The sequence below is a fragment of the Megascapheus bottae genome, chromosome 7 (genome assembly GCF_031878675.1).
Source record: "Megascapheus bottae isolate mThoBot1 chromosome 7, mThoBot2.hap1, whole genome shotgun sequence".
NCBI lineage: Eukaryota > Metazoa > Chordata > Mammalia > Rodentia > Geomyidae > Megascapheus > Megascapheus bottae.
In genome coordinates this window covers 48,980,772-49,052,860 of record NC_143515.1, presented here as the reverse complement: position 1 = coordinate 49,052,860, position 72,089 = coordinate 48,980,772, and positions in this window count along the sequence as shown.

Below are 72,089 nucleotides of genomic sequence, written 5' to 3'. Positions count from 1 at the left end.
TGTTCTTTTGCCTTCAGGCATCTGGGAGCCTAGTATTTAAGCTTGTAATTGTGATTGAATGATATCACTAGTTCTAATGCTCTATTTTTCTCAAGAACCCTAACAAGTACAAGCTAGAGGAATAGGACAAAACAGTTACATCATAAGTAAATTTTGTAATACATGGAATGCAATTTGATGAACAAGAAATCTTCAATTAAAAAAAATTAAGCTACAATAAAGTATCAGCCACAAGACTACCAGATGTTTAATGCATCAGTGCCATGAAAGCATTTTTCAAGAAATGAGGAAAGATTGTGATGTAAATCAACTGAATACAATCTTGTGGAAAGGCTAACTGACAAAGATATGTTGACAAGATGAAACTGGATTCTTCCCATTTCTTTACACATTTGTCCTCAATAATGCTTCCTTGCAAAAGTTTTCTTCCTGCTTCCAGCACAGTCTTGAAGTTTGAACTATAATCCTTAGATTACAGCTTCTTGGGTAGCTAGAATTACAGGCCCAAACCACTGGTGGCCAGCTAATTCAATATTAAGTTAACACAGAGATTTTATTTGTAAAATATATATGTGATACCATCATTCCAGTCAGAATCAAAATAAGCATTTTAAGAGCTTCACATTTTCCATACTTATGTTTAATATTCTCAAGTTCCTGGTTGATGTATGTCATGGTTTACTTTTTTGTATGTTTACTTGAATTCTCAATCTATTAAATAAATGGGTTGATTTTATCTTTTAGTAAAAACATAATGTTCAATGAAAACCTATTCTAGTTTAAATAAAACTAAATGAAGCTAAAGACAGAACCTTTGGTTAGGAAGTCAAATGCTTGGCATTAGCACATAAAGGACATGCTGAGATTACCAATTTTAAATGTTAATTGATTTCTATGTTTCAAATCATATAATGTATTATATGGGCTACAAGTACAAGCATTTTTCAAATCTTACGGTATGTAGCAATAATAAGTGAATGTCAATAAAATTGGTACTTCACTTTTTACTTATGCTTTATTCCTGTCACAGCCTTCTAAGTTTCTGTTTAAAGTATTTTTTTCTAATCGCTTGGAGTGAGTAGGCAACATTGAAAACCCTTCTGATATATATTGCATTGTGTTCAGTAATTCCTCCCATTTCCATCCAAGCAAATTTAGTTAGAGAAATTTAGAACACACTTATTAGTAATCTATTCCTAAATTATTATCTAGAAGAAAAGACAGGCATTGGATGGAATTATTATATGTGTGTATGCTTAAGTGGCATTCAACAACATAAAAAGAGCCAGTAAGGGCTGAGAGTTTGGTCTAATGGTAGAATGCTTGCCTAGCATGCACAAAGACCCTGATTCGAATACTCTGTAATACATACACAGGAAAAAGCCAGAAGTGGTGCAGTGGCTCAAGTGGTAGCACTCTATCCTTGAGAAAACCCAAGGACAGTGCTCAGGCCCTTAGTTCAAAGGCCAGGGCTGAGGGAAATAAACAAAGCCAGTAAGATACTAAGATAGTAGATCTCTCAGATTGTTTTTCAGTTGCTGCTGTTTCCATGAAATAATTCTCCACTTGTGGTGATTGAAGGATTCCGACAAACTCTATCTTCTGTATACCACAATTATCTTTCATCAGCATGTGTGAAATGAAACTTCTCTGCAAAAGTTTCTATGAAATCACTGAGAGTTTAATTTTTACTATTAATTGTCAAAGCATAAATATTTTTGTTTTTTAATTTTTGATTACAAATGTTGTTTTGTAATAGACAAAATTAAAACATGTCACGGTACCTGTTCATTTCTTTCACTTGCCCTTCAATATTTTTTCAGAGCATGTGTAGATATTGTCAATTTTTTATATAATTTTTTATTGTAATTAATAAAAGGGTTACATGATATTTGCCAGATAGAAGGTGCATTAATTCACATACATTGATACCCTTTCATATGTCTGGGTACCCATCACCCTCCCCCCCCACCACCCACCCCCCGTCTTGGTTTTCCCCCCTTCCCTATCAAATTTCAAATAACCAAATACAAATAAATTCAATATATCATATAACAAAGTGAGATACTGTAACAATATGAGATACCCAAGAGACAGCAAAGGAGATGAAAGATAACATAGTAGATTAAGGACAATAATCATTCCTTATATGGCTTTGGTTTCAATATCCTGGCGGTCCTTTCAATTAGCTTCATACTATATGGCCTTATATATCTAGGTTTTGCTCTATTGCAGATCTCTGCTAGTAGATATTGTCAATCTTTAAGATGTCCATCTCAGTGTTATCAAATTTCCCTTTTGTATTGTTTCTTCCCTACTGTCAAAATGTCCTGCTGCATTTCCATTTCCCTAACATTTTTGAGTTTTTTTCATATATTTTTATTGTAATTAATAGAAGGGTTACATGATATTTGCCAGATAGATGGTGCATTAATTCCCATACATTGATACCCTTTCACATGCCTTGGTCCCATTTCCCTCCCCCCACCCCCAACCTTCATCTTGTTTTCCCCCATTCCTTATCCAATTTCAAATAACCAAATACAAATATATCCAATATATCAAGTAACAAAGTGAGATACTGTAACAATATGAGATAACCAAGGGACAGCAAAAGAGATGAGAGATAACATAGTACCTTAAGAACAACAATCATTCATTATATGGCTTATGTTTCTATATCCTAGAGATCCTTTCATTTAGTGTCATACTATATGGCCTTTTGTATCAAGGTTTTGCTCTATTGCAAATCTCTGCTAGGAGAGCCCAAGGTTTCTACTGGTTATGACAAATGAGGGAAACCATTGAGCCTAAGTTCCTTTGAGTCTGGCTTACTTCACTTAATATGATCTTTTCTAAGTCTTTCCATTTCTTAACAAATGGGGCAATGTCATTCTTTCTGACAGCAGCATAGAATTCCATTGTGTACAAATACCACATGTCCTGAAGTCAAATAACTACCAACCAAGAATAGTGTGCCTTGCTAAGCTCTCATTCATAACTGAGGGAACAATAAAATATTTCATTCCAAGGAAAGGTTGCAACATTATGTAGCAACCAAACCAGCATTACAGAAAATTCTCAAAGATGTTCTACACAGAAAACCAACACAAATGTAATACAGAGAAAGACATGGCACCTAAAACTCATAACATCTAAGTACCACAAAAACTATCAAGACACAGGCCCTAATGAAAGCTTGTAAAAATGGCAAGAACTAATAAATATTTCTCAATCCTGACTCTCAATATCAATGGACTTAACTCTCCAATTAAACGACACAGATTATCTAGTTGGATCAAAAAACAAGATCCATCGTTCTGCTGTCTTCAAGAGACATATCTTACCCCAAAAAACATTTTTAAAATGAAAGGTTGGAATAAACTCTATCGAGCTAACGGCCCCCATAAACAGGCTGGAGTTGCCATCCTCATATCAGATAAAATAGACTTCAAACTAAAATTAGTAAGAAAAAACAAAGAGGGTTACTACATACTACTAAAGGGATCTTTCCTCCAGGAGGACATAACCATCCTAAATAGCTACACACCGAATCCTGGAGCTCCAAACTTCATCAAGCAAACTTTACTTTCACTGAAACTATACATAGATCGAAACACAGTGATTGTTGGTGACTTTAACACACCACTCTCACCTTTGGACAGATCAACAGGGCAAAAACTCAACAGAGAAACCTTAGAATTGAACAACTATATAGACCAACTAGATCTAACAGACATCTGCAGATTATTCCACCCAGTATTTTTGAGTTTTTGAGGTTTGCTCCAATACCAATGCAAATGTTCCAATAGTAGACCATTTACCTAACCCTTTTTAACTAATTGAATTTTGGATTGTGTCTTATATAGATATATATCACTGCTCCTAAATTGTATTTGAGATATACTTTGGCAAATATTTTTGCCCACATAGATGCTCAACTGTGAATGTTTGATATTCTATATCAAGCCCCTCAGTATTTGGATTACAGATATGCATCATGATACCTAGATACCAAATGGCATATATCAAATACATTATCTATACTAATGCAATATTAGCGAACACACGCATGTACAACATTCAGCATTTATTAGAATTTACTATGTACCACTTGGTATTTTGTTGTGCACACAGCATTTTGTATCATTCACAAAATGATTGACTATAATCATCTCAGAGGAAGATCCCTTTATACCTTTCTATAGACGAGAAAACGAAACTTGAGAGAGTGTAAATAATTTAGCAATGTTTACCAAAATAGGCAATAGATGACCTGAGTTTTGAAAGAACTAGCTCCTTGTAAACTTCATGAATTTTCCCTCATCTTACATTTCAAGCCTACCTCATCCCCAGAGAGCATCACAGACTTTGGAGAAATCTGTCTGCCTTTATCCATGCATTCTTATGCGCACGAATTTGGCAAGCAGAAAATTTTTTCTACAAATGCCAACTACAATTCCACAGGATATTTGTAGATTTGGTAAATGGCAGAATTTAGCTTTTAACACATCTAAAAGGAAACTCCATATCATAGTCTATCTTCTGACATTCTAACAAAAATAGAGAAGTATATTTTTAGAAGAAAAACGTGTCTTTGCAATATGTTGCCAACAAAGCTTTCTGAATTAATGTTCAGAAATGCCCCCATTGAAATAAAAAAATTCCCAAGGTACCAGATCTATGATGACAAGCTGAGTTTAATAGCTATTTCCTTAGAAGCCATTATATGTCATTAATAGGAAGTGGAATATGAGATTACTTTTCAGTAGGTAGCTTCAAAAGTTCTATTTATTTTTTTTCACTGCTACCAGGATTAAGTTGTGCCCTTCACGAAGCAAGGAAATGTGGCTAATTTTAGTCAATATTCTGTCCACAGCTCTCATTTTCCTCTGCATTATTTAGTTGTCTGTCTATGTATTAACAAGGATAAGAAATCCTGTCCCCCCCAAAATGCATATTAAGAATGAAAACAAGGCAATACCTGTCCTCAAATTGCTCTGGTTGACAATGTGATGAGAAAGGCTAAAGGGTAAAAAGCCACCAATGACAGCACTGTATCTTATTGCCCAAATATGAGTTTTACAGGGAAGTCTAGGAAACTGTTCATCCCAATGTCTTGCAAAAATTATGATGAGCTTCATGGAGAAAGTGGGAAAAATTAATTATTAAATGTGTCTACTCTCATAAAGACCTCCTGTCTAAACAGTAAATATTTCAGGTGATATTTTGACCTTTCTTACACATTTCACATAGGCTTTCTCTCTTTCACAAAATGCTACAGAGAATGGAAGTGTTGTCAATTAAGTAAAAAGAGTGTCTTCATCAACCTTTTCTTGTGTGGAATTTAATGACATTTTAAGGTTAAAGGAAAAGTCAAACATTGATTTTTACTCCTATCTTTCCCTAATGCAGCTAATGAATAGAGATTCTAATATAAACCTTTTAATCCTTTTAAAATCTTCTAGTATCAAAAGGCTTATTTTTTATTTAATTTCTATTGTTCTTTTTTTTCCTCTCATGACAATAGATTTGGGATAGAAAGAAATACCAAGTCAAGAGAACTTGGGAGACTGCAATCCAGAAAATCTTCACATGGATGTGTTCTAAAATAAAGTTAACTAGATGACTCATGCACAGAATTCAACAGAATTTGATTGGATATTGATAACTTTCTGTTTATCAAAAAGGATACTTGGAGGCTGGAAATGTGGCTTAATGGTAGAATGCTTGCCTAGTATGCTTAAAGCCACAGGTTCAAGTCCTCAGTGCCATATAAACAGAAAAAAAACAGAAGTGGTGCTGTTGTTCAAGTGGTAGAGTGCTAGCCTTGAGCAAAATAAGCTCAGGGACAATGCCCAGGCCTGAATTCAAAGTCCAGAATGGACAGAAATTAAATACTACTTGGATCTCTTTTATTTTACATCTAAAGTAAAATAAGGAGAGAAATCATAGGGCTCCCTAATATTTATTGTATTCTCTAATATCAGAACAGTAATAGAAAAAATATACACAAGAATCAATAGTTTGGTAAACAGGGATCCGCCTCTTTGCTCTATGAAGTTAAATCTAGATTGCATTTTTCAATGCATATATAAGACAAATTATTTGTGAACATTTTCAGTGGTCATGAAGTATTGTGTCAGAATCCTTTAGTAAACAATGTACTTAATTCCATGACATTTAATTAGGAGAGCTACTGGTCTTTTTGTTGTTTCTTAATTCCTTTTAAAATTTTTATTTTATTCACATTATTTAAGATAGTGAAAAAATATCTCTTTCACAGAGATACTTTACATAATTATTTTAGGTCTACACTCAAAGACAAGATTGTTTTCTAAATGTGAAAGCATGCCTGATTCTGTCAGAAGCCTTTAGTAAAACAACTCTTCTTTTTAACCTTTTTTATTTCCCCAGTAGAATAGTTAACTTCTGTTTCTCATTCAAAAAGTATGACCTCAAAATACTAAAGTAAATACAAAAGTAAGAATCCTAGTCATATAAACAGCAAACAAAAGGGCCAGTTTTTCAGGCAACTTTTATATATGGAGTGCTCTGAGATTTTAATAGATGCTCAACTCCACAGGAAAGGGCAACCTTTTCAAGGGACTAATGCAAAGAATGAGAAATTAAGGTATTTGTGATGCAGAAGTAAATTGAATTGTGCTGTGAAGACAGTATAAGCTGGTATTCATGGGTTTCTTTTCTTTTTTCTCTCATATAAAACAATTTGTTGCTGTTGCTAAAATTTGCAATGGGGAGAGGCCTTACTTTACTAACACCATACCTTCTCCCCTTTAGCATTCTGTCAAACATTTCTCTATCTGATTTTTTTTATCACTTCTGAAGCCTTACAAGGACTGTAAGAGCTAAAGAGAATGTTAGCCACAGAGGAACACAATGGCAGGAAAGATTTATTCAGATAGACTGTAATTTGGAAACACAAAGACCTTTGGACTTCTACAAAAATTGGTACCACAGAGAAAATTTTCAGTATGTTCACTTAGTCCTTCACCTGTTCAACAACAAGGTGATTCAATAAAGATTTACAGAACATCTATTATTTGTCTGGCCTTCAGTAGGCACGGGTAAGGAAAAGACAAGCCAGACTTAAGAAGCTTTTAGCTTGTTGAGGTAGACTGACAATTACAAATATGTGATTTATTCTCTAGAGTAGATTTATTCATACTGCTCTAGGAACATAATGGAGGAACATCATACTACAAGAAGGAATTTGTAAAGCTTTCCAGAGGTGAATACTAAAAGGTAAACAAAGTCAAAACTATCATACAGACATTAGTCAATGTAAAAGTTTGCAAGTGGAGATTTTTTTTAAGGCTGGAGATTTGGTAGCGACAGTTTAAGTGAGTCAACCATACATGAAAGCCCTGATTGCCACGTTTCATTTATCCAATTTGGTTGTGGGAGGAGTTCATATTTCTTAGTCACAATTCTACAGGGAACTGTAGAAACTAATGTAGCATGCTCAAGTAACACAAATGACCTATTCAGGGCAATAAATATTATTCTTAACTATTAGCATTTATAATATTCATAGATTATATATGGTGAGAATAGTAGAAATGTCACTGTAGTTAATATTTATTTTGTATAGGATATAATTAGTTTATCAAGAACTTAAGATGTTTAAGGTTATTTTCTGAGAGTCTTAAATGTATTAATAGTCATAACATCCTTAACCTGTGAGGAAGAGCCATTTTATGATTTTGTAGCATTAAGTTACTTTTCAATATTAAAATCCCCATCCCATGCAAATCTTCAGTTAGGGGAAAAGGAGAATATTCTCAGCTGGTGAGACTAGCTATGTATTTTCATCTTCTGCATTCAGTTCACCTGCGTCTCTCTTTGAGATTCTCAAGGGATCATCTAGTCAACTCACTCAACAAACTTATGAAGGTTAATATATTTTAGGACTAGTTGCTTTGAGGATCTAATTTTATCTTCAAATTTCATCACAGCAACATCTCGAAGAGTGTTTGAAGGGTGTGCATATAAAGAGGAATACACTTGATTCAAATGAGAATTCTGCTTAGCATAACAGGCAGTATATTTACCACTGCTAGAATATGCCATATTAGTTTCGCAATAGTCTTGATCCACTGTCTTTGACTGTTCATCATCTCTAGGGCTCCTTAATAAGGGCAACCCGGAGCTTGTACTGAATCTGTCAATGAGGAGCCTCTGTCCAAAGTCAAGAAAGAAGAAAACATGTGTCTGAAGGTTCTGCCATTATATATTGATATCCCATAGGTTGGAGGTAAAATTTGTTTTCAGAATCATGATTCTTTTCCTTATATATAATTTTTTCAGAATTTACTGATTTTTCTAATAATGCATAGTTTATGTCGGAATGAAGGAAGATAAACGTAAATGTTCATGAAGCTCCAAAAATGTTTGTACAAATTTAGATATCAGGACAGTACACAGAGATAAATTCAAAATTATGGCAACTACTTTCTTTGGACTCATCAAAGGCATTTTCATGCTTAGAATCATGTGGATTGTTTCAGAGTCACTGCTGTCCTTCTCTTATGAATTTGTAGAGCTGCTGACTTAGCAGCATCTCAGAAGAATGTGTGAAATTCTTGTTTATGTGCTTACTTGAATCTGTGGATATTACTAACCTGAAAATATCTCGGTCCCCATTAAAATTTAGCAAACCCGGACTTCTAGAGCTAAGTCTAGAGACCAACTAGGAATTCTTACCCAATTTTCTAGATAACGCTGATCTGTCTGGGAGAGTCAGAATTTTAAAAAAGTTGAACTTTAATGTACTGATCATAAAGTTCAACTAATAGGAATTCTCACCAAAAATCCAAAATAGGTTTAAACTTCGAGGTTCAAACTCTTGATTCTTCCATTTATCCTTCTTTGGAATGTGTTCCACTGAGTGTTCACCTCTTCTCTCAAGGTGACATTATCAGTAATGTTTTGTGCAGTGGTGATTTTACACATTATCTGGACCAGTTTCCTCATTTTGTATGTGACATAAAAAGAGGTCTAAAATGTTTGTGACTTTAAACTTTGACTGTAAGCGGGGGGGGGGGGGGCAGAGGACCTGATGATTTCAAGATTTGAGGTTTAGTAAATTCTTTATGTATTAAGCCACTGATGCTTTATATTTTTTATTAAATAAACCTATCCATTACCAAGGTACTATTTCTAAGGGAATTATTAAAATTAAAACTTGCCTACAATTACATTTTTTTGATGGCATGCAATGACTTTTCAAACTTTGACTCATCCCTGGGATTTGCAAACTTCTGAAGTAGTCTGGGCTTTGACAACTGCGTTTTGTATTGTGTCTGTAAAAGTAGCACCAGCACAAAGTGCTTCATTTTTCTTCAGTGGTTTGGATGTTCCCTGTGTCGTTATTGGTATAGTTAAATTTCATTTTATTTTATATGCTATTTTAAATAATATAGGCTGTTGATATCTAATGTTTCAGCTTCATTTGGAGTGCCATATTTCTAGTAAAATTTTTCTTGCAGTTTAAATGTTTTTTATAATTCCATATTCTTTGTTTTCATTTCAATGAATAGTAATGCCTCTGTTTTCATGTCATCAATCTTTTATCCTGATATATTGCTCTATTGTACAAAGACATGAAATAATTCAAAAATACTGCATCAGAACAGGATGAAACATTTAAAAGTGTCTCTCCTTTATGATAATATTTGTGTTTTATAGTGTTTACTGTCCTAAACAAAATGACTGATGAAAATAATTACTGAATATATTCCTTCTACCCAGGTGATATGATTCTAGCATCATACTTCTGAGTTTGAATTTGAAAAATACCTAGAAGACTAGGACACATTTCAATCTATGGTTTCACAGTGACAGAAAAATGATTTCAAAGGACAAAAGTGGGATGAAAATAAAAATGCATTAGTGATAATGTTTTATTTCTTAAATTAATATGTTTCTATGACATATAAACCCTTAGCATAATTTTGATTAAGTTCTAAATACTAAGTCCCAGTGATTGTAAATAGAGATTTCTCCTTGAACACTTGTTTGTTAAACTTGTCATTTAAAATATGATGTAAAAATCAACATTAATAAATCCTTTAAAAAATGCATTAGTGAAACATACTTTGAATCCAAAGACATAGTATGCTTCCGTGTTTAACTATAGTGTGGTACAGTTTCCATTTTATCTTGCTATCCAAATTAATAGCAATCACTCATTCCTAAGATCCTTTCTGAGAAAAAATACATAATGACTATAATTTGTTGTATGCATATAATCAATTAATTATGATAATATTTCCCTACAGTTCTTGAGTATATTTGTTTTCAATGAGAAAAAAAATGAAGCAAGAAATTCTGAAGTAAGGTATATTTGGGGACATAGACAGATCTAGCTAAGGCCACAGTGATTATTTGTTGGAGTGTTTTAATAACTCAGGGGGGTGGGGAGCGAGGACTTTTAAAAGTACAGCAGTGGTGTGAGTGTGTGTGTGTGTGTGTGTGTGTGTGCGTGTGTGTGTGTGTGTGTGCTTCTTTGGGGGTGAAATATGTATGTGTCTGTGTATGCAAAAAACAATGACAGAGAGAAAGGGAGGAGAAACTTAGGCATCACTGATTCTCATATTTCAGTTCATGAAAATAAACTAAATCTCAGGAGGGCAAGCAATCACTAAGATTCCCAGGAAGTCTTCTAAAATTAAATGTCTATGCATAATACTTACATGACTGGGTTAAAATAAGTTCAAAAAAGAAAAACAAAGATACACTCCAAACTTTCTTATGAATGCCTACTTTATATATACATAGCTGGCTATGGAATCTCTTCAAGCCTACTTGGACTCTGATAGTTTAATCCTATTGATTTAAGGTTAGTCTTAGTTATCTTATCTTCCTTCCTAGTTATCTTATCTTCCTTCCTAGAACTTACCCAACTCTCCTGATTCATCCTCAAAACAAAAGAGCAGTTAGTTATCATCAGTGTGAGTTTTCTTTAAAGTGGACAATAGCACTATGGAGCTCGCCAAAGCGCAGCTTGCAATTAAAGCCAATGAGATATACTCAGCATCTCCCAGGTGTCTTATGCACTTGGCCTAGTCAGAGGACAGGCAGGTACTTCACAGCAAGTATTGAGTAGCTACCAATTAAGAATGATTGTTGATTCTCTAAAAATGATCATATGCAAACTCAAAGTAGATCCTACCTATTTCCAACAAATGGACAAGTATATCAAACAATAAGGTCTGAATGGTTCATGTGTTTGACTACAGAAGCTTATCTACTGATTTCTTTACAAACTTCATGCTTGTTTATTTATTTTTAGAAAGCTAAATTCAGGATTCTTTCTCTCATCAAAGAAATTTGATCCTCAAATTTCTTGTCAGTTGGTGGAATTAATTTACCACATTACCATACTTTGCCTCTTTGTTCCTCTTTGATGACTCTAGAAAAAAATGCCAAGGTAGAAGGAGTCTTGAATGAAAGACTAAAAAGTCTGTAAACTTCCCATCAGAAGGGCCTTGTCACCAGCCCTCTGCATGATAAAGATGGCAGGTCAAGAATTAAGTAACTGATCATTATGTGGTCATCAGACCGAAGGCCTCAACTTACACATTCGTCTAATGGCTGACTTTCTCAATTGCTTCATGAAGTGATTAAATGTCTTGTTCTGAAGCAGGCAAAGGCTTAGGATCATAAGTGAGAAACAATCTTGTCTGAACTTTAATAAATCATTTCAAGGCATTAACCTCTCTCCGTCCCATTTTTTAATTCAGATATCCAGAAAAAAGTTAAAATTATACCCTTCTCCAGAAGTCTACGACAAATTATCATGCAAAACCATAGAAGGAGGTATACTGCTATAGTGATATGAGCCACCGAATAGTAGCTAACCCAAATTGTGGTTCTAAAACCCGTTAAGTTATTTCATTTTCTGTTTTATTTTGCTGTGCTAAGGCTTAAACATAAGATCTTGCACATGCTTATGAAGACCTCTATATCCTCAAGCCTTCTAGCTAGCTTTTAAACATGTGGAACATTACTTATATTCTTGAATTTAGTCTCTTTTTTGTAACATAAAAATGGTGACACCTGTCATATAAGTCATTGCTAATAGAGTAGAATATTTAAGATATGATGAGCACTATATCTGTGACATATGGAGGTATAAAGTAATAAATGTTAGTTAGTCCTAGTTTCAATTTACCCTTCACAACTTGAAAAAAGTATTGAACAAAATAATGCTTAATATGAACACTAAGCAATCTGTAACATTCTTCTAACAATAATCACTATGTTTGGATTTTTATTTTGCATTAATGCATACATCAGTTTTAAGTGAAAAAATTCATGGACAGCTGTATATTGCTAACATCCATATTAGTTTTTCAAGGTTTCTTCAGATTGTGTTCCAATACATATATCATAATGATAATTACTATATACATTTGTAGGTAAAATTTTACATATAGAAAAAATACTGCTTTTGAAGTAACAGCTGCATATCTATCAAGTTAAAAGTCAAAATGCTTACTTCAGTAAGTTTTAAGTCATAAAATTAATTTCTTGCCTTTGAGGACTCAACAATTTGGATAAACAGGAAATTTTGTTTGTACAGGCAAATTTGCCACAACATGAACAAATGCTGTGACATGGTCTTTAAATGAGCTTAGCAAAAGGTTGAAGCAAGATGGGATAGTAATTAAATTAATTACAAGAAGAATGTAAACTAAAATGTTTGTTATTTTACTAAAGATAATCCTCAAAGAAACACATTACTAAGTGCATTCAATAAAATTCTAGACTTACTGCAAGCATGATATTCTGCCTCACCAAGCCTAGTAAAATGTGACATGTCAAGTGGGTACAATGAGCCAAAATAGATCAGTCATTCCTCCTACTAAATTGATTTGCTCATGTATTTTTTTTCACGTGATTAACACAGGGGAAAGAGAAAACAAGGGAAGTTTTAGAAATTGGTACAGACCAACAAAACCTAAGGTCATGTGACAATCTAAACAACATGGCAGTCTCTATGGAATCCTGAAACACATAAGAGATGTTAAATTGAACTAAGAAAATCTTCATAAATTATGGACTATAGTCTAGAGTGACTTGGTGATAGCATTTATTATCTTCAATTGTGATAAATATATAATAAGATGGTTAACAGTGGTGGGGAAAACTGAGAGTGGGGATTGAAGCTTCCTGTGTGATCTTTACAACTTTTCTATAAATACAAAACTATTTCATAATGATTCTTATAAAGAATTACACATAAAAGTATACTTTTAAGCAACTGGTGTAAACATGTCATGCTTTTCTCTTAAGATAGGATTATTTTTAGGCTCTCCATTTTTTGGAAGAAATATTATATTTGTTATTTATCATGTTAATTACAAATGATGTCATCTTAGCCTGAAAAAAATTACCAAGGAAACAAGATCTAATATTTCATTAATTTACTTCCTTTCATCAGGTTAAAATGTGTTCATGTGTTCAGTAAGATTGAAGTGAACATGTGTGAAAATGGTATCTGTTATGTTTTGTACTGGCTTATTAAAATTTTGTGTAGATTCTTTATGTTTCTCTACTCTGCTAGAATTAAACACATGTACTTTGCCACAGAAGGAGATAAACACACACACACACACACACACACACACACACACACACACACACTCCAGATTTGATTGTGTTTTTATAAGCTGAAGACAGAAGCAGATGGTAGAAACTGTGAGTTCCTTGCAACAGATTTTTGGGACCACAATATTATTCTAGCAAAACAACAAAACATATCACTTCTGTAAACCATCAATATATACTCATTAATAAATCCAAAAATGTCTGCCCATTTACTAATTAAATCAGTGGTGTTTCAAAGTTCATAAATATATCTTGCTTATCTTTATCCCCATTTCATTTTTCAAAAAATATTAAAAAGAAATAAAAAATATTATTTGAAAAAAAGACCAAAGGAATACCTTTGATATTTTTGCCAGTCCTGGGCCTTGAACTCAAGGCTTGTTAACTGTTCTTGGGCTTTCTCAGAACTAGAGCTCTACCACTTGAGCCACAGCACCACTTCCAGCTTTTTTTTTTTAATGCATATGGTACTGAGTAATCAAACCCAATTCTTCATGCATGCTAGGCAAGCATTCTACGACTTGGCCAAATTCCTGGCCTCAGCTTTGATTTTTAAATGCAGAATTAACCATGAGGTTGGTTTACCATACCACATAGGTAAGTATGCAAACAAAATCCAAAAAGTAAATCTATTCCTTTTTAAATTTCTTTTAAAATATTTTATTAGCTTCATGTAGTTTGTACAAAGAAATTGCCATTCTACAAAACAGTTCATGAATATCTTGATCAATGTAAACTCTTTCAGCAATCTCACTGACCCCTTCCCTTCCTGTCTCTTAGCTTATTCTTCTAAATGTTTTAGGCTATCCATTGATTTTTTTGAATACATTTTCCTTCTCATCTCCTTTTCATTCATCTACCTTTTTCCTTTTGATCCCAACCCTTTGAACTATCCACTTCCTAGTGCTTATTGTATTAAAGGCAAAGGCCTTTTTAAGGAATAACACGGAGTTATTCCATAAATCTCCCTTAATACAATTATTACATTTAACTACACTTGCATACCATCCAGATTATTTACTAATATATTTAAAAACAAATTCTAGCTTCTATATATGAGGGAAAACATGCAACCTCTTTCTCTTAGTCTCACTTATTATACTTAGTACAACCTTTCCAGACCTTTTCATTTCTTTGCAAATGATTCAATATCATTCCTATTGGATAAGTAAAATTCCATTGTATATATATATACCATATTTTCTTGATTCATCCATCCATTGAAGGCTCATCCCATGCCTTGGTTATGGTGAATAGTGCTGCAATGAGCATGGTTATGCTGGTGGTTTTAATCTATTCTGGTTTGTAATCTTTTGAATAAACGCTCAAGAGTGAAATTTCAAATCATAGAGTATTTCTATGTTGCTTGTTGAGAATTCTCTGTACTGTTTTCCAAGGTAGATGAGCAAGTTTACACTCCCACCAACAGTGTATCAGCTTCTTTGGACCACATCTATGATTGTTTGTATCCTTAATGATGGCTATTCTAACTGGGGCAAATCATTTCTTACATCCAAAGGGTCCCAACCTTTTAAGTAGACTGTATGCACATACACACACACACACACACACACACACACACACACACACACACACACACATGCAAATGTGGGATGGGGAGGTAAAAATAAATGGAGGAGGACCAGGAGTTTGGCCTAGTGGTAGGGTGCTTGCCTTCACTGGGGTTTGAATCCTTGGTATCACATACATAGAAAAAAAGCCGGAAGTGGTGCTGAGGCTCAAGTGGTGGAGCTCTAGCCTAGAGAAAGTCCAAGAACTGTGCTCAGGCACTGAGCTCAAGCTCAGGACTGGCGGGAAAAACAAATAAATGGAGGAGAGAGAGAAAAAAGGAGAGAGGGAGGGAAGCAGGACAGAGTGGTAGAGAAAGAGAAGAGTAAAATATGCATGAATAAAATATTAAAAGAGATGAGATATTTTGGGAGAATATGATAAGCTTACACAAACAAATAATAAGCTAATAGATTGTCGAGCTATATGCATGTAAAAGCATGTAAACATTTAGCATAATAATCATATATGCTAATTCAACTAGAGGTCAGTGTTCAAAAGCTACCCATAAAAACTATAGTCCAGTTTTCAAGGGGGTCATTTTCTTCTTTATGGTAGACTCCCAAAAGAGAAGCCATGTTCCAATACTCAGCAAAATTTGATCTATCTCAGTGAAGTTTCCCAGAATGTAAATCTTCAGGAAATACTGTTGGAAAATCTTGCCTAAGTTTTAGAATTTTTTTCTTATCTGATATTGAAAAAATGATACAACCATGTGAACATAAGACTATGTGGGAAATTTAGGCTGATGTGAAGCCTTTCAAATAGGGTTGTTAATAATTATTCTTCCTATTCTTAATGTTTTGAATTTGAGTTTTAGAATGCAATATTACTACTAAGTGGCATTATTGATGAACAGTTTGCTGATTTGGCCCTCATAAACTTGAAAGTCTTAAAAGTTACTCAGAAGGAGATGTCAGAGGTGGGTCATCATAGGGTTCAGGGCTTTAAATCAGAGTACTTTAATGTAGATATCTGAAGTATTAATGTGACTGGCTTGCAAAAGTTAATATTTTAAAAATATTCTATTGTGGTGTTGCACAGAGAGTTTACAGTTACATAAGTCAGGAAGTGAGTACTTTTCTTTTTCGATAGTGATATCCCTTCCATCACTCTGTTTCTCCCTCCCATCCCTCCACACCAATTATATAGTTCATTTTGAATGTAGTGTCTAGGGCGTACCATCTGTTGCATTTGTTCTCCTTTTATTCCATTATTTCTGTGCTCCCTTCAAAAAAGTCACTATTAGAAGAACTCAGCTATTGACTATTAATGGCCATGCATAGTCTTGATGAATAAATAGTTGTTTGATAAGTATATAAGTTGACTCACTAGACTGACCTACTATCTCAAGACTGTCTCTCTGTCTGATATGCAAGTTATTCTCCAGGGCTTTAATACCCTCTTGCTTAAGTGAATGTCATTTTGAAGACTATCAAAGGAGTTATTTACCATTTTACAGCTTTATCAAATGCAGAAACTCTGGTATTCATCTTCATAATTAGACTATGAAATTATAAACCCCTCGGTTCTCATTACAGGAATAACATGAGCCCCCAAATGAACCTATCAATGTTTATTTATAACCAGAATTTGTCACAGAAACATAAAACCTAAGTCTTAGGCTACATCATTTCAGGAACAGGGAGTTTAGTCGGTACACACAGAAAATGGAGGCAAAATGTATTTAATGTAAACTTGTCCATGAGTGATCTTTGTTCTGCTCTTAGCCACAACCCCAGCCTTGATATCTTGTTATTAAGCCAACTTAAACATGTCAATAGAGGAATAGTGAGAACTTTTTGCCCTCGACAAAGGTACTCTAAGAGGAGTTGTGCTGGACATTATGACTATTTGTCAACTCACACAATTCAAAGGAGGGCAGGGAACCACACAGAGCAAAATGGTGCCACAGGACTTAATTTCCTTTGTGCATTGAGATAGACATATAGTGGCTTCAAGTTTACAGGTTATGGTCCTCTTTGTTAGAATTTGATGAATTTAAGTTACATTCACAAGTGTAAAGGAGAAAAGATGCAAATGGGCTATATGTGATGGTTTTATGATAACTGATAACCTCAATCCTGTGAATGTGTGTATAATAACCAAGAAAATAGACTGGAGCACCTAGTGAAAGGAAGAAACATTGTAATTACTTTTAAATGTTGTAAGGGAATGTTTGCATTCTCTCAACACAACCTGCCAATGTCTCTCAGGCAATGAAAAAGAAAGGGTTTATTTCTGTGTAAAAGGTGATAATGCTTAATTTCTTGCTAAATCAGATTATATTCTCTCTGCTTGCTTGCCATGCATTGTATATGATTTCCATGTGTGTATTTATAATTACTATGCAGTAATATGAGCGATAGAAAATGATTTATATCTTTAAAAAGTAGTTCCATTTTCCATTTTGTTATCAAATTATGTGAAGTTATTTCTTTACTCTTTTTTTCTCCTATCGTTTATCATCTTTGTTTTTGTACTAACTTTGATACAAGAAAACATCTAAATGTGTTAATTTTAAAGTCCTATCATCTTGCACTATTACCTACATCTAGGAAAAAGGCATGCATGTTCTTCTCTTATGAAACACTAAACTATATACTATTACGTGAAATATGCTAAAATGTATAAAATACAATAATGATGTCCACTTATATAAGATGCAATATGAGGAATTGTAATTTGCCTGGAATGATAATCATCATAGTAATTATACAGGTTGTCATGAATCTTTCTTTTATAGTGTCCCAATATAACCTTGAAATTGTGAAATGTGTGTGTGTGTTTCCATTTATAAACAGTGACAGAGCTATTTCTGAACAAGAAAAATGTGACTGTATAGCCACAACACCATATGCCTACTTTATGATACTAATATCTAAGAATGAAGGCAATATTTGTTCCTATTCAATAATTGTATTTATGTTATCAACATAGATAAGATTATGAGTCTTGAAACAATGTAAACATGTTTCCTGTGTTACTTGTGTTTTAACAATATTTTACTAAAAGCATACATGACTTCTTGCTAGTAACAAAAATGAAGACAAGTGATCCATCTATTTCAGCACTAGAAATTATAGGCTGAATGAACATAATGAAAACAAGTTTTCTCCACCAAATTACAACAAATTAATTTAAATGAGTCCCATTATATCTTCATGTCATGTTTCCAAACAATAATTCAGTGAATCAGGTCAAAAAGAACCAGGATTAGAATTATTAAAATGTTTTCCAATGTATTGTAATTACTGTCTCTGCTTAGCATAAATAACTTGAATCTTCCAGCAGAAACTCTGGAATGTTCATTTAAAAGCGAGAACTTCAGGGGACAGTATTTCAAATTTAATACAATAAAATCATTAGCCAGCATCAGGACTGTATGCCATATTTTGATATAAAATCCAGAGTATGAAACAAAATAAAGTGACAAAGAGCAGAGCTTTGCAGAAGAAAGCCTCAGTGGACCAATGAAAGACTAGGTGACTTTGGGAGCCTGGTAAAACTTTCTTTACATCCACCTGGCCTTGCAATATCCTCCCTCCCTCCCTGCCACTTAATAGTTAGGATGAACATAATCCTCAAAGAATATGGTAATAAACTAGTTGTTACGTTAGTTAATGATGGATAGAATATTGGAGATAAAACAAGGGAGACAGAGCATCATAGCAGTAGGAACCAGTGAGAATCCATAAATGAGAGAGATAGGTGGGGCCAAGGATTAGATCTTCTTCAAAGCATCCACACCATGTATTGAAGCCTTACCTCCATAATCTCCTGATAATACTATCAATTGTGAATCTAAAACCAAATTCCTCTATTTATTAAGATATTTTCCCTGTCATGTAATTGTTTTTCCAAAGCACTCACTTCAGAAGAGTGCAGTAGGACCAAGCTTTCAATGCATGATCATTCGGGGCATTCCATATCCATACCACAGCAGGGAAAAAGGAAGAGGTAACAGGAAAAATTCAAACTTGGTTTTCATGATGAGCATCTCGCAAGCTGCTGCAATGCATCAGGTGGTGATTATTCAACCTGAGAATGTTTCTCAGAGGATTAGGTCTACTCCATCACATTGTTCTTTTCACATATAATTGAGCCCAATTATTCACAATTTAGAATATATCCAATGTGGAATTTTTTTGCCAGTCCTGGCTTTGAACTCAGGTTCTGTGCACTGTCCTTGGACTTTTTCCATGCTAGAGCTCTGTTACTTGAGCCACAGCACCACTTCCAGCTTTTTCTATGCATGTGATATATGTGGAACCAAGTAACTGAACCCATGCATTCTAGGCAAGCACTCTACCACTAGGCAAGACTCCCCACAGCTTCAGCATATTTTTATGGTTGAAATATACAAGGATATGCTACAAATAGAAGGTTTATGAATATTTATGCTGGAAACCGCATTTAGACATTGGAGCAGCATAATCGCTAGTTTTTATTTATTTTTTTTTTGCCAGCCTTGGGCCTTGAACTCAGGGCCTGAGCACTGTCCTTAGGCTTTCTCAAGGCAAGGTCTCTACCACTTAAACCACAGCACCACTTCCAGCTTTTTTCTATGTATATAGTACTGAACAATGGAACCCAGGTCTTTGTGCATGCTAGGCAACATTTTACCACCAGGCCACACTCCCGGCCCCAAGTTTTTCTGTTTTGATTGTTTAAATTACAGTTGTAGAAAATAAGTTCCAGAATTCTTAAGTGTGGTTCACAAAAAAGTCACAGTACAAAAACATTGGTGAAACATATTAGATGACATGTTTGCTTCATTATGTATCTAAATTGCTTAACAAATAGGAAATATTTTCTCTGTCTTATTCTCTGTCTGTTTCTTTCTCTGTCTCTCTCTTTCTCTGTGCCTCTTTCTCTCTATATAAGTAAATTTGTTCTAGAAATTGGTTCATGTCATTATGAAAGTTAAGAGAATCATGATTTGTGATCAGCAAACTGAAGAATCAAGAAAGATATTTATCTTGGCCTCAAAGATGCAAAGATCAGAGGTGTTGATGGCATATATTCAGACCCGTCTGAAAGAAAATGTATGATTCTAAATGCTAATCAAGGGACTTGCAGGTTTTGCTAGATATATGTGATTCCCTTATGTTGTAAAGTCCAATATGAGAGTGAGTTTCTAGAAAAGTATTTGTGGGCTAGAGTCCTGGAAATTAGACATCTTTACAGACAAAACTATAACAAGCTATGTCTAAGATGGTAAAATATGAAAGTAATCACTTTTCTTTCTTGGAATCACCATCTGGGAAAATGTAAGACAGTATTTCTTAAGCCATAGCTACCACCTCATTACAAGCACTTCATTAGTGGTTTTTCAGCTGCTCATTTGTCTGTTTTCTTTCCACCTGCACTTCCTCCCAGCCAATTTTCAATAACACTTGTCCCTTTTCCCAGCCCTCAATGTGCCAAGCACTGGTCAGATTCTGAAAGGCTTTGCTTCAAAGTGAAATGAGAATTTTGCCAGGACTTAGCTGCCATGGAGATATCCTAGATATTTTTTTTCTAGTACACATTTATCTGAATGGAAGCATTTTATTCCCTTTCACATTTCTTCTTAATGGTGCCTCTTGTAACACTTCCAGAGCCACACCCCTTCATTTTTTGATTAAGTAAAGACCAACTTCGTTTTTATTAACTTCTGCTTGTTTACCATAATTTAAATCTTTCTTTCATTTTGACTTCTATGTATTTACTCACACAGTTCTCAGGATATCACTATACATGTTGACTTAGACAAATCTCTCTGCTAATTTTTCAGCATTAGCTTCCATTTCTATTGAAAACTTCCAAATCTATTTAACCTACTTTATTTCCTTTCACAAATCTGAATTCAGATTTTGCACTAAAGATTTACCTAACAATCTGTAATGAATATATTCACTTCAAATTACTCTTAATGTACCACTTCACACTCCAGGGACAACCATGTTTTGTGCCCGGCACACACTGAAACTTCTCTTGACTCAGTTTGAGAAAATGACCATTCTGACAATCTTTTCAGTTTCTATCCCTGTTCATCATGTACAAGTAAGTAGCTTTGATCTGTCTCTAAATCCACTGATTAAGCCTATCCCACTTCTGCTCTATACCCAGAACATTTTCTCAAAATGAAAATTTGATTATACTGAGTTCCACCTATACTCTGAAATATCTCAAGATTTTTCTTTAGTAGAAAGAATGCATCAGCCACGATTGGGCTGGTAATTGTTTAAGGATCAACATGGAGAAGTGTGGGGGAGGGGTATTAAAAACCCTCCAGTTTTTTTCTGTTTTGTTTAAACATTTATACAATGTCAATAGTATACATACTCTTACATGGCCCATTTAAAGCCACCAGGACTAGAGTTGGAAAATGTACATACAATCAGTCATGGAAGCTCCATGTAACTCTGCCTCCAACATATCTCTGCATAGAAGAAACTTTCAGAACTTAAACCTGCCTCATCTTTCTCTTCTGACCTGATTTTAATCATAACTTTTCTTAGACTCTATCTACTGCTTGATCAGGAACTTATTTAGTTTCTTAATTGTACTCCATGTTCTACTCCTGTTCACAGAGATTTCAACTCTTCTTTCCTATCAGAACAAGTTCTTGACATTTTGCCAGTTAAGATCTGTTTTCTGAAGTTCTCCCCCTACAAAAAAAATTGTTACTGTACTCTCACTGCTCCAGTCCATCTGACTGTAAGCAGACTGGAAACCACGTGTTGTGTGTTACTTCTTTATACTGTGACAGTGTCTGTCTGTGTCCATCATTAATCCACATTTCCTATAAGCACATTAAGTGCAAGAGTCACCTTTGGTAGATGTATGGTAGTGTTGCCAGTGTTCACACCAGCATAGTTCTAAGCCATAGGAGTTTAAAATTTCTACTAGTATGATCTTTATTCCTCAGTCCAATATTGTTCTCTACCCCTTAACCTAACACGAAAATCTCTCCTTGTGCTGTAATTTTCAAAAATTGTCTTCCAAATCAGTTGAAATATTGTAATATTCAATGCAAATCCAAGGCAACTAGGAAAACTGAGGGAGGGGTTGGGATCAAGGGAATGATTGAAAAGGCTGACATTGATCAAGATTCATGGGGGGCTGGGAGTTTGGCCTAGTGGTGGAGTGCTCACCTAGCATGCACAAAGACCAGGGTTCAATTCCTTGGTACCACATACGTAGAAAAAAAAAGCCGGAAGTGGTATTGTGGCTCAAGTGAAAGAGTGCTAGCTTTGAGGAAAAAGCCCAAGGACAGTGCTCAGGCTCTAAGTTCAAGCCCCAGGACTGGCACACACACAAAAAAAGGATTCATGGAATGGTAATTCCTTTGTACAACCACTTCAAAATAATAAAATACAATTTTAAAATGTCATTTTAGAGCTGGGAGTTTGGTCTAGTGGTAGAGTGCTTGCCTACCATGCACAAAGACCTGGATTCAATTCATATGTACCAAATACATAGAAAAAAGCTGGAAGAGGTGCTGTCACTCAAGTGGTAGAGCTCTAGCTTTGAGAAAATGGAAGGACAGTGCTCAGACTCTGAGTTCAAGTGCCAGGACTGGCAAAACAATGTCATTTTTACAACTATAAGAAAATGAGTTATTATGCACTAGAACTACAATGTTATCGTTTTGGCAAAAGATGTTAATATTAAACTTATTCCTGATTAGAGCATATTTGATTATAAAACAGGTAGTAAATAATAAGCATAGTTTCACAGAAAATAATTAAATCATACATGGCATAAAATTTTTTCTTTGACATAGATTTTGAGAAGATGTGCTTATTTGCAAGTAAAAATTGTGAGTGGAATCTTGAAAAGTTCTTGACAGTACTTCATACAGCCACTCAGGAATGCAAGTCATTAGGTAAGTGGTAGATTTAATGAGCTCACGCTTACATTCTGATTGCTAATGTGGATGCCATGTATGAATGAACCCAAATAATTAAGGAAAGTTCTCATAAAAATCACCAGTGGCATTTAGTAAACAAATTATGATTCTAGTGATCTATGTTATGTGGGTGTTGATACTTTATCGTAAATAACCTACTTGCACAAAAACAAACACATTAAATCGATATACCGTCTCTCTAGATTGTGATCTCTCATTTTGCCCTGATACAATTTCAGTGGAATAGCAAATGAGGTTGTTTTTAAATTCTTTAAAATCTCTGTGAAGCAGACTCTCTTTGTATCAACATCTTTTGTTTAAAACATCGTGTTCATCCTTTCCCCACAGCATCTATTTGTTAAAAACTAACTTAAAAAAATAAGAGACAGAAAATCTCTTTTATCAAGATTCCTATTTAAACCCTACTTTTAAAATGTCTGTTGCCTAATGTTTTAGAAGCTAGAGATATTTCTTTTGAAGTGTCAATCTGACTAATACCATGGTTTTGATTGTAATTATAGTAGAATGCCCATATTTCAAAGAGTGAGATCAGAAGTTCATTTTAATCTCTGCACTGAATGAATCTGGCAGTGTTCCTGTGGCTTTAGAGGCCTGAGTACTTATATTTGTAATGCATTTTGATGTAATAAACTCAGAGTTTGGATTTACCAGGGTGGTTGGAAAAACTGGTTGTTTTAGTAAATATTTTTCAGGTTCAAAACATTGATATTTGCCATAATATTACAATCAATATTAGAACTTTTTTTGAGGAGCTGGGAGTGGTGGCTGACACCTATAATCCTACCTATTCAGGAGACTAGGATCTGAGGATCAAGGTTCAAAGCCAGCACAGGCACAAAAGGACCTTAGACTCTTATCTCCAATAAACCTCTAGAAAATGGGAAGTGGGACTTAACTCAAGGGTAGGGCTGTACTCTTGAGCTGAAGATTTCAGGGACAATACACAGGCACAGGGGTAGGGCAGTAGCCTTGAGCTGAAGAGCTCAGGGACAATGGTCAGACCTAGTTGAAGCCCCATGACCCACAAAAAAAGGACTTTTTTTGAGAGTATACATTATCAGACAAGCTCACACACATCTCTGTGCAAATTTTTATGGTATAGTCATAAAACAAGTTGAACAATATGTTCATACTTGTTTTAAACAGATTTTATGAAAAATACAAATAAATGATATCTGTGTAAACTCGAGTTATATTTATAAAATAATTTCTGAAAATGCACAAAAATTAAATAAAAATGACCATGCAAAACAATAATGCCTCACAATACAAAACCCAATAATTATTAAATAAAATATCTATGCATAAAATATAGTAATTTCCCTTCTAAAATATGATCTCATAGATGAAAGAATAAATAAATAAGAATGCATTATACAGCACTCTTTAGCCTAATTTCCTCAATCTAATTTCAACTGGTATATATAAAATTAACAATATAGGAAAAAAATGTAGATACTTTGATCATATATTGAGCTTAGCATTCAAAATAGTTAATATGAATTCTCCTAAACTGAAAATAAAGATAATAGAGGAAAGAAATACTCCCACTAATAGTAAATAGCATTTTGGAAGCTAATGAACTATAAAAGCAGAGAAAAATTCACAAAGTCATGAAATTCAAAAACCTGGTACATTGAAAAGTGTAGGTTAAAGATTCTTGGTTGGTATTTGCTGATGTTTTAAGATAATCTTTTATTTCCCCCTCTCCAATTCCTATCTTCTCACTCTTATTTACAAAAATGTAACTTTATATCTGATATTATGATTGGATATGAGCATTACCCAATATGTTTGAACTCATGATCAATTCTGTTTGATTCTATACCAAAATCCTAAATTGGCCATGTCTTTATTTATATCTAGTCTTTGTTTATTATTTTTCTTCAAAGTGGGTATAAAACATTGATTTTGTCTTTGTACTAAAGATCTTTAGCAGATATTATGTTTAATTTTTTCCTTTTTCGTCTATTCTTTGCCATTACTAGGCTTTACGGTGGGATTGGAGAATGATTCAGTACAAATTCAAAGTGTCATCTCATTTACCTCTTGATCACTTGTTTGAAATGCTTACTATTATGTATATTCCCTACTGGGGGATATGCTATTATTCTAACACCATGACTTATGTGGAAATAAAATGTATATGTGATGTCAACAGTATGATATTTGAAAAATAACTGAAAAATTTATGTGGCTTAGTCCATGAAAAAGAAAATAAGCTTGGAGAAGAAAGCATGGGGGGAAATGTATATTTGAAAAAAGTGTCAAGTATAGAGGGATTTCTGTGGAAATTATGTAGGATAATTTTACAATGCAGGAGAAACATCTTTTATGGTATATTAAAGAGGGAATAAAGCCTAATAATACAGTGACTTTTTCAAGTGGTCTAAATTATTGAACTTATTGATTATGTAGTTATCCTCCATATTCTAAAGTTGTTATAAATTTAACATATGTAAATGCATTAAGTGCATTAGAGTAGATAGGCTCTCAATTCTTTTCATCAATGAGGTTCTTATCACAATTATTGGGAAGCATCTATAGCAAATTCGTAGGTTACTCTATATTAATTTCTACTTATCTCTCTTCATATTTATACAGCTCTATGTTCAAGGCCTCTATATGAAATGCTCATAAGGATAAATAGATGAAATCTTGACCATATCAGTGGAAGCCATTTGTTACTATGTTGGAGGTTTTGTTTGTTTATTTTTGTTTCCATTTTCTGCTTTTTTTTTGTTTTCATTTGTATTTTCTGCTATTTTTCAGTTACTATATTCTATAGCAAGAGAATTTCTTCTTTGTTGAATCTGTGGGTTTGGTGGTAAATACGGTAATTTCTCCCATTGAAGATAAGTATATTTATTTGCTTAATAAATATTTGTGTAGCATGTACTGTTGGCCAGGAACTCTTGAAAGGATTTCATAAGTATTAAATATGAAAATTTCATTTGAGCAAGTATTAGCATTGTCAAGCTTTACAGATATAGGAAACTGGAGCTTTGAGAAGTTAAACAACATGTCTAAGATCTTAGAATGAGTACATGCGGGATTCTAATCCAGGGAACTAACGTCTTAAATTCTTGGGTTTAATTTCTGCACTATTTAACTATAAAGGCATTCACTAAATCACAGATGCCATCTTGCTTTTTTAACATCTGTGCTATTTTTGTTGAGGGAATAATGATAATCCTACTTCATGTTATATTTGGAAGTATTTCACTTTATATAATGATATATAAATATTTTGTTGGCATGGAACATAGTCTTTATATAATATGTATGAAAGCATAAATGGTGAGCTAAAAACTTGATTATTTATTGGCAACTTTAAATTCATTGAAGATCTACACTCCTAATGGGTAGTGAAAGAAGAAATTAATTTTTAATGCACTTTTTCCTTTCAAAGAATTGCCAAAGCAATCATGTGTACACATAAGTTTCACTAACCGACTCCGGGATGATAAATCACTTTATTTGGAAACCTCGCAGTATTAATATTCCACCCCTGGTTTGTATAGAAGCCATATTTGTGGAACAATTTGTATGTAAATTTAAAAAAATAAATTGATATTGAGGTTATCTAAGGAAGGTTACTTCATATGTATGATTTACAATCAATCGAAGCATGGTGTTTATCATACTGACACAAGAAATAAATTGAACAACCAATGCAAATCATAAAAATTGAAAAGAAACCTTAAATACTCATGTACTGACACACGTTTGCATCAAACTGTGTCTCCATTCATGTCTTCTCAAATTACTGATTTTATATATGTATATAATAATAATGGTGCAGAGAATTTTTGCCAGGCTAGATAAAATGTCACAGGTATACTCTGTTTACATGAAAATATATCTTAATTTCAAATTCATTATTGCCATTTTAATATTAACTGAAGCTATAGATAGGCAGATATAGATATAATAACTAGAGATACTATTATTATTATAGTGTTAGTTATATTAGTTCTTTAGCTTATCTTTTATTTAATTCCAAGAAATGTTTTAAGACTCATGGTGAACTCTAGTAAATAAAAAAAGATAGGTTATTAATCTGTTTTATAATGGTCTAAATATTTCTGGATATAATGGTTGTGTATATTGTCTCTTATACATAGGCAATGTACAACATGTCCTACTAGATACTCACCACTTAGATGTTTTACTTTAACTCTGCAGTGGTAGTCCTTAGGAGAAAAACCAAAAACTTTTATGAATAAAAATAATTATAAAATATTGTCAGTAAAATTGAAATTAACCCAGTTCACTTTGTTTATCCTTACCCCAAATAAGTAAGCTAATATAGTGCATATAATGCATATCAATAAGCCAGGCATGGTGGCTCATGCCTGTAATCCAAGATACTCAGGAGGCTAAGATCTGAGGATCATGGTTCAAAGTCAACCCGGGCACTAAAGTCTGTGAAAGTTATCTTCAATTAACCACTAGAAAACCAGAAGTGGCGCTGTGACTCAAGGGGTAGGGTGGTAGCCATGAGCTGAAGAGCTCAGGGACAACACGCTGGCGCAGAGTTCAAGCCCCACGACAGGCAAAAATCAAAATGAAAAAGAAAAAGAAAAGGAAGTCAATAACACATTCCTCTAAAGAACTCTCCTGCATGAGAATTTAGTAAAATCATCTAAATTTAGGGGAAAATATCTTATGAATGGATGCCACACCTAAAGTATCAGTTCTAATTCAGTGGAGGCTGAATTGTTTTTGATATGGCAGTAATTTACTTTATAATGTTCTCTGTTCAGTATGTATCTATATACATATATGCATAATATTATGTTTTTCTTTGTGCTTGTTCTTGCTTTTATTTTTGTTTTCTCTTTGCCTTTGAGTTCCAGTACTTTGTGATTGGAATTTTGCCAGGGTAGTTTGTGAATGAAGAAGACAGATGATTGTGGTAGGTTTCGTCTCAAATAATAATAGAATACCTAGATCATAGCTGTTCTGGTTATTTATCATAAGAGCATAATACTTGGAGAAACAGGGATATAAATATAGATGGGGAAATAATCAAGATTTTTTCCTATTAAGTTAACATGATCACTAGCTTAGAATATAAACTGGCCAAGCAATGACAAAGAAATAAAATAGAAAAAATGTAGTGGAAAAATCCTGCATATTGTTACTTACAGTGAACACCTGGGTTCAGAAGAATGACAATGTATGCATACTAATATCAATAGATAGCACTTTATTAGCATTTACCACATACCAAACATTATGCTAAGTTTTTCTTGCATGTTAATAGGACTAGAAATCAGAAAATCTTAACTCCAAGCTGTTTCTAGTAGTACCTTGTCAAGGACATTGGTGTTCTTATCCTATAAAATGGAAACAAAACTTCCTCCATCACATTATACAGTATTTCAGAGAAGTCAAATATGCAGAGCATTTAAAACAGAACATATAGCAAGTATTAGAACACTGTATTAATAAGTATTATTATTACTAGTACATTTTAATTACAATGTAATATCATTGTATACATTTCAAAATAGTAAAATCTTGTCTTAAATTATATACTCCATGCCGGGTGTAGTGGCTCACGCCTGTAATCCAAGCTAATTAGGAGGCTGAGATCTGAGGATCAAGGTTCAAAGCCAGCCTGGGCACAAAAAGATATGAGACTCTTATCTCCAATTAACCTCTAGAAAATGGGAATTAGGGTTTGGCAGAAGGGAAGGGCAGCAACCTTGAGCTGAAGAGCTCAGGGACAGCACGCAGGCAGGGTTCAAGCTTCATGACCCACAAAAAAATTATATATTCCATGCTAACAGTAAATCTCTGAAATCAGGCATTCATTATTTCAGGATTATTTTCTTTCACACATTCTATCACTGTCCCACAGGTATCAAACAGGGACCTGCAGAATACCTGTATGTAATAGAGATGTTTTACCGCAGAGAAACTTTACGGTAATTTATCCTTTTTTAGAGATTCCCATAAAAGAAATGTTTTATGTTTAAAGGTTTTGAATTCAGAAATGACAGAGGGTAAAAGGATAAACATTGTTTTAGAAATTTGGCTTGTACAAAGAAGATCTTATAGATACTTATACACATACATGCAAACACACACACACAAACATTTCAAATCAAGTGTATTTTCTGTCCTTAATTTCCAGGATTAAATTCAGCTATCACAGAAATCACTACATATAAGTTCCCTTCCCTGATTGGACCTGGAATGCATTCATATAATTCAGTTGCTTCTATTCTGAACTTCATCTCAATTGTCTCTTGCATTTGTTTTTATCATTGTTCTGCAAGGTAATGGGTGCAGAATGAAATATATACACTGTCAGCAGTGACTAGAATCAGGAGTTCTAGTACTGAGATACATATTTTGGAGGCAACTACAGTTTAGTATTAGTGGTTGTGTTATTTTTGACTTCTTATTATGGCACAGTGAAGTGATTTAAAATAAGGTCAGCCTAGAGTAGATTTTAAAGAAAAAAAAAACACTTTTGTTGCAGGCCAAGACTATCCCTTGCTTAGTTTTCTGTAACAAAATGCAGGAACTCTATTTCTTACAAAGTTTCATTTCCTTCCTTAAAGTGTTAGAGGAAGCATATATATTGCTGCTCTATCAATGCCCCGAATACTAAGCAATCTAAACTTGAATATAGAAATAATATATTGAGTAAAACTGAAAAGGGAGTCAAGAACCAATGGAACAATAATTAGATTTTTTATTTCCCACCACTTATCTAAGTAGGCTTGCTGACAAGAATTCAAATGTTCTTTATCAATATCTCTAGGCAACCAAAAACAAACCTAAGCAGGGAATTTTTATTCTTCCAATTGAAATTCATTTAATCTAATTACTTAGAAACTTCTCTGCTTTTATCCTCAAGTTATTTGAGAAATCCCAGTGCATGCTCTTGTCCAAAGTGCTTCTTGCTGGGAGAAAAAAAGAATCTATAAGAAAAATGTTCTATAATTTTCATTGTGATCATTCAACTACATAATCATCTACTACCACTGCTGTATATAAAAAGTGTGCTGGGATGTTTAAGAAAGATTCATTATATAAACTGAAGTCTTGAAAAGTTTCTGTCTACTTTAAGAACCTAAGCAGGGATATGCCTTTGACGAAGACTGACTTAATGTTTCCCCAAGTTGACAAAATTTAGACCCATTTCTGACTTCTCTTTTATCAGGGAATTGAACCATTAAGTTTAGGAAAACTTGTCTCTAAATTTCATTCCTTATAGATGTAATGTTTCCACCATTTTAAGCATAACAATTACTGTCTCCAGGTGAATGAATTGGCCATTAGAAATATAACCATCAATAGGAAAGATAAGGCCCTAATCTTCAAGAGACAGTAAGACAACCTCCAAGAAACAAGAAGAGTCTAAATTAGATAAGCAGGATGTTTGAAATGGAATAGGTCCACACATAGCCACATAGCTTACTCACCTTGACCAGCTGTCCAGCTGACTTTCTCCTTCCTGTATCTTCTCATCACTTAAAAAAAACCTCTTCTGCCTTTTTTAAAATGAATTTGACCAGTTTCTTGGCCACATTTCAATAGTTTTTATTTCAGACTACAGTCTTCCTTGTTTGCTTTGCTTTGCCCAGGGCAACTTCCTCATGGTTGTATAATATCTTTTTATAATATTTAGTAGTCATTACTCCTTGGCAGTCATCCAATCTCTAAACTTCTCTGAGAAACATTTCAAAAAACAATGGAAGAGCAGGGCATCTGTATATTCTTCTAGGTTCTGGCTAGTAACATGGGCCTCTGGATTTAACCCTTACTTGGGCTACTACCTGCTGGAACTTTGAATCTTGAGTGGGTTATGTTCCCAAGCAGGATACTGCCCTTGGAACAGGAGCAGATGCAGAAGTAGGATGGGCTGTTCTCCCTTTGAAAGGGCCAGGTTACTAATGTTACCAAGACCATGACTATTCAACACGTGTTTACTGGGAACATGAAGGATGACTGGGCTTAGGCAGTAAAGGACTCTCTTCTTTTCTTTGTCTTTCTTGCTATGTATTTGGAACTGGTTCTTCAACTTTCCAGCAGTATTTTACAATTTTATATTTAAAATTACTTTATTGATGCTGGAGTTTGAACTCAGGTTTTGGTACTTGTGGCAAATAGAGGCTCTACCACCACGTATCCAGCCCGCAAATATTCTTCAATCTCCTTCAATCACCAAACATGAGATGACTGTATAAGAAAAATGACTGCTGCAGATCGAGAGCCAGGTGACCAATAACAGAATGGCTACGTGAGAAGTGATGGACATTTTAATAATTAATGTGACTGAGAAGCCCCAATTCTACTTATTATCCTGTCTTCAGCTGGATATGAGATTCATCATCAGATGAGTCTCTTTGTATTTTTGATCCTCAGTTTTCCATGATCAGAAATAATGGTGTTGGAGAATCAGTGGGGAGGGAACAGGATGCCATCCATCCCTGATAGTCCAGCAAATTGACAGAGGTGACTAGAAGTAGGAAGAATCACAAATGGACTGAAAAACTTCAGTCCAAGATTTTTCTAGCCTATGATTTGTCATTAATTATATTTATTTACAGGCTTTTGGGGGCTTTATACAGGAAATTCTGAAAAATCCAAAGTAAATGATAATAGATGCATTAAAAATGTGTGGAGTTAAAAGAAGACACTGTATTTTATAGAACTTGTCTAGGAAGTGACAGAACAAGCTGTACCCATTCTTCTAATTATTAATCAATCAACTTGTAATTAACAGGTTGCCACAAATTAGACATTACATAATAGGCGAGACGAGAGATAAGCCATGCTCTCCTTTCCTTTAAGATATAAATTCACGAGTATTAATTAATCTGATTTCCATCCATCTATATCTTCATGATGTATTTTCTAAGGTTTCAGAGAGCCTGATTTTTCTTCCTCTTTGTGTGCATGCCTAATACAAGTATATAAAATAAACTTCTGGCTTTGTATAACCTAGAAATATGGGTTACTAACTTCTGGCTTACTTTCATGGTCCTATCATTTCCTCACCCATCAGCAAGAAATGGTGATCATCTCTTCTCACCACAGAGAACAAATGAAACAATACACGGAAGTAACTTGGAAAAGTAGTCTTCATTGAATGTTCCATGAATGGTCAGTTGTTACATTCGTATATTTTTATAAAAGTTTTAATTCATTGCTATGACTCATTAGTTAGCATATGTTTGAAATGTCATGAAGCCAAAAATAAACATCTGAGAGCCTGAGGAAAAATTTGGGGAAAGACAATAAATCCTGCTTGAAAGTCAGCAGATAAAAGATTACGTGAGCTGGCAGATGCCAAGAGCTAGTGGCAGGGAAATTTCTGATCCTGAAATTCAAGTTTTATTTTTTGAGAACTCTGCCTAAGTATGAGTTCCCAGAAAAAAAAAAACTTACAAGGAAGGTTACACACAGTTATCCAGGAAACCAAGCCATGTGGGGTATGTAACAAATCCCAGCAAAATAAAATCTAGCTTGTGTTTTCCAAAACTGGAAGACCTATGGGATTGAGACTCATGACGTATCCTGAAGGTAAAACAGAAATAGGAGAACTTGGCCTTATGATTTAATATAAATTGCTACAAAATTATGAAACTCATTGATGTTTCATTAATAAAACATCAAAAGACAGTTAAAAACCATGCGTTTTCCTAGGTAAATAAACTGAAAACTAGAAATTCTGGAGAACAATCTTGTTCTCTCTCCTTCTTTCTTTTACCTTTTTCTTTCTCCTGATTGTATACATTCCTCATTTCCGCCCCCCCCTCTTGTTTGGCATTTGAAACTGTCTCTGCATTAGCTACATATCTATTCTTTCTGTAGAATGAATGTCACCACATTTCCCTGTTTGAAGCAGCTACTCCCAATTTATGTTCAAACAGTTCATACGGCTTGGATATTTCCTCACTTGGAAATTCCTAGGAAAAAGAAACTGGCTGATCTGGCTTAGGACATTGTTGGGAATGTGGCACTGTGGCTTAAGGGATGGTGTTATAGCTTTGAGCTGCAAAACTCAGGGACAGCACCCAGGCCCAGCGTTCAAGCCCCATGATCCACCAAAAAAGAAAAAAAAAGAATAATGAGACTTGTATAAAGGCAAATTGTCTTCAGCTCATAAATGAATGGAATTTTGTTTAAAAATTTTTGATGAATTTACTTTTCCTTAGATACAATCTTGAGAAAAAGTGAGAACTCAATTTTATAACAGCTTCAGAAAATAGATGCTTCATGAAGCTTTGAAGTTTAGTTAGAAATGCAGTGTTATATATGCTAAGTCTAGCTCAGATATGATTTGGCAAACATGTGCAATGCATGTGCTGTGTTTAATTAGAAGAGTAATTAAAATGGAATGCAGAAAAGCTCTGTGTGTGTGTGTGTGTGTGTGTGTGTGTGTGTGTGTGTGTGTGCACATCTACCTACAATTGGATTTATTTCCCATTCTGAGGCGAGTTTTATAGCAGACATTTAGGTTAAAAAATTAGAAAAGCCTTGAAGATCATTTCAAAGAACATTTATGTTCCCTTGAAATGATTTCTTAATGGTATTCTCAGAACTCACTGATGCTCAAGATGATCTAAAGCCCAAGACAGTAATATAATCACAATGCTACAAGCACAAGTATTTGGTTAGAAAGCAAGAAGTAGAATGTCTGTTTGGCATCATCCCTGCAAGGAGAGAAGTGAGATTTCTGTGAAAGACTAATTTATATTATAGCAATTTAAGTGACAGTGTGCAGTTTTTCTTTTATCTCATATTGATTGTTACTATTGTAAGACTTTCTCTTCATTAGAATGTTTAAAGGAAAAGATAATTTATTAGTATTGCTCTCATTTACAATCACCAAGGGGATCTAAAAGAATTAAAGATTTAATGCATTGCAATAGTATATTTCCTCATTGTTTAACTATTTGTTAACACTGGACAGAATACTATATATGTTTTAATGTACAAATCAAATCTTAATCATGTGAATATTCTGTACAGATTCAGTAATGTTTTAAATAATACTTAGCATCAGAGGACAGTATTTACAAAAGAAAATACTCAATAATGTGCCATGCTTGCTTTACAGAATGCATTTAATCTTCAATTCTAATTTAGAATAAATAAGAAGATAGTTCATTTGGCAAGAAAGCGATAGTGGAAAATATAAAAAAAACTTTTTAAAATTCCCAGACAATAATTATTTTACTATACTTTCATCTACAATGCGAGCCTCAAACTATTTTAGCTTTGAGATATCTGGTGATATTTCCTAAGGGAATTTAATGAATTAGTAATTCCATATCAGTGAGCATCTCCAAATAGTGGCATCTCTATATGGTTATTGTAAAGGTGACAGAAAAATAGAACAGTTTTCCAGTAGTGAAGGAAAAAATAGATAAGCCCTTGTTCAAAGAAAGATCCAAGACATTGAGTAACATAGATTTAAATAATTTGCTTTAAAAATTCAACAGATATTAGTCCAGATTGTGAATCAAATAATTTTGACATTCTACTCAATAATTTTCCAATCCTCTGAAGATCATGAACACCTTGTTTATCATCTATTTATTCCATATTATCGTTCATATTCCTGAAAACAATTATCCAAATATTACTGTATTGAGGTGAATTTTTTTTATCCAGACCTGAAGCTTCAGTTAAGATAGCAGTGTGTGGGTGGATTGAAAACATTTCAGACTTAGCATAAGAACTAAGGATAAGGGAAAAATGGTTCCACAAGAAAAAAAACAGTCAAAAAGCCACAATAATGGGAAAAGATGATGATTAATCATATCAGCAGATGTCCATTTGCTAATTTCTGTAATTAATTACTCAACTTAAAAGTGAAAATATGTGATTACTTGCAGTAAAAATATAAAATCATCTGAAAATAAATTTGCTACAGTAATGACATAGAAAAATATTCCTTGGAGCTGTGGATTATGCACCTATTATTCTTAAACACAGGAGATAATCTTTCTCCCTCCCCCCCCCTCTCTTTCTCTCTGCCTGCCTCCCTCCCTCCCTCCCTCCCTCCCTCCCTCTCTCTCTCTCTCTCTCTCTCTCTCTCTCTCTCTCTCTCTCTCTCTCTCTCTCTCTCTCTCTCTCTCTCTCTCTCTCTCTTGTCAACTGTGGGGCTTGAACAACATGGGATAATCTCGTTCTTCCCTTTCTCAAAGTCTAGTTCCAGTCCAGGTGGTTTTCCTCTTGTTCTTTAGAAGGAAGAAGACAGTGATGACTTATGTCTCTTTCACATAAAGAGTACATTCTTCTGATCTCCTACTAGACTTTGTTCATTGCCTTCTGCAAATTGTGAGGTAATTTAATTTGATTTAATCAATACTTCCAGTAGTATTTATGATTCTGTGTCCCTATTTATATATCCAAACTTTCATTTTATATTAGTTATATCCTGAGTATACTTTATTTTCTGAGACTTTCAATACATTTAGAATTATATTTCAAATATTTTCCTCAGGAATTGTTTTCCCAGTCTATTTTTATATCTAGTTCATCATATTTGTAGGAGCTGAAGTCCACAAAGCAGAATCTTAATTTTATGTTGTTAGCCATTGTATACTTAGCTCAAAACTTCATTGCTTAGAAATTTTACCAATGACGGCTGTAGAAAGAATGAAACAGACAATTGAAAATTGAAAACAAGAGATAGAAAACAAATCCAATTGTCTAAATAATACGTATTGAGAATCTAAATTGAGGTGAGTTAGCCAAGATGAAGAGAAGAAATAAGGGCTAGAGAAGCAATAATTTCCCAATGTAGACATATAGGAGCATTAGTTTCAAGAAACTAAATATTTTATTTTGAACTCATATTTCTGAAATATCCCAGGGAATATTTAGGCTAAATTAAGTTTATGTGTCTAGAATTAAGTTAAATGTTGAAATGAATAACAACATACAATCAACTTCATGAATCTTTCCTTACTACATTGATGTACTATTTGTCCCATTACAGAATAGGAACTAAACTTAACAGAGGACTGATCTCCATTGTATCTCAGCTGGTGATGCAACAAAGATGTCTGTGCATGCCAATGAAGTTACTCACTGGTGCCAGGTGTTTTTCAAAAGCTCAGTACTAGCACAAAAACAAACCAAATAAAAAAAATGAATCACAACAGGAGATTCAGAAATAAACCCACAAGGTGACAACACTGGTCAATATGCACTGTATTCATAAACTGCTTCATTAAATGGCACCATTTTTTTACAAGTACTTAAAGATAATAATAAAAAAACAGTAAAACAACAAATTACAATTAACCCACAGATCTATAACTCTAATATTTGATAAGGAAAAGGAAAATATAAACTGAAAGAAAGCCTGTCTTCAATAGATGTTGTTGGGAATATTGGATACACACATGTAGAAAACTGAAACTGGCCCTTTATCTATTACCTGACATAAACATTAATTCAAGATAGATCAAAGACCTCAAAATAAGACCTGACACCATGAAACTATTATGAGAAGCAGTGGGAGAAACATTAGAACTCCTGACATAAACAGGGACTTTCTGAGTACTGATCTAGAAGCACAAAATAATCAAAGAAAAACTCGATAACTGGGATTGCATCAAACGTTAAAGATGCTAGATGGTGAAAGACATGGCCAAAATACAAAAAAAGACAAAATAGAAGAAGATTTTTCCAGCTATACATCAGACAATGACCTATTATCCAGAATATACAGAGATCATTAAAAAAGTAGATTCCCCCCAAATTCAAGAACGAACCCTATTAATAAATAGGCTAAATATCTAAAGAGAATCTTCTCAGAAGAAGTAAAAATGGCCAATGTACACATAAAGAAATTTTCAACATCTCTGGCCATAAAGGCAATCTGAATCATAGCAACACTGAGATTCTACCTCATTCTTGATAATGACAACTCATTTGCTGGTGCAAATTTTGCCAAAACAATCATAATAACATAGCTAGTGAGGGTATAATTTGTCCAGTTTTTCTGGAGGCAGTGTGGCAGTTGCTCAAAAAATAAACTTAAAAATACCCCATGACCCCAAAATTACAACATGATTATTTATCCAAAAGATATCAAACCAGTACACAATAAATCTACAAACACAACCATGCTTATTGCAGCACTATTCACTATGGTCAAGGTATGGAATCACCTCAGATGCCCCTCAGCAGATGAAAACATCAAGAAACCAAATATAATGTAACATAATATGTACATATATGTAGTTGAATTTTACTCATCCATTAGAAAGAAAGATATGTTGATATTGTACCATTTGTAAAGAAATAGAAAGGACTAGAAAAAATTATGGTCAATAAAAGAAGTCAAGCAAAAGAGACTAAGGATACATGCCTTTGCTTACATATTGAAGCTAGACTTAATTTATGAAATTATTGCATACTGTTTTTCCAGTGCTGGAGCTTGAACTCAGGGCCTGAGCACTGTCCTTGACCTTTCTAGAGACTACCACCCTTCCCTTGACCCACAGAATCACTTCCAGTATTTTCTGTATATGTGATATCAAGGAATTGACCCCAAGGCTTCATGCATGCTAGGCCACACTTCCAGCCCTACATTCAACACACACAAAAAGTTACCAGGAAATAAGGCAACTCTTTTGTACAACTACTTTAAGTTAATAATATTTTTTAAATTAATAAACAATGTTAGGACAACAAAAACAGAATAGTGATGATTGTTTGGAGACATTTAGTGATGTACCCAAAAACACAGTGCAGAAGATATGAGTGAAGAAAACCTTTATTACAATATCTCTATAAAAATACAGAAAAAGAGGAAAGCAACAGTAGTTAAAATTTCACTCCCATACTGAAAACATGAAAGATATCCTATTATCTCCACTTAATCTAGCAATTTCTTATTAAAGAATTTATTAACATTGATTTTTATATCATATTTCAAATGACATGTTTAACAAACAAGTATTCAAGAAGGGAATCTCTATATACAATCACTGGCACTTAGTTTTTAGAACATAATTAAAATTAGGCTAAGGGTTTGTATATCATAGATACATATTAATCTATATAATAAAACATTGTTTATAGAGTCATAGGTTTTTATGACTATGTAATTGTGTTTATATTTCCAATACCATGTTCATAGCATTGGGTATGCAAATATTGAGTCCTTGCTCATGTACTCTTTGGATCTAATAGCCACATATTAAGGATGCCATGTGCCTTTTGTTCTTTTGTTCTTTTCTTGTCTCACTCAATATGATTCACTCTAGATTCATCCACTTCCCTGCAAATGCCATTAGTTTGTCTTGTCTGTTGGCTATGTAGAATTCCATTGTATATATATATATATATATATATATGTATATATATATATATATAACATATTTTATGTATCTATTCATCTGTGGTAGGGCATTGGATTGTTTCCATTGCCTAGCTATTGTGAATAGTGCAGGTGTCTTTATCTTATCTTGGGTTATGATGTTCAGGGAAGATGCCCAGAAGTGGTATGGCGGGATAACAAGGAAGGTCAATTTTCAGTTCTTAAAGAAACCTCCACACCACGTTCCAGAGTGGCTGAACTAGTTTACAATCCTACCCGCAGTGCAGTAGGGTTCCTTTTTCTCCACAACCCTGCCAGCATCTGTCATTGTCTGAGTTCAAAATCTTGGCCATTCTTGTTGGGGTAAGGTGGCATCTTAGGGTTGTTTTATTTACATTTCATTTATGATCATTGATGATGAACATTTTCTTATATGCTTTTCTGCCATTTTAATCTCTTCTTTTGATAAGTCTCTCTTTAGTTCCCTTGTCTATTTAGTGAATGGTTTGTTGGGTTTGGGGGGATTAGTTTCTTGAGTTCCCTGTAGGTACTGGATATTAAGCATTTGTCTGATGTATTATTGGTAAATATCTTTTCCCATTCAGTTGGCTGTCTCTCTACTTTTGAGGCTATGATTTTATCTGTGCAAAAACTTTTTATTTTTAGGTAGTCCCATTTATCAAGTCTCTCTCCAATCTGTTGTGACCCTGGGATTTTGTTCAGGAATCTTTTGCCTGTGCCTATGAGGTCTAGTATCTCTTCTACTTTATCATGTAGCAGTTTCATGGTTTCCAGTCTGACATTGAGGTCTTTGATCCATTTTGAGTTAATGCTTGTGCATGGCTAAAGGCTAGGGTCAATTTTTAGTTTTCTGCATGTGGCTGCCCAGTTTTGTCAGCACCAGTAATTGAATAGGTTGTATTTGTTCCACTGTATATCTTTGGCTCCTTTGTCAAATACAGGTTGACTATAGGTATGTGGTTCTATTTCTGGATCTTTTATTCTGTTCCATTGATCTTCTGGTCTGTTTTTGTGCCAATACCATGTGGTTTTTGATATTATGGCTCTATAGTAGAGTTTGAAGTCTGGTATTGTAATACCACCTGCATTGCTCTTTTTGCCTAGAATTGTTTTGGCTATTCTAGGTCTTTTCTTGTTCCATATGAAACTTTGGAATGTATCTTCTATTTCAGTAAATCTACTAATTTTTAATTCATTTATAAACATATTTTTCTACCACCCAAATAATACCTTTCAATATGATTTTCCAGGGTTCAATGATTTAATATGATCTGTTTAGAGAAGAGGGTATAGTTAGAAGATATAGATAAAGAAAAGGAAGAATGTAGTCTTTGGAGTTGGTCTTTTACATATTCCTTTGGTTTGAATCCAGGTCTTCTTCATAGCTAATATTGTTCAAATGTTGTATTTTTCCTGAGCATTAGTTAGCCAAATATATTAAAGAATATTGTTTTTACTTTGAAGGATAGTGATAAGAGAAGCAAATTTAATATTTACTAAAAACTTCTTGCACCTAAATGGTTTAAGTCTTATAGAGTGGTACTGTATGTTCATATACAATGACAAAACTCACACAAGCTCCCTGGACACCAATTTATTCTTCTGTTATCCTAAGGAATTAAATAATTGGGTCTGAAGATGAGCATCATTCAAAGTATGTCTCTTTGATTCTCTTCTGAATCCAATTGGTATGTAAAATAATGCTAGATATAAAGAAATGTCTGAATAAACAGTTGTCAATTATGATGTCAAAATTTTTAACAATGCATTTTCATTTACCTTTGAATTTCAGTATTTTAGTTTTCTTTTTTAATGTGTATATATAGATTTTAAAGTTTTGAATTTAATTAAATTTTCACAATCTTTATTTAAACATGTTAGAATCCATATAATCAGAACAAATCCAGGTGTGAAAAAAGGGATCTATTTTCTACTTTAAAAACTTCTACCATATTTTATGACAGTCTAAATTATAAAATTATATGTTACAGGATGGATGGTGCTTTTCTTCAATTCCTTAATTCTTAAAGGAAAAGCTTATAGATTTTTGAATCAAAAGAAAAGTGGGAAAGAATGAAGAGAAAGAGGAGAAGGAAAAGAGAAAAGAGAAAGGGGAGGAGGAAGAAAGTATATTAGGCTGTGCTAAGAATGTAAGTGGGTATCGTAGTGACAAGTATGGAATGACTCAAATTGAGGAAATACTGCAGCCTTACACTGAACTGTCTTAAATAGATACACCCCCCAAACCCAGCAAATGTCATTATTTATTTTATTCTGCAGAAAAATTAATGGACAAAATATTATGTTCCAGAATAGTCATTTTCCCCCCATGGAGCCATGAAGAAGCATTTATTACATTCTTGCTTTTCCACTCTGCTGTGTATGCATTTTCGCTTATTAGATTAAAGACAAAATAGACTAAGGGACTAATGGAGAGAAGAGAAGGAAAAGAAAGGACAAAGGGGAAAGAAGAGTGAGTGAAGGAAAAGTGGAAATAAAGGGACTATAATATGGCATATCATGTGTGACAGTAGTCTCAAATTTGTTTACCTACCATTTAAACTTTTACCAATACAATTTTCCTACCATTGAATTAGATGGGAAGAACAGACATGTTTATATGATAATCTTTTATCTATATTAATTCACTAATTAATTAATACTTGGAGGGCAGTGCTGAAATTTTTAGCTCAGGGCTTTATATTTGTTAGGTAGGCACTCTGATATTGAGGCTGGCCTCCAGCTCTTTTCTGCATTGTATGTTTTTATGCCTCGCTTTTTGTTGAAATGCAATTCTTCTATTTTATACTTCCTGTAGTAGCTGGGATGAAAACATTGGCCATAATGCCCAGTTGTTTCTGCTAAGATGATTTTCCAAACACTTTTGTCCAGCCTGTCCTTGAACTGTTTGAATCTCAATCTCAGCTCCTCAAGTAGGTTGGATGATAGCTGTGTGCTACTGCATACAACTAGTAGATAACCTTTATTATAATTTATTAAATTTATTGTAAGTGATTAGTCTAAGTTTCATCTACATTGAATCACAAAACAAGAAAATTAAAATAGATTTGGCTTGATCACTACAGATTAATCTTGGGAGGAAAAACATTGCAATTGCTTTTTATTTATCTTTTTGTAGCTCTGAGGATACATTTACAAACTTGTATTTTATTTACAGAATTTTATGCAGAAAAATTGGCAACTTCTTTAGAAATATTTAAAGAAAAATAATATGAGAAAAATGTGTAATATATTACCAAAGCTTCTTAATACCATCAGAGGCCTGATTCCTGAGAAGAAACTGGACTTTGCACATTTAGTTTTATATGGACTATTATTATTCTTACAATTTGTATATAATATGAGAAGAAAAATGGAAACTAAAAACATGTATGCTAATTTTTCTGCTTATGATATGTGAACATATAAACATCTTAATGATTATTATCTCACCTAAGTGAAATTACAAAATATGTTATGCTTTGTGTACTCAGATTACCTGGTGATTACAAACAAAACAATTTATGTGAAGCTTACAAATAGCTAAGTGTTTCTGGGAATACAAGGTAAAAGGTTGTTAGAACTATTTAATGTTCCCAGAGTTATCAAACCACTTCACTCTAAGTAATAGAAATGTCTTATCACTTCTAATTATATTCTAAAGCATCTGTCTTTTATAAAATGATTATTCTCATCTGATTTTTCTAAGCTGTCATATATTTTGATAAAAAATATTTGAAGGCAGATCTGCTGTATAATTCTTAACCCTAGGAACTGTTTTAAATTATAATAAAATTTTGGAAAGATAACTTTATCTGTATTACTTTACTCATATAGGTAGTTACCATAAGGTAAAAATTATCTGTACACGGATTCACATGTATGAGTCCTTATTTTTATATAGATAACAAACATTATAAAGAATTTTAACATGAAGTCAAAGATAATATGTATACATATATGTATATATGTATAAATATATATCAATTTGTACTGCTATTGAGGATTTTAAGATTGAGTTATCTCATTTTCCTCAAGACCATTTTATACAATGAATCACGAATTATAAAACAATCAAATAATACTGTTTTGTTATATGTTTGGAATCTGATTACAAAAGAAATTGCTCATAGAATTATTAAATTTTATAAAATTATGTCCATTAGGAAGCCTATCTGTATGAATGTTCAAATACACAACGTACTTGAAGGAATTGTCCTCTAGATGCAAAAATGATAAAGCATACTATTTAATGGAATAATATGAATGTTAGGACTACAGGACACAAAGAAATAATATTAGAATAATATTATTCTAGAAATAAATATACTGAGAAAAACTCTTCTATAACTGTAAGTTGAAGTTTTTCCTCAACCTTATTCCTATTAATCTACTCGTTCATATAAACAATACAAACTTTAGAAAAAGTAAGACAATTTTATTCTAATGGAAATAAATTGATGTTTTTCTCTATTATAAGTGATATACAATAGGAAAAGTGAAGTATGATAATTACATAAGTAAAGCAAAGTCTATACTACGAATGAATAACATCCAATGCAGTTAAACCCAGGGGCCCAGACTCAGTGATTCTATGATCAAAGAATTCATCAGAGGTAGCACAGGTTCTGAGGGACTTTCTATTAGAACATTTGAGTGATCTTGGAATATACTCTGGAAAAGAACCTCCAGAAAAACCTTAATTCTGATGACAACTTTGAGCTATGAAACTGTAATGAGAAAAAAAGTGTTGGAATTAAACATGTCTCTACTTAGCTGCATTCTTCACAGGATTCCAATCTTAACCTTGATTCCAATCAGCTGGAGTCATGTGTGACCTTGGGAAAGCTACTTAACATTACTGAGAGTCATCACTCCTCCATCTGATAAATAAAACTATCAATAACCTTCTCAAAGCCTACAGAGGTTTCTGTGTTTTAATTTAATTTAATTTAATTTTTGATTGTCAGGGTAATGTATAAAGGGGTTACAGTTACATTCTCCAGGAAGTAGGTACATTACTTCTCACACATTGATACCCCTTTTTGTGTTTTTGTCCCAATTTTCCTTCCTCCACCCCCTCCTCCTCATCTTCTAAGTTTAAATTTTAAGAAAAAGCTGGCGAGGTACTGGTGGCTCACGCCTGTAATCCTAACTATGAAAGAGCCTGAGATCTGAGGATCACAGTTTAAAGCTAGTCTTGGCATAAATGTCTGTGAGACTCTTATCGCCAATTAGGCACTAGAAAACCAGAAGTGGAGCTGTGGCTCAAAGGGTAGGGTGGTAGCCTTGAGCTGCCAAGCTCAGGGACAGCACCCAGGCCCAGAGCTCAAGCCCCATGAACAACAACAAATAAGAAAGAAAGAAAGAAAAAAGAAAGAAAGAAAGAAAGAAAGAAAGAAAGAAAGAAAAAGAAAGAAAGAAAGAAAGAAAGGAGGAAAGGAGGAAAGAAAGACAGAGAAAAATCAAAAGCTGGCTGTGGATGTGACTCTAGGGGGCAAATGGCAGAATGCCAGCCATTAGCATAAAATCTAGGGGACAGTGCCCTATGTGAAGTGATTTACTATTACATTTTTTTCTTCATCCAAACTCCTCAATTGTTATGTTTCTAAATAAATCTCTTCATTGGAATCAGGAAAAACTATAAGTAAGTGAACTTCCTTCACTTGAAAACACATCATTGACCTCATTTACTACTCAGAATGAAATTTGCACCCTTTCTTTCAGTCTATCAAGATTTTTGTAATCTGATATTTACCCATGTTTCTTACCAAACAAACATCAACTGCTACTGTCCCATGAATTGGGCTACAGCCTTCCTGGCTTCTCTTTAAACGTTATCAAGTATTTTTGTCCTCATAGATTGAGCAGATTTTGCTTACTTGCCTAGCCTATTCTTCATTCAGCTCTCTCTAGCACTTGCCCACTATTGACTCATACAAAATCTTTGAAAGAAATGATCATTACTTCTTTTCTAATCCTAACTGGCGTTAATGATTTCACACTTAATGTTATCTCATTAATCTTTTTTTTCCAGTACTTTTTTATTGTAATTAGTAAAAGGGTTATATGATATTTGCCAGTTAGAAGGTGCATTAATTCACATACATTGACACCCTTTCACATGTCTTGGTACCCACTACCCTACCCCCCGCCCCCCCAACCGTCTTGGTTTTCCCCCCTTCTCTATCAAATTTCAAATAACCAAGTACAACTCAATTCAATATATCAGATAACAAAGTGAGATACTGTAACAATATGAGATGACCAAGTGATAGCAAAGGAGATGAGAGACAACATAGTACATTAAGGACAACAATTGTTCGTTATATGGCTTTTGTTTCAATATCCTGGAGGTCCTTTCAATTAGCTTCATACTATATGGCCTTATGTATCAGGATTTTGCTCTATTGCAAATCTCTGCTAGTAGAGCCCAAGGTTTCTACTGATTATGACAAATGAGGGAAACCATTGAGCCTAAGTTCCTTTGAGTCTGGCTTACTTCACTAAATATGATTTTTTCTAAGTCTTTCCATTTCCTAACAAATGGGGCAATGTCATTCTTTCTGACAGCAGCATAGAATTCCATTATGTACAAATACCACAACTTGTTGATCCACTCTTCAACTGAGGGACATCTAGGTTGGTTCCATATCTTTGCTATGGTGAATAGTGCTGCAATGAACATTGTTGTGCTGGTGGATTTAGTATGTCCTTGTTTCTGGATGATTGGGTAAATGCCAAGTAGTGGAATTGCTGGGTCATAGGGGAGTTGTATGTTTAGCCTTTTAAGGCACTGCCATACTGCTTTCCATAGTGGTTGAACGAGTTTGCACTCCCACCAACAGTGTAGTAGTGATTCCTCCTGGCCACATCCCCTCCAGCATCTGTTATTATTCGTTTTCCTGATCCTGGCCATTCTAACTGGAGTGAGGTGGAATCTTAGAGTTGTTTTGATTTTCATTTCTTTTATGACCAGAGGTGTTGAGCATTTCTTCATATGTCTATAGGCCATTTTTGTTTCTTCTTCAGAGAAGTCTCTCTTTAAGTCTTTGGCCCATTTTTTAATGGGATGGTTGTTACTTTGGAGGTTAGTTTTTGAGTGATTCAATTTTTTGAGTTGTTGATATATTTTAGATATGAGGCCTTTGTCCGTTGTTTGGTTGGTGAAGATTTTCTCCCACTCTGTAGGCTTCCTAATTAATTTACTAGCTATGTCCTTTGCCATACAAAAGCTCTGCAGTTTAATGCAGTCCCACTTATCCAGCCTTTCTCTGATTTGTTGTGATTCTTGGTCTGTATTAAGAAAGTTTCAACCTGTGCCAAGGAGGCCTAGTGTATCTCCTATTTCTTCCTGTAAAGTTTTCAGTGTGTCAGCTTTTACCTCGAGGACTTTGATCCATTTGGAGTTAATTCTAGTGCATGTTGACAAAGAAGGATCCAACTTTAGTTTTCTGCAGGTGCTTAACCAGTTCTGCCAGCACAACTTGTTGAAGAGCCTGTCTTTCTTCCATTCTATTTTTTTGGCTCCCTTGTCAAAGATTAGGTGGCCATAGGTCTGTGGTTTAATATCTGGGTCTTCAGTTCTATTCCATTGGTCTTCAGGCCTGTTCCTGTGCCAGTACCAAGCTGTTTTGATAATTATAGCTCTGTAATAGAGTCTAAAGTTTGGAATTGAAATTCCTCCAACGCTGTTCTTTCTGCTAAGAAGTGTTTTTGCTGTACAGGGTCTTTTATTATTCCATATGAAATTTTGGATTGCCTCTTCTATTTCTTTAAAGAATGAAATTGGGATATTGATGGGTATTGCGTTGAATTTGTAGATAGCTCTTGGGAAGAGTGTCATTTTCACAATGTTGATTCTTCCAATCCAGGAGCATGGAAGGTTTTTCCATTTCCTTAGTTCTGCTTTAATTTCCTTTTTTAGGGTTTTAAAGTTTTCGTCAAAAAGGTCCTTTACATTCTTAGTTAAGCTAATTCCTAGGTACTTTATTTTCTTTGAGGCTATTGTGAAAGGAGTTCCGTTCCTGATTATTGCCTCGTTCCTCTCACTGTTGGCGTAAAGGAAGGCAGTTGATTTTTGAGGGTTGATTTTATAGCCTGCTACTCTTCCAAAGTTTTGAATCAGCTCAAGGAGCTTGGGAGTAGAGTCTATAGGATTCTTTAAATACAGAATCATGTCATCTACAAAGAGGGATAGTTTTATTTCCTCTTTCCCTACTTGGATCCCCTTTATGCTTGCTTCTTGCCTTATTGCACTGGCTAGGAATTCTAGCACTATGTTAAAGAGTAGTGGAGAGAGTGGGCATCCTTGTCTCGTTCCTGATTTTAGAGGGAATGGCTTTAGATTTTCACCATTAAGTGTAATACTTGTAGTGGGTTTCTCATACACAGCCTTTATTACATTGAGGAATGTTCCATGGATTCCTAGTTTCTCCAGAGCTTTTAACATAAAGGGGTGTTGGATCTTGTCAAATGCCTTTTCCGCATCTATTGAGACAATTATGTGATTTCTGTCCTTGCTCCTGTTGATGTGTTGGGTTATGTTAATTGATTTGCATATGTTGAACCAGTTTTGCCTCCCTGTGATGAATCCTGTTTGATTATGATGTATAATTTTTTGATAAGTTGTTGTAGATGGCCAGTATTTTGTTGAGAAGTTTTGCATCGATGGTCATCAAAGAAATAGGCCTATCGTTCTCTTTCTTGGATGAATCTCTGTCTGGTTTGGGGATGAGGGTTATACTGGCTTCATAGAATGAGTTTGGTAAGGAACCTTCATTTTCAATTTCGTTGAAGAGCTTGAGGAGTATTGGTGTGAGCTCTGCTTTGAAGACCTTATAGAATTCAGCTGTGAATCCATCTGGCCCTGGGCTTTTCTTAGGTGGAAGTTCTCTAATTGCCATTTCTATTTCAGAGCTTGAAATAGGCCTGTTGAGTTGGCTTAGTTCTTCTTGGTTCAGTGTGGGTATGTTAATATTGGCTAGGAATTCATCCATTTCATCTAGATTCTCAAATTTGTTGGCATAAAGGTTTGAGAAGTATTCCCTCATGATATTCTGGATCTTGGTAATTTCTGTCGTGATATTACCATTTTCATTTGTGGTTTTGTTTATTTCGATATGCTCTCTTCTTTTTTTGGTAAGATTTGCTAAGGGCTTGTCAATTTTGTTAATTCTTTCAAAGAACCAACTCCTTGTTTTGTTGATTCTTTCTATAGTTTTTTTTTGGATTCCAAATCATTTAATTCTGCTTTCATTTTAATTATTTGCTTTCTTCTACTGGGATTAGGGTTGGTTTGTTGCTCTTTTTCCAGGAGCTTAAGGTAAGACATTAACTTGTTGGTTTGCAACTTTTCCAACTCGTTGTTGTAGGCACTCAGCGCTATAAATTTTCCTCTGAGTACTGCCTTTGCTGTGTCCTAAAGGAGTTGGTATTTTGTGTGCTCCTTACTGTTAAATTTCATTAACTGTTGGATTTCTGTTCTGATCTCTTCGATGACCCATTGGTGATTCAACAATCTGTTGTTCAGTCTCCATGAGTTACAGGGTTTTCCTTGGTGGAGATGTGTGTTCAGTTCCAGTTTGATGCCTTTGTGGTCTGAGAGTGTGCATGGAATAATTTCAGTGTTTCTGAATCTGTCCAGGTTTGTTTTATGGCCTAAGATGTGATCTATTTTGGAAAATGTTCCATGTGCTGCTGAGAAAAACGTATATTGTGTTGTTGCTGGGTGGAATATTCTGCAGATGTCTGTTAGATCTAGTTGGTCTATATATTTGTTCAGTTCTAAAGTTTCTCTGTTTTGTTTTTGCCTTGTTGATCTGTCCATAGGTGAGAGTGGTGTATTGAAGTCACCGACAATCACTGTATTTCGATCTATGTATGGTTTCAGTGTAAGTAAAGTTTGCTTGATGAAGTTCGGAGCTCCGGGATTGGGTGTGTAAATATTTAGGAACGTTATGTCTTCCTGCAGGAAAGATACCTTTAGTAGTATGTAGTAACCTTCTTTGTCTTTTCTTACTAATTTTAGTTTGAAGTCTATTTTATCTGATATGAGGATGGCAACTCCAGCCTGTTTATGGGGGCCGTTAGCTTGATAGAGTTTATTCCAACCTCTCACTTTCAAAAGATGATTGTTTTTTTGGGTAAGATGTGTCTCTTGAAGACAGCAGAATGATGGCTCTTGCTTTTTCATCCATTTAATTGGAGCCCAGCTGAGGAAGTGGGCTCCAAGGGCGGAGCCTCGCCTTTTTGATTCTCAGAAGGGGAGCTTGGCTGCTGGTCGGCCCTTCAGATCCCTGCTGTGTTTCCACTGCTTTGTCAGAGTCTGTGACTGTGGGGGGCCCCTAGGTGCTGTCTTGCTCAGGATTCCCAGCTGGAGGATGCCCCGCTCAAGAATTGAGGTGGGGCAGATGCTGGCTCCTATTTTCCCGCACCCCCTACCCACTGTTGTAAGGCAGGGTCCCAGAGCCCTCCACTCTCCAGATCCAGTGGCCTGGGAGAGGAGCCTGGTGGGCCGGTGGGAGCTGGGACAGCTCCGCCTCCCCTGCTGGGGTGCTGAGTCTTAGGGTCCGCCCGCTTGTCAGTCTCCAGTCAGAGGACTGGGGGTTGAGTCCGTTGGGCAGGTGGGAGTTGGGACAGCCCCGCCTCCCTTGGTGGGGTGCTGGGTCTTAGGTAGCCCTCCTGTCAATCTCCAGTCAATGGCCTGAGGGAGGGGGCTGTTGAGGGGAGGGACAGGATTCTAAATTCCTTGCCCCCCTGCTCCCGCCAGACTTTCTCGGGCGGGGTGGAGGGGTCTGAGTTAAGTTCTATTGCTTGGCACCCGCTCTGCTTTCCCGATGTGTTTGGGGACGAGTTGTATTACTCACGCCTCTGCATCCATCTGCGGGTGCTCCACGGTGGTGGGGAGTCTTTCACTCCTCTCGGGTCTCCACCGCCGCCTGTGTTCTGTGTCTGGGTTCCACTGCTTCCTGTTCTGGTTCCACGTCTGGGTTCTGCTGCTTCCGCCATTCACTGGCCCGGTTCTGTGCTGGTTTCTGTAGCAGTTGGGCTCCCGGCCTGGCGCCTTCCACTGCCGCCGCTTTTCGCGGCTTGAGCCGGCGCCAGATGCAGCTTTTCGTGGCTTTCCTTGGCTTTTGCGGCTTGGATCCGGCGCCGAGAGGTGGGGGAGGGGTCCTCGCGTTCCGAATTCTTTGAGAAAGTTGGATGTGAGCTTTATCTGGATTTCTTTTCCAGTTTGAGTCCTTCTCCGTTGCTTTTTGAGTTTGTTGTTGTGGATTTCGTAAGGTAGTTGGCTCCTGGGACTCCCTGGTTCTCTCTTTTTGTCAGAGAGAGCTAGGCAGCGTCCCTATTGTCTCGGTGCCATCTTCCTTCCCTCATTAATCTTTATCAAGTGACTCCTCCATTTTTTGAAATATTAGAATTTTTAGTCTATCCTATATAAAATATACATAGATGTTGTACACAATTCTTTTTTACGTTAGTAAAAGAAAAAGGTAATGAGAAAATGGTATATAAATCTCTCAGTCCCTTTTATAAAAGATTGTTACTGAAACTAACCAGTGTTTACATGTACAGCCATCAACTCTGAACATGGATGGATTATTCCTAGGAATTAGAATTTACCCAGATATATGTTCTGACATCAAATTTTTAACAGCACAATTGTATCAGAGAACACTTGGCTTTTACAGTATTGAGAAATTTGAAAACAAGCCTCTGCCTCCAAGAGAGGGTAGTGGAGGGGGAGAATATCTTGTACGTAATCAGCCTTGGTATAATAAAAATTCACAGTCCAATTTACCTTTAACAAGGCAAAATAATTACCTGCTAAATTTGCAGGAAAGATTTTCACTCCATGGTTATTATTTATTTATCTATTTATCTATTTTGTCGGTTGTGGGATTTTAACTCTAGGCCTGGGCATTATCCCTGAGCTCTTCAGCACAATACTACCACTCTACCCTTTGAACCACAGCACCACTTTCGGTTTCCTAGTGATTAAGTGGAAATGAGTCTCATGGGCTTTAGTGCCTGGGCTACCTTTGAATAGTGATCCTCAGATCTCAGCCTCCTGAGAAGCTAGGATTACAGGAGTGAGCCACCATGCCTGGTAGTGATTCTTATAAACACAAAATTTCTCATGGCCTTCATCTGTTTGGGTATTAAGAATACTAACACAAAATATGTTCAACTGGTAGAAGTTCATGGGCTAAAGAAAAAAAGGAAATAAACATAAAATATTTGGCACCTTTACCTATTCTAGTGTTACAACATCAGACCTTGAGACCTAATTGGCATCTTGTGCCTAACCATCATGAATACAACTCAGTCTTCTTTGAGATTTTGTTTCTCAGTAGCAGATATGGGTGATTGTTCCTTGATGTATAAGATCTCTTCTCCCAGCTTCCACATTCTTTCTTCCCAAGATTTCATTTCATTATCATAATGAATTCTATCATTTTCAGAAAGCTGAAAATACACCTGCTTTCAGAATCAGGTATATTTTTCCATATGTCATTTAGCGTCCTCTGTTATTCCTTAAGTGGAACATCTGCGGTTTCTTGAAAATTTTCAACTATGAAAATGTTGTATGGGGCCGGGAGTTTGGCCTAGTGGTAGAATGCTTGTCCAGCATGCACAAAGACCCAGGTTGGATTCCTCAGTACCACATACATAGAAAAAGCTGGAAGTGGTGCCGTGGCCCAAGTAGCAGAGTGCTAGCCTTGAGAAAGCCCCCAAACAGTGCTCAGGTCCTGAGTTCAAACCCCACGACTAGCAAAAAAAATGTTAGCTGGGGCCAGAAGTTTGGCCTAGTGGTAGAGTGCTTGCCTAGCATGCATGAAGATCTGGGTTCAGTTCCTCAGTACTACATATATAGAAAAAGCCAGAAGTGGTGCTGAGGCTCAAGCGGCAGAACTCTAGCCTTGAGAAAGTCTAAGGACAGTGCTCAGGCCCTGAGTTCAAGCCCAGGACTGGGAGAAATAATGTATTCTGAATAAAATTTTGGGGGGGTTTCCAAGAATTGTTAACTCCCTCATTTTTTTTTAAATTAATGCTTTCCTTTTTAAATGTCTTTGTTTGAATTCTTTTTCTTATGACATCAACTGAGTTTGAGTAACCTGTTATTGAATTCTGTATATTCCTTCTTTGTATATTTTCCATTTTGCCTTATAAGCATCTTCCTTTTTTTGTCTTTGACTCAGGAAGTCCCTGCCATGCTTCTTAATTTGTCGAATTAGTTCTTTATTTTTCACATCCAGGTCCTGAGTTCTAAGTACTGGTAGCTGTTCTTCAGAAAATCGAAAGCAGGAAGTCATAGGTTTCTTAGGATAACTCTTCAAGGTGGATGAAAACCATTCTAGAAAATACATGAAACTGAAAAGTGGGCACAGGAGACTCCCCTAGCCAGGGCACATCTCTGTTCCAGGTCTTCCCAGTGCTCTGCTCCCACCCTCACAGTGCCCCACATGCCCAGGAAAAGGGACAGCATGCCATGCCTAAACATACAGCAGCCAGATGGGACAGGACTCCATCTCGCCGAACCTGCCATTGACCACCCCGGAAAGACTGGAAAAAAAATAATTGTAAGTGAAGTAAGCCAGACCCAAAGGAACATAGGCTCAATGGTTTCCCTCATTTGTCATAATTATTATAAACCTAGGACTCTCCTAGCAGAGGATTACAATAGCACCAAACCTAGATACATAAGGCCATATAGGATGAGACTAAATGAAAGGATCTCTAGGACATGGAAATAAAAGCTTTATCTTGAGTACTGTTGTTCTTAATGTACTATGTTATTTCTCTTCCCCTCTGTTGCCCTTTGGTTAATCTCATATTGTTACTGTATCTTACTTTGTTACCTGGTATATTGTATATGTGTTTATTTATTTGGAATAGGAAAGGGAAGGGGGAAAAGAAGATGACTGGGAAGTTGGAGGAAGAGAATTGAGGACAAAAACAGAAGGGATATGGAAGTCTGAGAAGTAACGTGCCTACTATCTTGCAAATATAACTGTAATCCCTCGGTAATTATCAAGATAATAAAAAATAAAATGAAAAAGATTTAAAAACTGTAACACTTTCTATGGCTGATGATGACTGTGTTACATCAGCAGCACTGCAAAATAAAACAAACTGAATATGGGATGTATACACAGTCTGTCACTGCATTGTATAGTTCCTAATGTAACATTGGAATCTAACCTAGGCTCTATGGGCTCATACAACTGACTATCTGGAGATATTAGCTGACATTGGTGAAGACTTTCTTCTATTTCTCAAAAATATAAATGCACATCTCTAATACCAGGAAGAAACTGATAAAACAGAAAAGACATGCCAATTGAGGTCACATTGACAATTTGAAGAAATCCACAAGAGGAATTAAAGGGAATGAATTAAGTTCCTTCCTAATAGCATTCCAGCTTACTTCCATATTGCCTTTTTTTCTGTTATTATGCAGTTAATGCAATCTAGTTCAGTAATGTCTTCTGAATGATTAAGCCATTTATGATTGAACCTGATGAAGGAAATGAGAAAAGCCTCTTAAACATCCAAATAGAATAATTCCTATTAACTGCTGTAAATCACAATCAAAATGCTATTCAAGGCAACATTTTACTCAAGCACAAATATTTCCAAAATCAAGAGACACTTTCATTAATATTGGTAATGAAGCCTAGAAAGAAAATTAGAACTCCTTACATTAGGACTAATTTTATGGCATGCTGTTTCTATGTCCTCTATTTGAGGAGTACGTAGAAACATCAGGCTTGTCAGAATGTTGTTGCTGTTGTCTTTCTGTACAACATTGCAATGCAAGCTTTTTCAAATGCAGGTGGGCTTGCGATATATTAGGCTCTTTTAAAAGGAACACATTACTTTATAAATGCTTAGTTTGAATATACTGTTCTTTTTATTATTCTTATTCTTTTCATACTCAAATTGATCTCAGAGCTTTGACAAGCATGTGCTCTACCAATAAGGCACAACCAACAACCTTTCATTTACACTTTGTAAAAAATATTTCTTAATCATTGTTAATATTAAGAAAAGTCTTTTCATATTTATGCCACTTCTTTACTATTAACAACCTATTTGAATAAACTACTTGGATTTATTGTTCTAGAAGGCTTACTCAGGCCACCAAAATCATTGGAACGTGTTCACAACTTCACACCCCTAAAAGGTTTTCACTTGATCAACTATTAACTTTACATTCATTCATTTATTTAACAGCTTTATGTGGTTTGACCTCAGGTATTTGTGCTTGCTTGGCAAGTGGTGTTTATTTGAGACACATCTCCACCTATGGCTGCTTTGCTTATTTTTTTTCATATATTTTTTATTGTAATTAATAGAAGGGTTACATGATATTTTCCAGATAAATGGTGCATTAATTCCCATACATTGATACCCTTTCACATGTCTTGGTCCCCATTTCCCTCTTCCCCACCCCCACCCCTCATCTTGTTTTCCCCCCTTCCCTATCCAATTTCAAATAACCAAATACAAATATATCCGATATATCAGGTAACAAAGTGAGATACTGTAACAATATGAGATAACCAAGGGACAGCAAAAGAGATGAGAGATAACATAGTACCTTAAGAAGAACAATCATTCATTATATGGCTTATGTTTCTATATCCTAGAGATCCTTTCATTCAGCGTCATACTATATGGCCTTATGTATCAAGGTTTTGCTCTATTGCAAATCTCTGCTAGGAGAGCCCAAGGTTTCTACTGATTATGACAAATGAGGGAAACCATTGAGCCTATGTTCCTTTGAATCTGGCTTACTTCACTTAATATTATTTTTTCTAAGTCTTTCCATTTCCTAATAAATGGGGCGATGTCATTCTTTCTGACAGCAGCATAAAATTCCATTGTGTACAAATACCACATCTTGTTTTGATCCACTCATCAACTGAGGGACATCTAGGTTGGTTCCATATCTTTGCTATGGTAAATAGTGCTGCAATTAACATTGTTGTGCTGGTGGATTTAGTATGTCCTTGTTTCTGGATGATTGGGTAAATGCCAAGTAGTGGAATTGCTGGGTCATAGGGGAGCTCTATGTTTAGTCTTTTGAGGAACTACCATTCTGCTTTCCATAGTGGTTGAACGAGTTTGCACTCCCACCAACAGTGTAGTAGTGATCCTTCCTGGCCACATCCCCTCCAGCATCTGTTGTTATTAGTTTTCTTGATCCTGGCCATTCTCACTGGAGTGAGGTGGAATCTTAGAGTTATTTTGATTTGCATTTCTTTTATGACCAGAGATGTTGAGCATTTCTTCATGTGTCTATAGGCCATTTTTGTTTCTTCTTCAGAGAAGACTCTCTTTATGTCTTTGGCCCATCTTTTAATGGGATGGTTGTTACTTTGGAGATTACTTTTGGATTGATTCAAGGGCTATCCTTAAATTCAACACAATACCCATCAATATCCTAATGTCATTCTTTAAAGAAATAGAAGAAGTAATCCAAAATTTCATATGGAATAATAAAAGACCCCGTACAGCAAAAACACTTCTTAGCAGAAAGAACAGCGCTGGAGGAATTTCAATACCAAACTTTAGACTCTATTACAGAGCTATAATTATCAAAACAGCTTGGTACTGGCACAAGAACAGGCCTGAAGACCAATGGAATAGAACTGAAGACCCAGATATTAAACCACAGACCTATGGCCACCTAATCTTTGACAAGGGAGCCAAAAAAATAGAATGAAAGAAAGATAGCCTCTTCAACAAGTGGTGCTGGCAGAACTGGTTAAGCACCTGCAGAAAACTAAAGCTGGATCCTTCTTTGTCACCCTATACTAGAATTAATTCCAAATGGATCAAAAACCTGGAGGTAAAAGCTGACACTCTGAAAACTTTACAAGAAGGAATAGGAGATACACTAGACCTCCTTGGCACAGGTTGAAACTTTCTTAATAAGGACCAAGAAACACAACAGATCAGAGAAAGGCTGGATAAATGGGACTGCATTAAACTGCAGAGCTTTTGTATGGCAAAGGACATAGCTTGTAAACTAATCAGGAAGCCTACAGAGTAGGAGAAGATCTTCACCAACCATACAATAGACAAAGGCCTCATATCTAAAATATATCAACTGCTTTGCTTATTTTTTTTTTGAGATAGGGTCTCCCTTTGCTTTTGTTTTTATTTTTCTCCTCATCCTGGATTTTTATCCTTCCTATGGAATCTTCCCGTGTATCTGGGATGGCCAGTACATATCTTGATATACAGCTGGCTTTTGGTGGAGAAGAGATCTCATACATTTTTTTTTAATCTGGGGTGATCTGGAACTGTAATACTCTTGAACTGTATACACCTTCTTATTGTTTTAGATGATGGAAATTACTTGTGTAAAAGCATATGTTATGTGAATAGAGAGGCATTTTTGTCCTTCAATGTGTTTTTATGAAAATATTGAGAGAATCAAGCAAGATCCAGAAAGACCTGTTACTTCTTCAGTGAAGGTTAATGAAACAGTCTGTATAAATGATAGAGAGCAGCAAACCTTTACTTCCTCATAGTGTCCCAGAGGAAGAATGTGTGCCTCATGGAATACATCCAGATATGCCTTCTACCTTGAGTTCTGTCCCTAGTGATAGCTCCATATTTTGGAACATTTTCCACTCCATTCTTTGGGCTGGCTCTAGGAGGGCTATTTGTATATCATATTCCAAATTTAGGCTTCTAAGGACCCTAGTGGCCACTAAACACTGTCTATTATTTTGCCCTATCTGTGAAGTTTATTGTATGCTCCAGGAGATCCTGTTTGCATGCCTATGGGGTTGTGTCCAGGAGACTACCTTTTACAATCATGGAATATTGACTCACTGTTATGGTTCTAACCATGTTAATTAGGTGGCCCAAAATATCTAAGTAGACAGAACCCCACAAAATGTTTATTTTCCAAAGTATTGTATATCCAAGAATAGCCATGGTTCATTGCCATTAAGGGTTAATTACTTTTTTCACTAACATATTGCCATGTATTTTATCCATACTTGAACAATAGCTCTAAGATAGTATTTGACCAGATAGAATGACATTATGAAATGAACACAGTGAACACAAAAATAAGACTCTTGATTAATATTACTCTGGGAAGTTACTATATCCCATATCAGGGGAAAAATGCATTCATACAATCATGTTCAAGAAAACTCTTTCCCTAAAACAAGCTGTTCTAAACTATGGTATATTGCAATGATGATGACAGTTTGTTTTCTCACAGATCAGACCTGAATGAAGTCCATAGAGATGACTTCCACAACAAGGTATCTCTCACATGGCTAAATTATTCATTCTAATGTGATTATCTCACTTGGTATTGCCTGCTATCTCACAGCAGCCATCAGTTGCTTTCTCTATGGGCCTATTCCTATTGTTTAGTGACTATAGCATGGCAGCTAGAATGCAAAACAATCTCCCCCGTGATAAGAAGAAAAATCTGACACTGTCTTCATGACTAAATACAAGCATTGACTGTGATTTACTTGGGGGAAATTCTATTGATAGCAAAATCAGCAGTTCACACCCATAAAGGGAAAAGACAGAGCCTACTTTTTCAGTAATCATGACATTAAAGCATCAATGATGGTAAGCAATAGATGATGGGGAGACAGATAGCTGCAAAAGATGCAATTAAACTCTTTGTCAGATTACAAATTGTCTAGAATGCAAAGGAAAATAACCTCTTCTAAACAATATGGTGTGAGAAAGTGAAATATCAAATATCTTATACCCTGGTCTATGACAGTATTCAGCCAGAAAGTATATGCCTATATAGAAATGAGAATGAAGAAAGCCTTCACTTGAAACTACACTGTTGGACTGACAATTATATAAAGAGCTCAATTTCTATTTTTTCAATCTGATTTTAGAGAGCTTATCTATTACCTGCAACAATGATTATACAATTAATTTTCTACAGAATAATTTTATTTTCCCTTTTCATTTTTCTCATAAATAATATACAGAGCAGTTCAATGAAATTAGCCATGTACTGAATACATTTCTTTTTGATCAATGTTCTCTTCCCTATTTTGTCCCAGTTTTTACTTCCCAACACTCCTGAATATACAGTTCATTTTCAACCCAGTGTGTTGTGAATACTGCATCTGTTCAGCCTTTATCCCACCATTTTTTAGCTTTCCCTTAGCTTTCACAAATGGGGAGATTCAGCCTATGAGAAACATACTTCAAATATTTTAGGAGGTACTTATTTAGTAGATTTTTAGTCTGGTTTTTATCTTTTTTCCTCCAAATTTTATGCTTGGAATTTTGATTTTGTGCTGCAATTTTTCCTAATATCTTACTTTGAGGATATTGATTAAAATGTTTATTGGAATGAAGCAAATATAAAATAAGCAAATGTTCAGGAAAATATCTCCTTTCAAAGTTAAATAAATGCTATCATTTGATTTTTTTCGAGAAATTTTTTTCATTATCTTTCTAAGAACAAACCATACAGAGATGATTAGGGTAAATACCAGTTGTTGAATCATCTGAATGTCTTTAAGAGTTAGGCCTGATTGTTGTAATGAATGATGTGATGTTTCACTTTGAAATGTCTGAGAACTACTTTCAGATTCGAAAGTTCTGCCTAAAGGCATTTGAAAACAACTTTTCTACATATAATACTTCCCTATTCATCATTAATTGTTTTTCTGAGGAAAGGATATAAATGAATCTACCACAGGCAAGATGGACTCAATCACAATTTCTGCCAATGCCAAAAGCAGATTTGTGAGAAAATAATAAGTATAAGAAGGCTTAAACATTTAAAAAGAGATTGGAAAGAATTCTAAATATTGAATTAATAAAGCTTAATGTTAATATTAATTCTATTAAAATGGATTATGACAATCCATTCTCTCCTTCAACCAGTGTTACTCAGATTAAGATGTAAGATAAACCAAATTATGTGAAGAAGAAGAGGCCAATGGGCACGTGGGGATAATGTGGTATAGTGCAACATTTTAGCTATGATGGTTACTAAGAGTAAGATTTTATTACATGTTTCAGATCTGAGGTTTAATTTGTTCATGACAACATGTTTGTGTCACCTACTTTCTGTGATTTTTTTTAGGCATTAAGAAATTGAAATCTTTTCCAAACTTCAGAAGTATTGTATGCTGAGAAATGAACTGAACATCAAATAATTATGCAAAAGACTTTGTCCAATAAAGGTGAATATGTGTGACAAATAATTTCAGTTTTAATTGTGTATTATGCTCTAGCCATAATTTCCATGAAATTTTTCTCTCTCTCCCTCTTTCTCTGTCACCCCCCCTCTCTTTCTCTCTCTGGTTTTGAACTTAGGGACTTTTACTTGCTAGGCAATGTTTTATCACATAGCCCTTTCCTGAAAAAGAAATTTCTTACTCAATTCAGTCTGATTCAGGAAACTGCAGGGATTCTCCACATAAGAGATGAAAGGGGAAAAAGGCAGATATGAAATATGTATATTTCCTCCTGGCGCTTCAATTTGGAGATCAAGCCAAAGACAAAGGGTTTGAAAAATATGGCAGAGCTAGCTTTTCTGCCCTAGAAATTTAAAATGTTTTCTAGATTTGAGAAAAAGAGGAGATAATAAAACTGGAAATAAGAAAAGAACTTCATGGCTTCTGTAAAGGATTACTGGAGCTTACCTGTTTAAGATCTAGTAGTGTGCAAACACAATAAATGCCTTTAGAACTTTGGGAACCAGGAAGAAGAGCTTCTGATGCCTTTCTACTGACCGCCCAGTGGTGCTCAAACTTCACTCTTCCTTCATGAGAAGGAGCCAATGAGGCATGTGACTGGTATATAAGCTTAGACAGAAGGACAGAAGATAATTCTGCCATAGTACAGATGGACATTCCTGTGTACAAACACTGTATTTCTGTCCATGTATATTCATACACACAAACACAATAAAAATTTCATCACAACTAATAGATATAGGAAATATAAATTACTATTGAGAGTTTAGTTTGACAGTTCAACCAAATTTCTTTCGTACAAGTTGAATAAATATACTTAGAGTGAGAATTATTTTCAGGCTGCCTGGTTAGTTGTCCCAAAATACCTCAATTTCTTTCTTTCATTTTTTTGCCAGTCCTGGGTCTACAACTCAAGGCCTGAGCACTGTCATTGTGCATTCCTCAAGGCTAGTGATCTACTACATGAGCTACAGCAACACTTTCAGCTTTTTCTTCCATATTTGGTACCAAGGAATTGGACCCAGATCTTCATGCATGCTAGGCAAGCACTCTACTGCTACACCAAACTCCAGGCCCCTCAGATTCTTTCTTAATTTTTTAAATAATTTTTTGTGTTTGCATATTATCAGGGATCAAACAGTGATTCTTACATGCTAGCCTCACTCTGTATTATTGAACTACTTTCCCTCACCCAGGATTCTATATTTCCTTTATTTTCCTATATAGGATTCCATAGAATGGTCAGGGTTAATTTTGATCAAAGCACAATTTCCTTCTTTATCTTGTCAATCATTGTGTCACACTTTTTTTTCCCTGGTAATGGGGTTTGAAACCAAGGCATTAAACTTGCAACTTCCTTTGCTGGTGCTTATCACTTGAGCCACACCTTCAGACTATCTTCTTACTGGCTATTTGGAGGTAAGTCTCCTGGAGTTTTCTCTCGGGGGTGGCTAAACATTACAGCCCTCCAAATGTCAACTTTCTGAGTAACTAAGATAACAAGTGTGAGGCACTGGCAACTCAGCTTTTGTAGCAACAATCATTATAAGGCAAAAGGTGAGAAAAACCAGTCCAAACAATGCTTGATGGCAGTCACTGACTGCTTCCTCCCCAAAACACACCTATGCAACTTCCTTCAACTATTCTCTTAGCCTTTGATAAGAAGATACATTAACTACTGCCAGACAGAAAAGCCACTTTCCTAGCTAGTGAAATTGTCACTGTCATTTTGTGATAGATTTTAAAATATTCATAAAATTTGGTCCACAAATACTATTTGTAGAAATATAGCCTTAAAATGATCGCATATAATAATGTTAATGATATTGAGTTTTATGTACAAATGTATTTTTTAGTAAGTCAGGTGTAGTAACACTGACATCTAGTTAAGTTTTTCTATCAAGAGGCATTCAATTCAGTTGAACTAGCATTTCTTCACTATGGCTTTCTAAGCTATTTAGCTGCATAGTTAAATATATCACAAGACAGTAAGAATACTAAATCCATTAAAAGCAAAAAGAATATGGAGTCGTGTTATCTGGAGTAAATAGATTAAAGTGTTTATATTAATTATTGCTAATGAGAAGCTTGTGGATAATTTCATTTCCTTCCTATTTTTCTGGTTTTTAAATTCATTTTCTAAATTTCCTTCATTTATGACACTTAGTACTAAAAGCAGGTATTATTTCACGTCATAAAGTAAGCATATAAAATGCAGTGAAAACTTAAAACTTGGCTAGATGCACTTGGTATTCAGTTTACATAGTTATCTTTGATTACTGCTGAGAAGAAAGATCGTCAAGCCATAAGGTCAACATCCACCAATACTCAATGAGTCTCTAGAGACTCATCTTGGAGGAGACCCAAAATATGCAGCTGTGCTATTGAAAATTAACCTGTATCATCTAACCCTCTGAGGTTTATAATACCAATGATAAAATTTGGCTGAATTAGATTAAAAATGCAAGAAATACAGTTCACCTAGGACTAAAAGAAATTTTGTAGGCTTGCAAATTAATGTGTGCCATTACTACCAAACGGTAGAGCAAATAACTTAAAATATATCATAAGCTTTGATCTATTCATCTATAAAACAGTTCCTTCAATACAGTGGTTACAAATGTGACTGTGAAATGTAATTTACTTTAATGTTTACTCAATTTGATTTGTATTTAAAATAAACACTTCTCCATACACATATCCCAATGTGCATATGTGCACTAAGATTTTTTTTAAAGCATGGAACATGTAAAAGACTTAAGGGGCTCAATAGCTTATGCATATGATCATGTAAAATGCTTGTTGAAATGAACTCCAAGGAACTGAAATGAGAGGTTTTTTTTTATATATAGCATGGTGTACAGTTCATTTTTTGTTTGTTTGTTTCCTATTTTCTTTGTTACAGTATCTCACTTTGTTATCCTTAATGTAACAGTTTCTTTTTTATCTGATTAGGGAGGAGAAGGTGTAGCCCAAAAATTGTGGGGCAAAGGGTGAACAAATCCAGCAGTGATATGCACTAAACACTATGCTGAAAATAAAGTATATAATTTCGGAGGAAGGAAGATGGGAGGAGGAGAGACTGGGAGAGAACAAGGGAGGGAGTTAGAGGAAATGCACTCGCTGCTTGATTTTTGCAACCCTCTGTACATCACTTTTACAATATTTTTATAAGTTTAAAGTTCATGCATATATCACATACTTCAGACACTTCTGTGTACATAGATGCACAAAAGTTCAGGTACAATACCTAGGCCCTGAATTCAAGACCAAGGACTAGCACTAAAAACTTACAAAATGAAAAAAGCAACATGAGATGTTAAATATAAAAGTAAAGTGTGTTTCATTTTATTGAAAGGTTCCAGTGAGGTTGGTGGATTGTGTATGCAAACTGGGGTAATGTGTCTTATAAGTAGACTGTGGTAAGTTAAAGATACATATTATAAATCCTAAATCAAAGATTTATAACAAACTAAATCTAGAAAGAGATATATGAAGATCACAAGATGCAGTTATCTACTGAAGGAGTTCTAAAAAATTAACAATGCAGAGATCAGGCTAAGAAAAAAGAATATATGAGGCAAAATTAAAACATAATCAGCACTTTAATAAATTAAAAACAGTTTAAGCATTCCAACAGTGTAAGGTATAGTGTTATTTGATGCGAAAAACACACTAAATTTTTATTTAAAATAAATGAACTTTACTTATGAAAACATAAAAATACTAAAAATTAAAAAAAGGAAAATGCTATAGCATGACAAAAAGCACTGTGCTTATAAAAATATCAGAAAGAAGCATGTCTGTGAAGAAACAATATCAACAGGAAGAAGGAATGATATGTATTGATAAAAAAGAGCCATTTATTGAGACCATAAATATCCTAACTGTGCATACACCTGCAACAAGATTACATGACATTAAAAAGAAATTTTAGGAGAACGAGACAGATCTATTGCTCCCATGAGATATTTAAATACTTCCGTGCATTAAATGAAAAATTAGTAGAGAGAGCACTGATAAGAATAAAAATTTGAACCTCAGTCATAGCAACCTGACACTCATAGAACACATATATTTCCTTTTAAAAATATTTTTGTTAAAATAGAATGGAAGAAAGACAGTCTCTTCAACAAGTGGTGATGGCAGAACTGGTTAATTACCTGCAGACAACTAAAGTTGGATCCTTATTTGTCACACTGCACCAGGATTAACTCCAAATGGATAAAAGACCTCGAGGTAAAAGCAGATACATTGAAAACTTTACAAGAAAGAATAGGAGATACACTAGGTCTCCTTGGCACAGGTTGAAACTTTCTGAATAAGGACCAAGAAACACAAAAAAAAATCAGAGAAAGTCTGGATAAGTGGGACTGCTTTAATCTGTATGGCAAAGGACATAGCTAGCAAACTAACTAGAAAGCCTACAGGGTGGGAGATCTTCACTAATCATACAACTGACAAAGGCCTCATATCTAAAATATATCAAAAGCTCAACAAATTGAAAAACTCCAAAACTAATCTCCAAAGAAAAGACCACCCCATTAAAAGATGGGCCAAAGACTTAAAGAAGGTCTTCTTTGAAGAAGGAATGAGAATGGCCTATAGACACATGAAGAAATGCTTGACATCTCTGGCCATAAAAGAAATGCAATCAAAACAACTCTAAGATTCCACCTCACTCCAGTGAGAATGGCCAGGATCAAAAAACCTAATAACAACAGATGCTGGAGGGGATGTGGCCAGGAGGGATCACTACTACACTGTTGGTGGGAGTGCAAACTCGTTCAACCACTATGGAAAGCAGAATGGTGGTTCCTTAAAAGACTAAACATAGAGCTCCCCTATGACTCTGTAATTTCACTACTTGGCATTTACCCAATAGTCCAGAAACAAAGAAATCCACTAGCACAATGGTGTTCATTGCAGCACTATTTAGCATAGTGAAGATACGGAACCAACCCAGATGCCCCTCAGTTGATGAGTGGATCAAGAAGATGTATTTATACACAATGGAATTCTATCCTGCTGTCAGAAAGAATGACATCGCCCCATTTGTTAGGAAATGGAAAGACCTAGAAAAAATATTAAGTGAAGTAAGTCAGATTCAAAGGAACATAGGCTCAATGGTTTCCCTCATTTGTCATAATCAGTAGAAACCTTGGGCTCTCCTAGCAGAGATTTATAACAGAGCAAAACCTAGATACATAAGGCCATATGGTATGATGGTAAATGAAAGGACCTCCAGGTTATAGAAATAAAAGCCATATAATGAGTGATTATTGTCCTTAATGTATTATGTTATCTCTCATCTCTTTTGCTGTCCCTTGTTTATCTCATATTGTTACAGTATTTCACCTTGTTATCTGATATATTGTATATATGCTCATTTGGTTACCTGAAATCAGGTAGGGAAGGGGGGAAAACAAGATGAGGGGTGGGGGTGGGGGATGGGAAATGGGGACCAAGACATGAGAAAGGGTATTGAAATTTGTGAAATAATGCACCTTCTATCTGGTGAATATAATGTAACCCTTCTATTAATTACAATAAAATATATGAAAAAATTTACTTAAGTAACTGATACTCAGTAAACATGGATTTTATATATATATATATATATTTAAAACTATTGGTAACATATAAAATAAGTAGCATGAAAAATGTGTATTCAAACTTCAAAAAAGTGATTCAATCATCACTACTTTTATTTTTTTTCCAGGCCACATTGAATAGCTCGAATCATATATATATATATGTATATATATATACATATATATATATATATATTTACATTTCCACCTATTTTTTTAATCATGAGTTTGAACTCAGGACTTGGGCATTGTCTCTGAGCAAGTTTGCTGAAGGCTAGTGCTCTAACACTTGAGTCATAGCACCACTTCTTGTTTTCTGGTAGTTAAGTGGATATAAGTCCCATGAGGAATTTTCTGCCCTGGCTGTATTCAAACCAAGATACTCACATCTCAGCCTCTGAGTAGCTAGGATTATAAGCATGAATCACCAGCACCCAGCTGTTTGTTTTGTTTGCATTTTACTGTGATTTTTTTAAAAAATAAAAATCTGACTTTTCTAATCAGAATATCTGAAATATATTTCCAATTTGTAACTTTCTAACAGCATTGTCGAAATTATTTCTTTAATATCACTGAATCAGTTTTCTAATTTGAAAACAAAATAGTACAGTAATAGAAAAAGCCATCTTATAAATATATTTTGGATGCCAATGCAAAAAATAATCTATCTAAAATATATATAAAAATGCTTAGCCTATTTTGATATTAATAAGTGTCAGTTAGACCAATGAAAGTAGATTATCTACCATAATAATGCAATTTTTAAGATTATATTTCTACACTTATAAAAAGCAATGAAAATGCAAGTGTTAATATCTTTCTTATGCTTTGGAAGAGTTGACTTTGAGTGTAGGATGCATCTATATATGCTGCTTCTGTGATTATGGAACACAGGAGGGTTTCAAAAGATACCTTTATATAAATATTTTAAAAGAGCCTCCTTTCTACCATCGAGAGGATGATGGTAACTTTCTGGTGTCATACCTGCTTACTCCCAGTTCCAAGCAGACTTTGCAGTATGACTTAGCTTATGATATCCCGCTTCTCCTATTCAAGCCTCCATTTAGAAAGATAAGATTTTTGCCCCCAGCTTGCTGGACTCTTGCCTTACATAAGTATAATTAGATTCTGAACAGAACAGAAACTAATTTGTGGGTTTAATATAATGTTGCTTTTAGGTAGTAGTAAAATCCTTTTCTAAGACACTAAGTGCACTCCATCATTAACATAAATCAGGCAGTTTCCACCCTCACATCTGAAGGATGTTTTTTATTATTTAAACCCCTGGAGAAGGCAGAATATATACAGCTACCTAATAATTCCCTGCTTTAGATTTAGATGATAGTACACAGACTTCAGTTGGAATTTAGCATTTTTAGGAATTAAAGGATGAGGGCTGACTTCATTGTTGGTGTGAGATTATAATTTGTGTGTGCGTGTGTGTGTGTGTGTGTGTGTGTGTGTATGTGTGTGTGTGTGTTTAGGGGACATTCATTCATCTTTGAACTTTACGAGGAGGTCTGTCACGTGGCTTTTCCTCTCAAGGCTGGTAGTCTACCCCTTGAGCCACATCTTAATTTCTGGCTTTTTTCTGCTTAATTGGAGATGAGTTTTGGGTAATTTTTTGTGTGGGCTGACTTTGATTTTTTTAATATATTTTTTATTGTAATTAATAGAAAGGTTATATGGTATTTGCCAGATAAATGGCGCCTTAATTCCCACACACTGATACCCTTTCACATGTCGTGGTCCCCATTTCCCTTCACCCCTCCTCCACCCCTCATCTTGTTTTCCCCGTTCCCTATCCAATTTCAGATAACCAAATACAATTACATCCGATATATCAGGTAAAAAAGTGAGATAGTGTAACAATATGAGATAACCAAGGGACAGTAGAAGTGATGAGAGATAACATAGTGTCTTAAGAACAACAATGATTAATTATATGGTTTATGTTTACATCATATTTTAAATGACAAGTTTAACAAACAATTGTTCAAGGAGGAAATCTCTAATTACATTCTCTGGGACTTAGTCCTTAGAACTTAAACAAAATTAGGCTAACGGTTTGTATGTCACAGAAACATCAGTTTATGAAATAAAACATTATGATTATAGAGTCATAGGTTTTTTGTCTATATAGTTATGTTTGTATTTCCATTACCATGTCCATTGCTTTGGGTATGCAGTTATTGAGTCCTCACTCTTGTACGTTTTGGATTTAATAACCGCATATTAAGGATAACATGCGCCTTTTGTTCCTTAGGTCTTGACTTGTCTCACTCAGCATGATTCGCTCTAGATTCATCCACTTCCCTGCGAATGCCATTATTTTATCTTGTCTTTTGGCTATGTAGAATTCCATTGTGTATATATACCACATTTTCTGTATCCATTCATCTGCAGTAGGGCATCTGGGTTGTTTCCATCGCCTGGCTATTGTGAATAGTGCAGAGATGAACATAGCTGAGCAGGTGTCTTTCTAATATCCTGGGTCATGTTGTTCAGGATAGATGCCCAGAAGTGGTATGGCAGGATCATAGGGAAGGTCTATTTTCAGTTCTTTAAGGAACCTCCACACTGCTTTCCAGAGTAGCTGAACTAGTTTACAATCCCACCAGCAGTGCAGAAGGGTTCCTTTTTCTCCACAACCCCGCCAGCAACTGTCATTGTCTGAGTTCAAAATCTTGGCCATTCTTGTTGGGGTAAGGTGGTATCTTAGGGTTGTTTTTATTTGCATTTCCTTTATGACATAGATGATGAACATTTTCTCATATGTTTTTCTGCCATTTTAATCTCTTCTTCTGATGGGTCTCTCTTTAGTTCCCTTGCTCATTTAGTGAATGGTTTATTGGGTTTTCGGGGGATTAGTTTCTTGAGTTCCCTGTAGATACTAGATATTAAGCATTTGTCAGATGTATTGTTGGTGAATAGTTTAGTTTTCTGCATGTGGCGACCCAGTTTTCCAGCACCAATAATTGAATAGACTGTTTGTTCCATTGTATAGCTTTGGCTCCTTTGTAAAATACAAGTTGCCTATAGGTATGTGGTTCTATTTCTGGGTCTTCTATTCTGTTCCACTGATCTTCTGGTCTGTTTTTGTGCCAGTAGCAAGCAGTTTTTGTTACTATGGCTCTATAGTAGAGTTTGAAGTCTGGTATTGTAATACCACCAGCATTGCTCTTTTTGCCTAGAATTGTTTTAGCTATTCTAGGTCTTTCCTTGTTCCATATGAATCTTTGGATTATACCTTCAATTTCCATAAAGAATGTCTTTGGGATTTTGATGGGGATTGCATTGAATTTGTATATCAGTTTTGGCAGTATAGCCATTTTCACTATGTTGATTCTCCCTAGCCATGAGCATGGGATGTCTTTCCATTTCCTAGTGTCCTCTTTAATTTCTTTCATTAGGCTTTTATAGCTTTCATTGAATAATTCCTTTACATCTTTGGTTAAGTATATTCCTAAATATTTTATTCTTTTGGGGGCTATTGCGAATGGGATCATTTTCTTGATTTGGCCTTCTGTTTGTGTATTGTTGTTGTACAAGAAGGCTACTGACTTCTGAAGATTGATTTTGCATCCTGCCACTTTGCTAAAGTGGTTTATTAATTCTAGTAGTTTGGGAGTGGAGTTTGTTGGGTCACTCAAGTAGAGGATCATGTCATCTGCGAATAAGGATAGTTTAATTTCTTCTTTCCCTATGTGGATCCCTTTGATGTCCTTTTCTTGTCTTATTGCTCTGGCTAAGGGTTCCAGCACTATACTGAGGAGAAGTGGAGAGTGTGGGCATCCCTATCTAGTTCCTGATTTTAAGGTGAATGGTTCCAGTCTTTCACCATTTAGTATAATACTCGCTGTAGGTTTTTCATATATGGCTTTCACTATTTTGAGGAATGTACCTCTTATTCCTATTTTTTCTAGTGCTTTCAACATGAATGGATGTTGTATTTTGTCAAATGCCTTCTCCGCATCCAGAGAAATTATCATATGATTCTTATTTTTAGCTCTATTGATATGATGTATTACATTGATTGATTTGTGAATGTTAGACCAGCCTTGCATTTGTGGGATGAAGCCCACTTGATCATAGTGTATGATTTTTTAAATTTGTTTCTGGATTCTGTTGGCTAATATTTCATTGAGGAGTTTTGCGTCTGTGTACATTAGAGAGATAGGTCTGTAGTTTTCTTTTTTTGTTGGGTTTTTCCCTGGTTTGGGGATGAGAGTAATATTAGCTTCATAAAATGAGTTTGGTATTGCTCCTTCTGTTTCTATTTCTCAGAAGCATTTCAAGAGTATGGGTGTTATTTCATCCTTAAAAGTCTTGTAGAATTCCGCAGTGAAACCATCTGGACCTGGGCTTTTTTTGGTTGGCATTTCTCTGATTGCTTCCACAATTTCGTTGTAAGAAATTGGTCTGTTCAATTTGTTTACCTCATCGTTGTTCAGTGTGGGTAGCCTATATTTGTTTAAGAAATCATCCATTTCTACTAGATTTTCTTGTTTCCTTGAATATAGGCCCTGGTAGTACCTATTCATTATGGACTGGATTTCTTGGGAATCACTTGTGATTGTTCCCGTGGGGTCTCTAATCTTGTTTATTTGAGTCTCCCCTTTCCTTTTTTTGATTAATCTTGCCAAGGGTCTGTCTATTTTGTTGACTCTTTCAAAGAACCAACTTTTTGATTTATCAATTTTTTGTATAGTAGATCTTATTTCAATCTCTGAAATTTCTGATTTTATTTTTGTTATTTCTGTCCTTCTAGCTGTTTTAGGATTAACTCTTTCTTGCTTCTCTAGGTGTTTCAGTTTTTTTTAAGGTTATTTACATGCTCTTCTTCTGTCTTTTTAATATGCGCTCGTAGTGCGATAAATTTGCCTCTTAGAACTGCCTTTGCCGTGTCCCATAATTTTCTTTGTGATGTTTCTTGATTGTCATTACATTCAAGGAAGTTTTTAATTTCATTTCTGATCTGATCTGTTATCCAGGGGTTATTCAGAAGTATGTTGTTCAGTTTCCATGTGATTGAATGTTTTTTGACTTTGACTGCATTGTTCAGAATTAGTCTGACTCCACTGTGGTCTGATAGGATGCATGGGATTATATCAGACTTCTTGTATCTGCTTAAGTTTTCTGTATGAACTATTATATGATCTATTTTGGAGTGTGTTCCATGTGCTGCTGAGAAAAATGTAAAAAGTTTCACTGTTGGGTGGAAGACTCTGTCTATATCTGTTAAGCCCAGCTGGGCTATGGTGTCATTTAAGTCGATGGTGTCTTTGCTTAACTTTTGTTGAATTGATCTGTCATTTTTTGAGAGTTGAGTATTGAGGTCACCGACAATGATTGTGTTTGAGTCTATCTTGTTCTGTAGTTCTAAAAGAGTTTGTTTGACGAATTTGAATGCTCCTGTTTTGGGGGAGTAGATGTTTATAACTGTAATATTATGGGCATGGATTGTACCCTTTACTAATATATAATGGCCATCTCTATCTTTGTGTACTGATTTTACTGAGAAGTTAATTTTATTGGAGATTAAGATTGCTACTCCTCCTTTTTTGCATGGTGCACTGGAGTGGAAAGTTCGTTTCCAGCCTTTCACTTGGAATTCGTTTCTGTCTTTGGCAGTGAGGTGTGTCTCTTGGAGGCAACATATGTATGGGTGGTGTTTCTTAATCCAGTGTGCTGCTCTGTGTCTTTTGATTGGATTGTTCAGCCCGTTCATGTTTAGGGAAATTATGGAGAAGTGGTCATTGTCCATTGTTGTTATTTATTTTTACTTCTAAGTTTCTTTCTCTTTTTTCCCCTTTTGTGTTTAGTGAATTATAGATGTTTGCTTCTTGATGGGGGTTCTTGTTGTTCTACAATTTGTTCTCAGTTAATTAGTATTCTTTGTAACGCTGATTTAGTGTGCACGTATTCATAAAGCTTCTCTTTGGAGTGAAATATTCTTGTTTCTCCCTCAAATGTAAATGCTAGTTTTGCTGGATATATCAGTCTGGGTTGGCAGTTGTTGGTCTTCAGGACATCAATGATGTTTTTCCAAGCTTTTCTTGCATTTAGAGTTTGCGCGGAGAGATCTGCTGTAATTCAAATGTTCTTCCCATTATAATATAGCTTCTTCTTTGTTTTTGCAGCATTTAAGATCAATTCCTTGGTATTCGGGTCTAATGTCTTTACTATGATATGTCTAGGTGAGTTCCTTCTAGGATCTTGCCTGCTTGGGGTCCTGAAACCTTCAATAATGTGAGTATTTTCCCTTTTGAAGTTGGGGAAGTTCTCTGCTATGATTTTGGTGAATAAAGGTTGCATACCTTTGTCCTGGAATTCGGCCCCCTCCTCTATCCCTATTATACGCAGATTAGACTTCTTTGCTGCATCTGCCAGTTCCTGGAGCTCTCTCTGGTAGATTCTGACTGATTTTTTCCAAGGTGGCGATTCTCTGTTCCAGCTCTTGTGTTTTGTCTTCCCTTTCTGATGTTCTATTCTCCATCTCCGTCAATCTGCTTCTTAATGTCTCCATTTTTGCTTGAAGTGTGGACGTTGAGCTGTTCATGTCTGCTCTGAGGGTATTAATCTTTTCTTCCATTTCTCTTTTGAATTCGAGGAGCTCTTTGGAGATTTCCTGCTTAAGTTCCTGGAATTGTTTTTGGAGTTCTGTTTTAATCTCTTTAGTCATGTTCACAATCATCTCCTTGAATAGGGTCATGTTTCATGCCTCTTCAGGTGTCATTTCTTGGGATGGTGACATCTCTCTCATCCCTTCGCTCTTGTTGACTTTTGGGCTTTGTGTGGGACTTTGATTATTTATGTATGTTGTGATTCTTCTTTGAGCTCTCCTCAGCATCGAGAACTGTTGTTGTAGTTCTCTCTGTGGTCAGTAGGTAGCGGTCTTTGCTTGGATTAGGACCGTGGTTCTGGGAGTATGTGAATACCTGTGGTTCTCAGCCAAATTGATTCCTCTGCTGATTATGTCAGAGTTTGCCATTTTTGTAGGTGTTTGGTCAATTTCCAGAGGCTGTGTGCTGCTGTACGACTAGCTCTCAGCCCAGCCAGTGGCCTCACAGTGGGCCGTGGGATGGATCTGCGAGCTTCTGTCTCAGCGTGCTGGGCAGATGGTTGGTTTTCCTGTGCTGCTTCTAGGGGTGGGCCCCCAGCCAAGGGTCTGGGGTTTGGGAGTTTCCAGGGGCTCTCAGCAGGACCTGCAGCTGTCTGCTCTGTTCCCAGGGGCAGGGCCCAACTGAGGACGTGTGCTCCAAGGGCGGAGCAGAGCCTTTCTGATTCTCAGAAGGCTAGCTTGGCTGCTGGTTGGCCCTTCAGTTCCCTGCTGCTTTGTCAGAGTCTGTGACTGTGGGGGGGCCCCTCAGTGCTGTCTGGCTCAGGATTCCCAGCTGAAGAATGCCCAGCTCAAGATTTGAGGGGGACAGATGCTGGCTCCTATTGTCCCGTACACCCCACCCGCTGTTGTAAGGCAGGGACACAGTGCTTCCCACTCTCCAGACCCAGTGGCCTGGGAGAGGAACCAGGTGGGAAGTGGGAGCTGGGGCACCCCCGCCTCCTCTGGTGGGGTGCTGGGTCGTCAGTCTCCAGTCAGAGGCCTGGGAGAGGAACCTGGTGGGTGGGTGGGGACTGGGACACCTCCGCCTCCCTTGGTGGGGTGCTGGGTCTTAGCGCCTCCTGCCTGTCAATCTCCAGTCATTGGCCTGGGGGAGGGGGCTGTTAAGGGAAGGGACAGGATTCTAAATTCCTTGCCCCCCTGGTCCTGCTCTTCTCAGGCGGGGTGGAGGGTCTGA